Below are 71438 nucleotides of genomic sequence, written 5' to 3'. Positions count from 1 at the left end.
ACGGCCTGTTTTTACACACGGTGTGTCTACCTCATGGAAGAGCATTCATAACATTCCATTGTGGGCCGACACAGTAGACTACACCCCAGTAAGCACGGACTGGCGCTGATGTCTCTTGGACGTCTTTTTTTGGTGTTTTACAAATGGTAGGCCGACCATATACTGAAGCTCACCACCTGCCTCAATCTGCATCATCCAGTCACAGCCAGCTCAGACTAACATCTTGGTTAATAACTGGGGAACATGGTCTTGTTCTGTCAAATGTGAGCAGAGAGCACCTTAATGTTACTGGTCTGTCAGGCTTCACTGGTGTTGAAGAGGAGACTGAAAAAGAGAAATATCTTAATGTACTGCTTATATTGCATACTACCGTAAAAACTATACTTTTGTGCAGTGAAATTTAAGCTCTGATTGATGACTTGTTCTTGGGTACTACTAGCTAGGTCAGCTGGTGTGTGAGTGTAATATGAATAAGCTAAGCGTCAGTACAGAGACAAAGTGGAATCTCAATTCAATGGCTCAGGCATAAGAGGCATGTGGCAGGGTCTACAGTCAATCACGGACTACAAGAAGAAACCCAGCCCAGTCACGGACCAGGATGTCTTGCTCCCAGGCAGACTAAATAACTTTTTTGCCCACTTTGAGGACAATCCAGTGCCACTGACACGGCCTGCAACGAAAACATGCGGTCTCTCCTTCACTGCAGCCGAGGTGAGTAAGACATTTAAACGTGTTAACCCTCGCAAGGCTGCAGGCCCAGACGGCATCCCCAGCCGCGCCCTCAGAGCATGCGCAGACCAGCTGGCTGGTGTGTTTACGGACATATTCAATCAATCCCTATACCAGTCTGCTGTTCCCACATGCTTCAAGAGGGCCACCATTGTTCCTGTTCCCAAGAAAGCTAAGGTAACTGAGCTAAACGACGACCGCCCCGTAGCACTCACTTCCGTCATCATGAAGTGCTTTGAGAGACTAGTCAAGGACCATATCACCTCCACCCTACCTGACACCCTAGACCCACTCAAATTTGCTTACCGCCCAAATAGGTCCACAGACGATGCAATCTCAACCACACTGCACACTGCCCTAACCCACCTGGACAAGAGGAATACCTATGTGAGAATGCTGTTCATCGACTACAGCTCTGCATTCAACACCATAGTACCCTCCAAGCTCGTCATCAAGCTCGAGACCCTGGGTCTCGACCCCGCCCTGTGCAACTGGGTACTGGACTTCCTGACGGGCCACCCCAGGTGGTGAGGGTAGGCAACAACATCTCCTCCCCGCTGATCCTCAACACGGGGGGCCCCACAAGGGTGCGTTCTGAGCCCTCTCCTGTACTCCCTGTTCACCCACGACTGCGTGGCCACGCACGCCTCCAACTCAATCATCAAGTTTGCGGACGACACAACAGTGGTAGGCTTGATTACCAACAACGACGAGACGGCCTACAGGAAGGAGGTGAGGGCCCTCGAAGTGTGGTGTCAGGAAAATAACCTCACACTCAACGTCAACAAAACTAAGGAGATGATTGTGGACTTCAGGAAACAGCAGAGGGAACACCCCCCTATCAACATCGATGGAACAGTAGTGGAGAGGGTAGCAAGTTTTAAGTTCCTCGGCATACACATCACAGACAAACTGAATTGGTCCACTCACACTGACAGCGTCGTGAAGAAGGCGCAGCAGCGCCTCTTCAACCTCAGGAGGCTGAAGAAATTTGGCTTGTCACCAAAAGCACTCACACACTTCTACAGATGCACAATCGAGAGCATCCTGGCGGGCTGTATCACCACCTGGTACGGCAACTGCTCCGCCCTCAACCGTAAGGCTCTCCAGAGGGTAGTGAGGACTGCACAACGCATCACCGGGGGCAAACTACCTGCCCTCCAGGACACCTACACCACCCGATGTTACAGGAAGGCCATAAAGATCATCAAGGACATCAACCACCCGAACCACTGCCTGTTCACCCCGCTATCATCCAGAAGGCGAGGTCAGTACAGGTGCATCAAAGCTGGGACTGAGAGACTGAAAAACAGCTTCTATCTCAAGGCCATCAGACTGTTAAACAGCCACCACTAACATTGAGTGGCTGCTGCCAACACACTGTCATTGACACTGACCCAACTCCAGCCACTTTAATAATGGGAATTGTTGGGAAATGATGTAAATATAACACTAGCCACTTTAAACAATGCTACCTTATATAATGTTACTTACCCTACATTATTCATCTCATATGCATATGTATATACTGTACTCTACATCATCGACTGCATCCTTATGTAATACATGTATCACTAGCCACTTTAACTATGCCACTTTGTTTACTTTGTCTACACACTCATCTCATATGTATATACTGTACTCGATACCATTTACTGTATGCTGCTCTGTACCTTCACTCATTCATATATCCTTATGTACATATTCCTTATCCCCTTACACTGTGTATAAGACAGTAGTTTTGGAATTGTTAGTTAGATTACTTGTTGGTTATCACTGCATTGTCGGAACTAGAAGCACAAGCATTTCGCTACACTCGCATTAACATCTGCTAACCATGTGTATGTGACAAATACAATTTGATTTGATTTGATTGGAATAATAATGGTATGAAAGTTAGTAATAAATGAGTAAATGACATGCTTGTTCTGTCCCTTTTAGAGAAAGATTGCAGACAAGAGTTGACATTGTCTCAGGGACAAGATTCAGAGAGAAAAGAGGGCAGAGAAGGACAAGAAGAGAAGTGGGGCAGCAGTCTCAAATAGTGTTTCATGGACATCTTAGGTTTTCAGGACCACTGGTCAGGCGCGTGACACCACTTTGAATGTCCCATTCACAGCTGAAAGAGAGAGCCAGGGAGCGTCAGAGAGACCAACAAGAGGTAGATGAGGAAATGGGAGAAGGAGCCAGATAGGAGGTAGAAGGACCAACTGATGAAGTAGAAGAAGAGTTAGGAGAGACAAGACAATGAAAATTATTATTGAGGAAACAGGAGGATGACATATATATGAAGAGAGGAATGGAGACAGGAAGGACCAGGCTCAAGATAACCAGGTTTCACACCTAGAGCTCCAAACGGAGCCTCACCTGTAGTCCCACCTGTAGTCCCACCCGTAGTCCCACCTGTAGTCCCACCTAGAGCTCCAAACGGAGCCTCACCTGTAGTCCCACCTGTAGTCCCACCTGTAGTCCCACCTGTAGTCCCACCTAGAGTCCCACCTGTAGTCCCACCCGTAGTCCCACCTGTAGTCCCACCTAGAGCTACAAATGGAGCCTCACCTGTAGTCCCACCTGTTGTCCAACCTGTAGTCCCACCTAGAGCTCCAAACGGAGCCTCACCTGTAGTCCCACCTGCAGTCCCACCTGTAGTCCCACCTGTAGTCCCACCTAGAGTCCCACCTGTAGTCCCACCTAGAGTCCCACCTACAGCTCCAAACGGAGCCTCACCTGTTGTCCCACCTGTAGTCCCACCTGTAGTCCCCCCTGTAGTCCCACCTAGAGTCCCACCTAGAGTCCCACCTAGAGTCCCACCTGTAGTCCCACCTAGAGTCCCACCTGTAGTCCCACCTAGAGTCCCACCTGTAGTCCAACCTGTAGTCCCACCTACAGCTCCAAACGGAGCCTCACCTGTTGTCCCACCTGTTGTCCCACCTGTAGTCCCACCTGTAGTCCCACCAGTAGTCCCACATGTAGTCCCACCTGTAGTTTCACCTGTAGTCCCACCTAGAGTCCCACCTGTAGTCCCACCTGTAGTCCCACCTAGAGCTCCAAACGGAGCCTCACCTGTAGTCCCACCTGTAGTCCCAACTGTAGTCCCACCTGTAGTCCCACCTGTAGTTTCACCTGTAGTCCCACCTAGAGTCCCACCTGTAGTCCCACATGTAGTCCCACCTAGAGCTCCAAACGGAGCCTCACCTGTAGTCCCACCTGTAGTCCCACCTATAGTCCCACCTGTAGTCCCACCTGTAGTCCCACCTGTTGTCCAACCTGTAGTCCCACCTACAGCTCCAAATGGAGCCTTCACCTGTAGTCCCACCTGTAGTCCCACCTGTAGTCCCACCTGTAGTCCCACCTAGAGTCCCACCTGTAGTCCCACCTCCCAGAGTCCCACCTGTAGTCCCACCTGTAGTCCCACCTACAGAGTCCCACCTGTAGTCCCACCTGTAGTCCCACCTGTAGTCCAACCTAGAGTCCCACCTGTAGTCCCACCTGTAGTCCCACCTGTAGTCCCACCTAGAGTCCCACCTGTAGTCCCACCTGTAATCCCACCTCCCAGAGCTCCAAACGGAGCCTCACCTGTAGTCCCACCTGTAGTCCCACCTGTAGTCCCACCTGTAGTCCCACCTGTAGTCCCACCTCCCAGAGCTCCAACGGAGCCTCACCTGTAGTCCCACCTGTAGTCCCACCTAGAGCTCCAAACGGAGCCTCACCTGTAGTCCCACCTGTAGTCCCACCTGTAGTCCCACCTGTAGTCCCACCTAGAGTCCCACCTGTAGTCCCACCTAGAGTCCCACCTGTAGTCCCACCTAGAGTCCCACCTGTAATCCCACCTGTATTCCCACCTGTAGTCCCACCTACAGCTCCAAACAGAGCCTCACCTGTAGTCCCACCTGTAGTCCCACCTGTAGTCCCACCTGTAGTCCCACCTAGAGTCCCACCTGTAGTCCCACCTGTAGTCCCACCTACAGCTCCAAACGGAGCCTCACCTGTGGTCCCACCTGTAGTCCTGCCTGTAGTCCTGCCTGTAGTCCCACCTGTAGTCCCACCTGTAGTCCCACCTGTAGTCCCACCTAGAGTCCCACCTGTTGTCCCACCTGTAGTCTTACCTGTAGTCCAACCTGTAGTCCCACCTGTAGTTTCACCTGTAGTCCCACCTAGAGTCCCACCTGTAGTCCCACTGTCACATTCTGACCTTAGTTCTGTTATTATATCTTTGTTTTAGTATGTTCAGGATGTGAGTTGGGTGGGTTGTCTATGTTCGATTTTCCATAATTTGGGATTTCTGTGTTCGGCCTAGTATAGTTCTCAATCGGAGGCATCATTGTCCCTGATTGAGAATCATGTAGGTAGCCTGGTTTCACTTTTGAGTTGTTGGTGTTTATTGTGTGTGTCGCCAGACAGGTCTGTTTCGGTTTTCGTTCATTTACTTTATTGTTTTGTATTTCAGTGTTCATTTTGATTTATTAAAGATTACATCATGAACACTTACCACACTGAATTGGTCCTCCGATTCTTCTCGCTGCTCCTCCTCAGAAGAGGAGGACGAGATCCGTTACACACACCTGTAGTCCCACCTGTAGTCCCACCTGTAGTCCCACCTGTAGTCCCACCTAGAGCTCCAAACGGAGCCTCACCTGTTGTCCCACCTGTTGTCCCACCTGTAGTCCCACCTGTAGTCCCACCTGTAGTCCCAGCTGTAGTTTCACCTGTAGTCCCACCTAGAGTCCCACCTGTAGTCCCACCTGTAGTCCCACCTAGAGCTCCAAACGGAGCCTCACCTGTAGTCCCACCTGTAGTCCCAACTGTAGTCCCACCTGTAGTCCCACCTGTAGTTTCACCTGTAGTCCCACCTAGAGTCCCACCTGTAGTCCCACATGTAGTCCCACCTAGAGCTCCAAACGGAGCCTCACCTGTAGTCCCACCTGTAGTCCCACCTATAGTCCCACCTGTAGTCCCACCTGTAGTCCCACCTGTTGTCCAACCTGTAGTCCCACCTAGAGCTCCAAACGGAGCCTTACCTGTAGTCCCACCTGTAGTCCCACCTGTAGTCCCACATGTAGTCCCACCTAGAGTCCCACCTGTAGTCCCACCTAGAGTCCCACCTGTACTCCCACCTGTAGTCCCACCTACAGTCGGAGCCTGACCCACCTGTAGTCCCACCTGTAGTCCCACCTGTAGTCCCACCTGTAGTCCAACCTAGAGTCCCACCTGTAGTCCCACCTGTAGTCCCACCTGTAGTCCCACCTAGAGTCCCACCTAGAGTCCCACCTGTAATCCCACCTAGAGCTCCAAACGGAGCCTCACCTCACCTGTAGTCCACCTGTAGTCCCACCTGTAGTCCCACCTGAGTCCCACCTAGAGTCCCACCTGTAGTCCCACCTAGAGTCCCACCTGTAGTCCCACCTAGAGTCCCACCTGTAATCCCACCTGTATTCCCACCTGTAGTCCCACCTACAGCTCCAAACGGAGCCTCACCTGTAGTCCCACCTGTAGTCCCACCTGTAGTCCCACCTGTAGTTTTAGTCCCACCTAGAGCTCCAAACGGAGCCTCACCTGTTGTCCCACCTGTTGTCCCACCTGTAGTCCCACCTGTAGTCCCACCTGTAGTCCCAGCTGTAGTTTCACCTGTAGTCCCACCTAGAGTCCCACCTGTGGTCCCACCTGTAGTCCAAGAGCTCCAAACGGAGCCTCACCTGTAGTCCCACCTGTAGTCCCACCTGTAGTCCCACCTGTAGTCCCACCTGTAGTCCCACCTAGAGCTCCAAACGGAGCCTCACCTGTTGTCCCACCTGTTGTCCCACCTGTAGTCCCACCTGTAGTCCCACCTGTAGTCCCAGCTGTAGTTTCACCTGTAGTCCCACCTAGATTCCCACCTGTAGTCCCACCTGTAGTCCCACCTAGAGCTCCAAACGGAGCCTAACCTGTAGTCCCACCTGTAGTCCCACCTGTAGTCCCACCTGTTGTCCACCTGTAGTCCCACCTAGAGCTCCAAACGGAGCCTCACCTGTAGTCCCACCTGTAGTCCCACCTGTAGTCCCACCTAGAGTCCCACCTGTAGTCCCACCTGTAGTCCCACCTACAGCTCCAAATGGAGCCTCACCTGTTGTCCCACCTGTAGTCCCACCTGTAGTCCCACCTGTAGTCCCACCTAGAGTCCCACCTAGAGTCCCACCTGTAGTCCCACCTAGAGTCCCACCTGTAATCCCACCTGTAGTCCCACCTAGAGTCCCAAGAGTCCCACCTGTAGTCCCACCTGTAGTCCCACCTGTAGTCCCACCTAGAGTCCCACCTGTAGTCCCACCTAGAGTCCCACCTGTAGTCCCACCTACAGCTCCAAATGGAGCCTCACCTGTTGTCCCACCTGTAGTCCCACCTGTAGTCCCGCCTGTAGTCCCACCTGTAGTCCCACCTGTAGTCCCACCTGTAGTCCCACCTGTTGTCCCACCTAGAGTACCACCTGTTGTCCCACCTGTAGTCTTACCTGTAGTCCAACCTGTAGTCCCACCTGTAGTCCCACCTGTAGTCCCACCTGTAGTCCAACCTAGAGTCCCACCTGTAGTCCCACCTGTAGTCCCACCTAGAGTCCCACCTGTAATCCCACCTAGAGCTCCAAACGGAGCCTCACCTGTAGTCCCACCTGTAGTCCCACCTGTAGTCCCACCTGTAGTCCCACCTAGAGTCCCACCTGTAGTCCCACCTAGAGTCCCACCTGTAGTCCCACCTAGAGTCCCACCTGTAATCCCACCTGTATTCCCACCTGTAGTCCCACCTACAGCTCCAAACGGAGCCTCACCTGTAGTCCCACCTGTAGTCCCACCTGTAGTCCCACCTGTAGTCCCACCTAGAGCTCCAAACGGAGCCTCACCTGTTGTCCCACCTGTTGTCCCACCTGTAGTCCCACCTGTAGTCCCACCTGTAGTCCCAGCTGTAGTTTCACCTGTAGTCCCACCTAGAGTCCCACCTGTGGTCCCACCTGTAGTCCCACCTAGAGCTCCAAACGGAGCCTCACCTGTAGTCCCACCTGTAGTCCCACCTGTAGTCCCACCTGTAGTCCCACCTGTAGTCCCACCTAGAGCTCCAAACGGAGCCTCACCTGTTGTCCCACCTGTTGTCCCACCTGTAGTCCCACCTGTAGTCCCACCTGTAGTCCCAGCTGTAGTTTCACCTGTAGTCCCACCTAGATTCCCACCTGTAGTCCCACCTGTAGTCCCACCTAGAGCTCCAAACGGAGCCTAACCTGTAGTCCCACCTGTAGTCCCACCTGTAGTCCCACCTGTTGTCCAACCTGTAGTCCCACCTAGAGCTCCAAACGGAGCCTCACCTGTAGTCCCACCTGTAGTCCCACCTGTAGTCCCACCTAGAGTCCCACCTGTAGTCCCACCTGTAGTCCCACCTACAGCTCCAAATGGAGCCTCACCTGTTGTCCCACCTGTAGTCCCACCTGTAGTCCCACCTGTAGTCCCACCTAGAGTCCCACCTAGAGTCCCACCTGTAGTCCCACCTAGAGTCCCACCTGTAATCCCACCTGTAGTCCCACCTAGAGTCCCACCTAGAGTCCCACCTGTAGTCCCACCTGTAGTCCCACCTGTAGTCCCACCTAGAGTCCCACCTGTAGTCCCACCTAGAGTCCCACCTGTAGTCCCACCTACAGCTCCAAATGGAGCCTCACCTGTTGTCCCACCTGTAGTCCCACCTGTAGTCCCGCCTGTAGTCCCACCTGTAGTCCCACCTGTTGTCCCACCTGTAGTCCCACCTGTTGTCCCACCTAGAGTACCACCTGTTGTCCCACCTGTAGTCTTACCTGTAGTCCAACCTGTAGTCCCACCTGTAGTTTCACCTGTAGTCCCACCTAGAGTCCCACCTGTAGTCCCACTGTCACGTTCTGACCTTAGTTCTGTTATTGAATCTTTGTTTTAGTATGTTCAGGATGTGAGTTGGGTGGGTTGTCTATGTTCGATTTTCCATAATTTGGGATTTCTGTGTTCGGCCTAGTATAGTTCTCAATCAGAGGCATCGTTGTCCCTGATTGAGAATCATACTTAGGTAGCCTGGTTTCACTTTTGAGTTGTTGGTGTTTATTGTGTGTGTCGCCAGACAGGACTGTTTCGGTTTTCGTTCATTCACTTTATTGTTTTGTATTTCAGTGTTCATTTTGATTTATTAAAGATTACATCATGAACACTTACGACACTGCGCATTGGTCCTCCGATTCTTCTCGCTACTCCTCCTCAGAAGAGGAGGACGAGATCCGTTACACACACCTGTAGTCCCACCTGTAGTCCCACCTGTAGTCCCACCTGTAGTCTAACCAGTAGTCCCACCTGTAGTCTAACCAGTAGTCCCACCTGTAGTCTAACCAGTAGACCCACCTGTAGTCCCACATGTAGTCCCACCTGTAGTCCCACCTGTAGTCCCACCTGTAGTCCCACCTGTAGTCCCACCTGTAATCCCTCCTGTAGTCTCACCTGTAGTCCCACCTGTAGTCCACCTGTAATCCCACCTGTAATCTCACCTGTAGTTTCACCTGTAGTCCCACCTGTAGTCCCAGCTGTAGTTTCACCTGTAGTCCCACCTAGAGTCCCACCTGTAGTCCCACCTGTAGTCCCACCTAGAGCTCCAAACGGAGCCTCACCTGTAGTCCCACCTGTAGTCCCACCTGTAGTCCCACCTGTAGTCCCACCTGTAGTCCCACCTAGAGCTCCAAACGGAGCCTCACCTGTTGTCCCACCTGTTGTCCCACCTGTAGTCCCACCTGTAGTCCCACCTGTAGTCCCAGCTGTAGTTTCACCTGTAGTCCCACCTAGATTCCCACCTGTAGTCCCACCTGTAGTCCCACCTAGAGCTCCAAACGGAGCCTAACCTGTAGTCCCACCTGTAGTCCCACCTGTAGTCCCACCTGTTGTCCAACCTGTAGTCCCACCTAGAGATCCAAACGGAGCCTCACCTGTAGTCCCACCTGTAGTCCCACCTAGAGTCCCACCTGTAGTCCCACCTAGAGTCCCACCTGTAGTCCCACCTGTAGTCCCACCTACAGCTCCAAATGGAGCCTCACCTGTTGTCCCACCTGTAGTCCCACCTGTAGTCCCACCTGTAGTCCCACCTAGAGTCCCACCTAGAGTCCCACCTGTAGTCCCACCTGTAGTCCCACCTAGATTCCCACCTGTAGTCCCACCTAGATTCCCACCTGTAGTCCCACCTGTAGTCCCACCTGTAGTCCCACCTAGAGTCCCACCTAGAGTCCCACCTGTAGTCCCACCTAGAGTCCCACCTGTAGTCCCACCTAGAGTCCCACCTGTAGTCCCACCTGTAGTCCCACCTGCAGCTCCAAACGGAGCCTCACCTGTTGTCCCACCTGTTGTCCCACCTGTAGTTTCACCTGTAGTCCCACCTAGAGTCCCACCTGTAGTCCCACCTGTAGTCCCACCTAGAGCTCCAAACAGAGCCTCACCTGTAGTCCCACCTGTAGTCCCACCTGTAGTCCCACCTAGAGCTCCAAACGGAGCCTCACCTGTACTCCCACCTGTAGTCCCACCTGTAGTCCCACATGTAGTCCCACCTAGAGCTCCAAACGGAGCCTCACCTGTAGTCCCACCTGTAGTCCCACCTGTAGTCCCACCTAGAGTCCCACCTGTAGTCCCACCTAGAGTCCCACCTGTAGTCCCACCTACAGCTCCAAACGGAGCCTCACCTGCTGTCCCACCTGTAGTCCCACCTGTAGTCCCGCCTGTAGTCCCACCTGTAGTCCCACCTGTTGTCCCACCTGTAGTCCCACCTGTTGTCCCACCTAGAGTACCACCTGTTGTCCCACCTGTAGTCTTACCTGTAGTCCAACCTGTAGTCCCACCTGTAGTTTCACCTGTAGTCCCACCTAGAGTCCCACCTGTAGTCCCACTGTCACATTCTGACCTTAGTTCTGTTATTATATCTTTGTTTTATTATGTTCAGGATGTGAGTTGGGTGGGTTGTCTATGTTCGATTTTCCATAATTTGGGATTTCTGTGTTCGGCCTAGTATAGTTCTCAATCAGAGGCATCGTTGTCCCTGATTGAGAATCATACTTAGGTAGCCTGGTTTCACTTTTGAGTTGTTGGTGTTTATTGTGTGTGTCGCCAGACAGGACTGTTTCGGTTTTCGTTCATTCACTTTATTGTTTTGTATTTCAGTGTTCATTTTGATTTATTAAAGATTACATCATGAACACTTACGACACTGCGCATTGGTCCTCCGATTCTTCTCGCTACTCCTCCTCAGAAGAGGAGGACGAGATCCGTTACACACACCTGTAGTCCCACCTGTAGTCCCACCTGTAGTCCCACCTGTAGTCCCACCTGTAGTCCCACCTGTAGTCTAACCAGTAGTCCCACCTGTAGTCTAACCAGTAGTCCCACCTGTAGTCTAACCAGTAGACCCACCTGTAGTCCCACATGTAGTCCCACATGTAGTCCCACCCGTAGTCCCACCTGTAGTCCCACCTGTAGTCCCACCTGTAGTCCCACCTGTAATCCCTCCTGTAGTCTCACCTGTAGTCCCACCTGTAGTCCCACCTGTAATCCCACCTGTAATCCCACCTGTAGTTTCACCTGTAGTCCCACCTGTAGTCCCACCAGTAATTTGACCTGTAGTCCCACCTGTAGTCCCACCTGGAGTTTTACCTGTAGTCTACCTGTCCTCTCTACTCTACTCTACTCTACTCTACTCTACTCTACTCTACTCTACTCTACTCTACTCTACTCTACTCTACTCTACTCTCTCCTCTGCTCTACTCTGCTCTGCTGTCCTTTCTACTCTACTCTGTTCTACTCTCATCTCCTCTCTCCTCTTCCCTCTCCTCTAAAAAACTCTCCCTTCCTCCGCTCTCCTCTTCTCTCTTCTATGCTGCTCTACTCTCCTCTCTCCACTACTCTCCTCTCTACTCTACTCTGCTCTACTCTCATCTCCTCTCTCCTCTTCCCTCTCCTCTAAAAAACTCTCCCTTCCTCCGCTCTCCTCTTCCCTCTCCTCTAAAAAACTCTCCCTTCCTCCGCTCTCCTCTTCTCTCTTCTATGCTGCTCTACTCTCCTCTCTCCACTACTCTCCTCTCCACTACTCTCCTCTCTCCACTACTCTCTTCTCCTCTCTCCACTGTTCTCCTCTACCTGTAGTCTACCTGTCCTCTCTACTCTACTCTACTCTACTCTACTCTACTCTCTACTCTACTCTACTCTACTCTACTCTACTCTACTCTCTCTAATCTCCTCTACTCTCCTCTACACTCATCTACTCTCCTCTGCTCTAATCTAATCTATCCCCTCCTCTTCCCTCTACTCTACTCTGCTGTTCACTGCCGTCTCCTCTCTCTTTTACTCTGCTCTCCTTCTCTACGCAACTCTCATCTCCTCTCTGCTCTCCTCTCCTCTATTGTCATCTCCTCTCTCCTCTACTCTCCTCTCTCCTCTACTCTCCTCTACTCCGCTCTAATCTCCTCTCTCCTCTGCCCTCTCCTCTCCTCCTCTCTCCCTTCCTCTCCACTCTCCTCTACTCTCCTCTCCTCTTCGCTCCTGTCCTATCCTCTACTGTCCTCTCCTCTCCTCCTCTACTCTCCTCTACTCTCCTCTACTCTCCTCTACTCTCCTCTCCTCTACTCTCCTCTACTTTGCTCTAATCTCCTCTATCCTCTTGTGTCCTCTCCTCTCTCCTCTCCTCTCATTATCTAATCTCCTCTCCACTCCTCTCCTCTTCTCTGCCCTCTGTCCTCTCCTCTCCTCCTCTCTCCCTTCCTCTCCGCTCTCCTCTACTCTCCTCTCCTCTTCGCTCCTGTCCTATCATCTGCTGTCCTCTCTACCGTCCTCTCCTCTCCTCTGCTGTATTCTCTACTCTCCTCTACTTTGCTCTAATCTCCTCTCTCCTCTCGTGTCCTCTCCTCTCTCCTCTCCTCTCATTATCTAATCTCCTCTACTCTCCTCTCCTCTACTCTGCCCTCTGTCCTCTCCTCTCCACCCCTCTCCCTTCCTCTCTGCTCTCCTCCTCTACTCTCCTCTACTCTCCTCTGCTGTCCTCTCTACTCTCCTCTACTTTGCTCTAATCTCCACCCCTCTCCTCTCTGTGTCCTCTCTACTCTCTCTGCCTCTCCTCTCATTATCTAATCTCCCTCTCTCGTGTCCTCTCCTCTCCCTCTCTCTCTGCTCCACTCCCTCTGTCCTCTCCTCTCCACCCCTCTCCCTTCCTCTCCGCTCTCCTCCTCTACTCTCCTCTGCTGTCCTCTCTACTCTCCTCTACATTGCTCTCCTCTCCTTTACTCAACTCTCATCTGTCTGCTCTCCTCTCTCTTCTACACTTCTCTCTCCACCACTCTACTCTACTCTACTCTACTCTACTCTACTCTACTCTACTCTACTCTACTCTACTCTACTCTACTCTACTCTACTCTACTCTCTCTTCTACTCTACTCTCCTCCTCTCTCCCCTCCTTTCATCTCCTCCCCTCTCTTCTCTCTTCTCCTCCTCTCTCCTCATCTCCTCTGCTCTCTTCTCTCTACTCTCCTCTCTTATCCTCTCCTCTCCTCTCATTATCAATTTCTCTCTCTGCTCAGCAACAGAAAAACAGAAGTGGTCTGAAATAACCACTGAAAGAAGGACCAGTTGCAGACATAGACATACTTATTATTCTGTTTATGTACATAATTTACTGCAGTTACATTCGTGTTTATTACAAATGTAATATTTACATACACATCAAACCCAACAGCCAAAAACAGGTTGTAACTAGAAGGAGGACAGCAATTGACGGAAGTGACTTTTCTTAGCAGGTTAGGAGATCATTTAAGATAAACCTAACCCCTTTCCCAAACGTATCCTAATTCTCCTAACCTGCTATTTACGTTCTCCTAACCTGCTATGAGAAATGTTTTTCCATCCATAGCTGTATACCGTCTAGTAATATCATCTAGTAAAACCCCCAAAACAGTGTCTCTATGTCAACTCCCATACAAACAGTACAGTCCACTGTTCCCACGGTATCTTTGTGTTGTTTTCTACTTCTTTTGAAGGTGTGAAATGACCAGCTGTGTTATTTTTAGGGTGAAGTAATATTCTGTGGTAAAATGAAAAGACTTCTCATCACTATGACTTATTTCTCTCTCTCTCTGCTCAGCCTCAGAAAAACAGAAGTGGTTTGAGCTGAAATAACCACTGAAAGAAGGACCAGTTGCAGATATAGACATTAATATTCATTCTCCTGTGTACATCTACATCATTGGTTGCAGTTACATTCACCTCTCTAACATTTGAAATTCACTCATCTGTCCTTTTTTATACTGATTCTTTACAAACACAGTTATGTGCTGCTTCAATAAGCTGGTCAGAGGAATATACCCTGGTATTACAGGAGCGTGATTGGATGTCCACTTCAGTCCTTGACAGGTTTAGAACATATTGGTACATATGCAGAAACATAACATGTGATGTCATACACAAACAGGTAGAATCTTCCTTAATATACGGACAATGGGTCATCAAAAGTCACGCAACAAATAGACACACCACCAAATCAATAAATAGTCATATTAAATGTCTTTAGTGATGGAGAAAACCATTTGCATAGTTTGAGAGCTCTTGTCAAGAATGATCTGTGGTGTCTGGTAGTACAGCTTGTTACATTGAACTCCTCAGATCATACTGTTTCTGTGTAAGGGTTAGAAACTGTTAATGTAATTTAAATATACCAATGTGTTTTCATTAATTGAATTCCATTAATCTATTTTATGAGAATTTGTAAGATTCTTGTTTGCATAAAATAGATGGAGACCAGTCTTATCAATAATAGGTAACAGAATTAATTCTCGGAGCGCGCTGCCTAGTTACCACGAGCAACAGATTAAATACAATAACCTGAAGTCATTTCATTGCTCCTAAAATGAATCCCTTCCTCCCGACCTAGCATCAAGTGAGGTTAAAAGTTCATTCTAACTCACTAACACACTCACAGGTCACACAACATAACTGAATTAACTTTTGACCCCTCAACATTATCAATCACCACTTAGCTGACAGGTCCAATTAACAGAAGACCTAGGAATGCACTCACAGCCTTATCTAAAACATCCCAGAGCTCAGTTTCGTTGATTCAACTATAGGTCAACTACCTTATCTGCTTACTTAATCCACAACCCAATCCACAACCCATTAGTTTCTGCCTAGTTGGAATGGTGTTCATTAACTTTAATTACTCCTTGTCCGTGTCACACAACCCCTTCTTATGAACTCATATTGTTAATCAGATATAATAAAACAGAGTATAAGTTTACTTAGTTAAAGTTCCATTTAAAATTATTTGTTCAGTCATTTAATCATAATTTTCCTAAAAGAAACTTGTTGTTGGTTGTGCAGGAGCACTTTGAAGGCCTTGGGAGGGAGTTGTAGGAAGTGCCAATGATGAGGCAGCAGCATTTCTGAATGACTTCCAATCCTGGAGAGACAAGATACTTGATTACACTGATATGTCATGTTGACATGTTTACTATGTCACTTGACTATGTCATTTGATTTATTTGGGTTAGGTTTGCCTGGTTGTCCTCGTCTCATCGTACTCTAGTGACTCCTGTGGCGAGCCGGGAGCAATGCAGGCTGCCACGGTCACCATGTGTACAGTGTTTCCTCCGACACATTGGTGAACATTGTGTCAAGAAGAAGTGTGGCTTGGCAGGGTTGTGTTTCGTAGGATGCATATAAAGAAGGAAAGAAAGCATCAGAGAATGAATCTACTACTGAAAGCATAAGTTATAGCTACAGTAGCTCGCACTGCAGTGTATAAAATGTGATGAGTAGGGGACTCAAAGAGAGAGAAGAACAATAGTTGAACAGTTTAGAAAAAATGTATTTCTTTAAAATGAAGGAGAAGCAAGAGAGAGAGAGCTTTATGTAGTTAATGTTTGAGTAGGCTAGTTTAGCACTTCTTAAACACCTGTCTCAAACAGAGAGGGATGCTATGTTAGCTAGCTGGCTATGGCTGTACAACACTGGAACTCTTCCAAGGCAAGGTAAGCTTTTGATTTTATTAACTTATTGCCACCGGGGTCCAGCTTGCTAACTGTACACTCTACTGCATTATTGTAAAGGGTTTATTAACTTATTGCCACCGGGTCCAGCTTGCTAACTGTACACTCTACTGCATTATTGTAGAGGGTTTATTAACTTATTGCCACCGGGTCCAGCTTGCTAACTGTACACTCTACTGCATTATTGTAGAGGGTTTATTAACTTATTGCCACCGGGGCCAGCTTGCTAACTGTACACTCTACTGCATTATTGTAGAGGGTGTCACGCCTTGGTCTTAGTATTTTGTGTTTTCTTTAATTATTTGTTCAGGCCAGGGTGTGACATGGGTTTATTGTATTGTCGTATTGGGGTTTTTGTAGGCATTGGGATTGTGGTTGATTAGGGGTGTGTCTAGTATAGGCTTGGCTGCCTGAGGCGGTTCTCAATCAGAGTCAGGTGATTCTTGTTGTCTCTGATGGGGAACCGTATTTAGGTAGCCGGGGTTTCACTTTGTATTTCGTGGGTGATTGTTCCTGTCTCTGTGTAGTTTCACCAGATAGGCTGTAATTAGGTTTCACGTTTTGTTGTTTTGTATTTTGTATCAGTTATTTCATGTACCGCGATTCATTCATTAAAGACATGAGAAACCACCACGCTGCATTTCGGTCCGTCTCTCTTTCAACAAACGAAGAACGCCGTTACAGAGGGTTTATTAACTTATTGCCACCGGGGCCAGCTTGCTAACTGTACACTCTACTGCATTATTGTAGAGGGTTTATTACCACGTTATTTCTAGTAGCTATGTTGGCTGATCTTAGCTAATATGGTGACAATGATGTAGGTTGTGTGTAGCGGTTAGCGGTTATGATATGAAGGTTTGGCATGGAAAGGTTTAGTCACCTAGACACAGACACACAGTGTTTTGCACTGGATCCCACAAGCAAAGGGAAAATGTGAGAGGAGGAGAGTGTAGATGCGTGAAGGAATTAACAATATTTATTTTGTTAATTTGCATGTGATCAGGGGTTTATTCATTCTAGTACCATGTAGTAGCCTAAACTTATCAATGTTACACTGAGCTGGGTGACTGGAATATGAATGAATCATCCAATTAAACTTCACCGACTGCCGCTTCAATATGCCCACATTAATGCCAAATCCCTGCATCACTAATACAGACTCTCATACATGTGAAGAAGGCCTTCAACTGCTGGTGAGCTGGAGGATTCTCACCAAGGTGTCAGAAACTAGATTTAAACAGTGACCACTTTGAGGAAGTGATGCAAAAGTGGTGAATAGAGATGCTGCTGTATGGTGAGAAACTCATAGTGCTGAGACACTCTGAAAGAGGAAAGAGACAGAGAAACATACACACACAGACAGAGGAGAGAGACAGACAGAGAGACAGAGAGACAGAGAGACAGAGAGACAGAGAGACAGAGAGACAGAAAGACAGAGAGAGAGACAGAGAGGATCATGGCTGACATCCATCATTCATTTTTTGGATTGCTTGTGACCGTTTTGTACCTACTAACAGGTAAGACATTGGAGAGAGAGTAAGAATATGTCATTAGAGATCATAAAACACATTCATTTCACACGGCCAAACTAGTTCAGTTTACATTTGACTAATATTATGATGACATTTCTGTTGTGTATCTGTTTACTCTTATCTTCACTATTATATAATAGACAGTATATTACACTATTATTCACACTGAAGAATATCAATAAGAAAACCTATGAAATATAATGTCATCTGTATTACCAGTTAATAATTATCTGATGTCATACTCCTTCCAGGTGTCAGTGGAGAAACTCTCTCTATGTTCTCCAGAATGGGAGATGATGTCAGTCTGCCGTGTAACAATGTGGTTCATCCAGACTGCTCCTCTACTACATGGATCTATAACAGAGCTGGATCTACTGGTACTATTCAAGAGGTCACATCGGGGAAGATCAAAGTTGACGAGACAGAGAGAGCAGACAGACTGAGTTTAGGGTCTGACTGTTACCTAAATGTTAGTGATGTCAGAGCTGAAGATGCTGGACTCTACACCTGTCGACAATACCTTACAGAGAATGGACCACAACATGAAGGTGAAGCTAAAGTTGATCTGTCTGTTCTAACTAGTGAGTATTACTGTTTAAATCAGAGTGTAAATGTCACTGTGTATAAGTGTGGTGTTAATAATCATATGTAATGTGAAAACAACCAACAAATACTGTATACCTTTTTCTCTTTCTCAGTCTCCTCTACCACAGCAGTGACAGATCTGAAGCCTAATGTTAAAATAACATTACGGTGTTCTCTGCTCACCGATACGCAACATGGAACGTGCTGGTCAGGATTTAGTCTCAGCTGGGGCCCTAAAACAGGTACTAAAGCCCAGGTCACACAGAATTCTTCCTGTGACATCACTCTGACTGTGACACTCCAGAAGGAGGACAACAACAGGAAGTGGACGTGCACACTGACTGAAAAGGGAAACATGAAGATCTCCATTGACTTCACCTCCACATTCTCAGGTATGTGTTCTTGTTATGTTCCTATAATCTGAATAAGTTCACAAGATCTGTGATGATATTAAAGTTAATATCAAACCTGATTCATTCTCCTGGTATTTGTGATATTAGTGATTGATGATTAATTTGATTTGAATCCTACTGCTGTCTGATGATGGTGATGGGTTATTTAATAATTTAATAAACTAAAAGAGGATGTTCATCTCCTACTGAAAAAGATATAGAAGAAAAGACCACTGATAGTGATGATGTCATCTCTACTGTCCCAGGTAAAATACTCCCATCTCTATGATGTGTGCAGATATAGTAAATGTTTTATCTGTCCTCTGGATATATAGAACTGGGTAGTGTGTTTTCCTTGCTGTGTCAGGGTTTGAGACTGGGTCCAGAAAGATTATATGTTTTTCAGACAGTTCTGGTTTAACTTCTCTAATTCCCATCAAGACAACTAGCAGTACTCCACAACAGTATAAGACTGGTCATGTAAAAACAGCCCCAAACATATTTATAGGAAGTACTGCTTGTGCTCTAGAGATTGGAGAATGATTTAACAGATTGAGTAGAGAGAACTCTACAGGCAACAGAGTGAGTCACTGGATGTGGAACCATTCTGTACTGTGATGTCACCATTATTCACCAACGAAAAGTGGTCACTCTGTTTTCAACTACTATCCAGGAAGTACAGCCTCTACTACCAGCCTTGTCAACCACCTCCCCATCTTCTGCTGGTATTGTATTTAATACTATTTCCCTTCTCGGTTGTATTGTAGATTGTATGAGTGGTACAGCATGGGGTCAAAGTCAGATGTATGACCTTGGTCAACACAAAGCATATACATTATGTGTACACGCAGTCTAACTTATGTTTTGATCTTCACATTTGCTGTGGTGCATTTCACACTTCTCTGTTCCCATATGAATCCCTGCTTGTCTATGTAACTCTGACATCCCACGCCAGTGCTAAACTTTAATGACATTAAAGTAAACTCCTGATATCAGTGATGAATGAACAAGCACCCTGCTCTCTACTGTATGTGTCTGATGATGAAGATTTATTTAAAAGAGGATGTTTTTCTCCTCCTGAACTAGATATTGAAGACAAGGGCACTGAAGATGGTGGTGACGTCACCTTCAACACCTCAGGAATAATTTAATCAGAAATAGTAAATCTTCCATGTGCCATCTAGATACATAAATGAGTACTGTTCCAGTTTTTTATGTATTATTTTGACCTTTAGTTAACCAGGTAAGCCAGTTGAGAACAAGTTCTCATTTACAACTGCTACCTGGCCAAGATAAAGCAAAGCAGTGTGACACAAACAACACAGAGTTACACAAGGAATAAACAAACACAGGCAATAACACAATAGAAACATCTATATACAGTGTGTGCAAATGTAGTAAGATTAGGGAGGTAAGGCAATAAATAGGCCAGAGTGGCGAAATAATTACAATTTAGCAATTAAACACTGGAGTGATAGATGTGCAGAAGATGAATGTGCAAGTAGAGATACTGGTGCAAACAAGCAACAACAAAAAATATAACAATATGAGGATGAGGTAGTTGAATGGCCTATTTACAGATGGGCTGTGTACAGGTGCAATGATCTGTGAGTTGCTCTAACAACTGGTGCTTAAAGTTAGTGAGGGAGATATGAGTCTCCAGCTTCAGTGATTTTTGCAATTCGTTCCAGTCATTGGCAGCAGAGAACTGGAAGGAAAGGCAACCAAAGGAATTGGAATTGGGTGTGACCAGTGAAATATACCTGCTGGAGCGCATGCTACGGGTGGGTGCTCCTATGGTGACCAGTGAGCTGAGATAAGGCGGGGCTTTACCAAGCAAAGCCTTATAAATGACCTGGAGCCAGTGGGTTTGGCAATGAATATAAAGCGAGGGCCAGCCAATGAGAGCATACAGGTCGCAGTGGTGGGTAGTATATGGGGCTTTGGTGAGAAAAAATATGGCACTGTGATAGATTGCGTCCAATTTGCTGAGGAGAGTGTCTGAGGCTATTTTGTAAATGACATCACCGAAGTCAAGGATCAGTAAGATAGTCAGTTTTACGAGGATATGTTTGGCAGCATGAGTGAAGGTTGCTTTGTTGCGAAGTAAGAAGCCGATTCTAGATGTAATTTTGGATTGGAGTCTGGAAGGATAGTTTACAGTCTAACCAGACACCGAGGTATTTGTAGTTGTCCACATATTCTAAGTCAGAACCGTCCAGAGCAGTGATGCTGGACGGGTGGGCAGGTGTGGGCAGCGATTGGTTGAAGAGCATGCATTTAGTTTTACTTGCATTTAAGAGCAGTTGGAGGCCATGGAAGGAGAGTTGTATGGCATTGAAGCTTGTCTGGAGGTTAGTTAGCACAGTGTCCAAAGAAGGGCCTGAAGTATAGAGAATGGTGTCATCTGCGTAGAGGTGGATCAGAGAATCCCCAGCATCAAGAGCGACATCATTGATGTATACATAGAAAAGAGTCGGCCTGAGAATTGAACTGCCAGAGACTGCCAGAGGTCCGGACAACAGGCCCTCCGTTTTGACACACTGAATTCTGTCTGAGAAGTAGTTGGTAAACCAGGTGTGGCAGTCATTTGAGAAACCAAGGCTGCTGACTCTGCCGATAAGAATGTGGCGAATAACAGAGTCGAAATCCTTGGCCAGGTTGATGAATACGTTTGCACAGTATTGTCTTTTATCGATGGTGATTATTATATCGTTTAGGACCCTGAGCGTGGCTGAGGTGCACCAATGACCTGCTCGGAAACCAGATTGCATAGCGGAGAAGCTACGGTGGGGTTCGAAATGGTCGGTGATCTGTTTGTTAACTTGGCTTTCAAAGACCTTAGAAAGGCAGGGTGGGATAGATATAGGTCTGTAACAGTTTGGGTCTAGAATGTCTCCCCCCCTTTGAAGAGGGGGATGACCGCGGCAGCTTTCCAATCTTTAGGGATTTCAGATGATACGAAAGAGAGGTTGAACAGGCTGTTAATAGGGGTTGCAACAATTACGGTGGTTAACTTTAGAAAGAGAGGGTCCTGATTGTCTAGCCCAGCTGATTTGAAGGGGTCCAGATTTTGCAGCTCTTTCAGAACATCAGCTATCTGGAAATGGGTGAATGAGAAGCAGGGGGGGGCTTGGGCAAGTTTCTACGGGGGGTGCAGAATTGTTGGCCGGGGTAGGGGTAGCCAGGTGGAAAGCATGGCCAGCCGGGGGAAAAATGTTTCTAGATATTCTCGATTATCGTGGATTTATCAGTGGTGACAGTGTTATCAGTGTTTCCTAGCCTCAGTGCAGTGGGCAGCTGGGAGGAGGTGCTCTTATTCTCCATGGACTTTACTTTGTCCCAAAACTTTTTGGAATTTGTGCTACAGGATGCAAATGTCTGTTTGAAAAAGCTAGCCTTTGCTTTCATAACTGCCTGTGTATATTGGATCCCAACTTCCCTGAAAAGCTGCATTTCACAGGGACTATTCGATGCTAATGCAGTACGCCACAATATGTTTTTGTGCTGGTCAAGGGCAGTCAAGTCTGGAGTGAACCAAGGGCAATATCTGTTCTTAATTTGAGCTTTTTAGAATAGGGCATGCTTATTTAAGATGGTGAGGAAAGCACTTTTAAAGAACAACCAGGAATCCTCTACTGATGAGAGGAGGTCAATATTCTTCCAGGATACCCGGGCCAGGTCGATTAGGAAGACCTGCTCGCTGTAGTGTTTTAGGGAGCGTTTGACAGTGATGAGTCGTGGTCGTTTGACTACGGACCCATTACGGACGCAGGCAATGAGGAAGTGATCGCTGAGATCCTGGTTGAAGACAGACGAGGTGTATTGGAAGGGCAGGTTGGTCAGGATGATATCTATGAGGGTGCCCGTGTTTACGGATTTAGGGTTGTACCTGGTAGGTTCCTTGATAATTTGTGTGAGATTGAGTGCATCTACCTTAGATTGTAGGACGGCGCGAAAGTGAAAGACCTGTTTCTGGAATCCCCTATGGGAAAAAATGAATGGTGAATAAACGATTTGAACAATTTCCATGTTTGACTGCTATGTTGTATGAGTCTTATTATGTTCCTCTGTGGGCCCAAAGATTATTTTAGTGGTGGGGCTTTATCCACTATGGACACAACTCCTCTGCGCTTGCGCATAATCATAATTCATATGCATGCCACTAGAATATACCATATTACTAAATATGTGTGTATCAGTGATATTACTGTTCTGCAAATGTGCATGGACCTTGTAGAGAAAAAAAAACTGATCCAAATGGTTGTCCAGTCAGCCAGGCTCGATGCAGTTATTTCAAAATGAACATGCATTGAAAATGCCATGCTATTGAGCGGTTAGCCAAACATCGGCTATTCACTGCAGTTTACAGATTAGTTTTGTACTCACTTGAAAACAATAACATTGTCCGTTACATTGTGTTGTTGTATGACACCTTTATTTTCCCTAAAAAACTGAAATAATAAGGTATCTTTTTTAACGGCATACCCAGGGATTGTGAGGGAGCTCACTCAGCGCAGCTCCAGTAGTGCACATAGTGTAAGTGTTACACTTTCTTTTCTTTCACTCTGTAAATTGACTGGATAAATTCACTGCAGTATGAAGCCTAACATTGAGTTAAAAACTTCATAGGGATAGCCCCCTTTTTTAAATTTTCACCTAAATGACATATCCAAATTTAACTGACTGTAGCTCAGGCACTAAAGCAAAGATATGCATATTCTTGGTACCATTTGAAAGGTAACTGTCACGACTTCCGCCGAAGTTGGCTCCCCTGCCTGTTCGGGCGGTGCTCGGCGGTCGTCGTCACCGTCCTACTAGCCGCTACCGATTCCTTTTTCGTTTGTCTGTTGGTTTGGTCTTATTAGTTTCACCTGTGTGTATTTTGGTTTAATTAGCTTCCCTATATTTAGTAGTTTGACCCACCCTTGTTTTGTGCGGGTTTGTCTTTTGTTACGTGTGTATATATTAGGTCGTAGTGTGTTTTATTTTCTATACTGGACACCCTGTGGTTTTGGGCTGTCTGGTATAGTGTCCTGCACCCTGTATTGTATTGGGCTTATCAGTTTGGTGTGCAATAGTAAAGCACTTTTTTTACTCTCTCTCTGCATCTGATTTCTGCACACACACCTAGTCCCGCGCAACACTTTGAAGTTTGTGGAAACGTGAATTGAATGTAGTAGAATATAACACAATGGATCTGGTAAACCGTTTGTTTTCTACCACCATCTTTGAAATGCAACAGAAAGGTTCCAAATCTAGCCATCACTCTGGTTGTAATTCCGATGGCAGCAGTGTATGTGCAAAGTTTCAGATTTAAAACCTCTCTCGGATATTTGGGACGCTAGCGTCCCACCTGGCCAAAAGCCAGAGAAAATGCAGAGCACCAAATTCAAATAAATTACTATAAAAATCAAACTTTCATGAAATCACACATGCAAGATAACAAATTAAAGCTACACCTGTTGTGAATCCAGCCAACTTGTCAGATTTCAAAAAGGCTTTTCGGCGAAAGCAAATGATGCTATTATCTGAGGATAACACCTCCGTAAACAAAAAGAGAAACCATATTTCAACCCTGCAGGCGTGACACAAAACGCAGAAATAAAAATATAATTCATGCCTTACCTTTGACGAGCTTCTTTTGTTGGCACTCCAATATGTCCCATAAACATAACAAATGGTCCTTTTGTTTGATTAATTCCGTCGATATATATCCAAAATGTCCATTTATTTGGCGCGTTTGATCCAGAAAAACACCGGTTCCAACTTGCGCAACGTGACTACAAAATATCTCAAGTTACCTGTAAACTTTGCCAAAACATTTAAAACTACTTTTGTAATAAAACTGTAGGTATTTTTTCACGTAAATTATCGATAAAATTGAAGACGGGATGATCTGTGTTCAATACAGGAGAAAAACAAACTGGAGGTAGCTTTCTGGTCATGTGACTCTATCTAACAGTACACTTCAAGTGACCCTCGTTCAATATGGCCGTACCTCTTCATTACAAGAAGGAAAAACCTCAACCAATTTCTAAAGACTGTTGACATCCATGGAAGCGATAGGAACTGCAAGAATGTCCCTTGAATCTGGATTCCCAATGAAAACCCATTGAAAAGAGTGACCTCAAAAAAAGATCTGAATGGTTTGTTCTCGGGGTTTCGCCTGCTAAGTAAGTTATGTTATACTCATAGACATGATTCAAACATGGATGTGGAAATCAAGGCCGGTCCAACAGTTTAAATGTTCAAAAGGCCCTCGGTGTCACTTCGTGCTTACTGATGTGTAGCCTACAGTGTTGCCTGAAATTGAATTTTATGAATGCCCATCTATGAGGTAAGCCTACTGTATGTAAAACACCCCAAAAAGATGTCCGGTCTAGAAAGGACCAGAAAACGATATTGGCTCGTGCTTACTGGGGTGCAGTCTACCATGTTGGCCCTAAATGGAATTGTAAGCATGCCCATCCATGCATGTGGGAGGCCCACCATTTGTAAAACAGGCTGTTGCATTGGTATTATTAGTCCTGAATCCTGTGACTAATCAGTTTCGCTATTTAAGCCCTGAATATCAGCTACCCAACTTTATCAAGTTATCATGATCCTATTTATAATAATAATATATATGCCATTTAGCAGACGCTTTTATCCAAAGCGACTTACAGTCATGTGTGCATACATTCTATGTATGGGTGGTCCCGGGAATCGAACCCACTACCCTGGCGTTACAAGCGCCATGCTCTACCAACTGAGCTACAAACCTGCATGACGTAAAAAGTGTCTTCGGGTAGACTATTTGATCAAAGAAACCTGCATGACGTAAAAAGCGTCCATCTCATTATATTGTCATACATTTCATCTCCAGCCTGTAGGTTACAGAAAAGGCCACACTCTTTCTACCATGTCCTATACTTGCTACATGAGATGCGTGTCTCCAACAGCACCCTGGAGAGGCACACTGGGAATAGACAAGCAAAATATTTTGCATCCCTGCTTTTGACAAAGTGGCCACTGCTGCTCACAGAGCGGCATCAACGCCCACCTAAAAAGCGCTTATGCCTCTGTTTGAGAGAAATTGTCATTGTTTTGGGGTCGAATTATGTGAGGTTTTATGTGTTGTTGTTGGAGGTGCATCTTGGTCAGTTTATCTCAGAAAATGCTGCCCTCGTCCATCTGCTACCATAGGCGGCCGCGTAGGTTTTCCACCACTCCCGAATTCATCAGAGAAAAGTTCTGCCCCCATTAAAGTTCAACGGGAGCACACGGAGCAATGTGCAAGGGATTGTGGGAAGGTGAGTGGTGGGAACCTTACTAGCCCAGTGATAGAAGAAGACAGCTCTGCTCTACTTTATGCAAATTGAACCCGGCCACCACTGCCGTTAACCAATCAGGTGAGGAGCAGATGTTTGCTTGAAAATCTTCCGTTCAGGAAACATAGTTATGCCTGTCATTACAGCCAAAAGAGATGGAGGAAAGCCAATTATCGCTGTGTCTGGTTTTCCAATTCTATATGATTTTGCTTTGCTAGAATACAGATACAAAATCATAGTCAATGGCATGGAGGAGGAGTGCAGAGATTGTTGGTGTTGATGATGGGTGAAGAGAGATTTGCACAACAATGTTTGGTTGTGCTGCTAGCTAGTTATCAACATCAAGCAACCTAAACCTCATAACTGTGATCATACTGTAGCCACCTTTTGTGAATGTGTTGAGCAAATTGAATTGTGAAATTTGCCCACCAAAAACCAATGTACATGTGTGCACGGGGGCTTTGTCATGCTGAAACAGGAAAGGACCTTCCCCAAACTGTTGCCACAAAGTTGGAAGCACAGAATAATCTAGAATGTCATTGTATGCTGTAGCATTTACATTTCCCTAAACTGGAACTAAGGGGCCTAGACCAAACCATGAAAAACAGCCCCAGACCATTATTCCTCCTCCACCAAATTTTACAGTTGGCATTATGCATTGGGGCAGGTAGGGTTCTCCTGGCATCCACCAAACCCAGATTTGTCTGTTGGACTGCCAGATGGTGAAGCATGATTCATCACTCCAGAGAACGCATTTCCACTGCTCCAGAGTCCAATTGTAGCAAGCTTTACACCATTCCAATCGAAGCTTGGCAATGTAAATTGTGATGTTAGGCTTGTGTGCGGCTGCTCGGTCATGGAAACCCATTTCATGAAACTCCCGATGAATAGTTATTGTACTGATGTTTCTTCCAGAGGCAGTATGGAACTCGGTAGCGAGTGTTCGATTTTTACCCACTGCGCACTTCAACACTCGGCGGTCCCGTTCTATGAGCTTGTGTGACCTACCACTTCATGCTGAGCCGTTGTTGCTCCTAGAGGTTTCCACTTCACTATAACAGCACAGTTGACCAGGGCAGCTCTAGCAGGGCATAAATTTGACCAACTGACTTGTTGGAAAAGTGGCATCCTATGACGATGCCACGTTGAAAGTCCCTGAGCTCTTCAGTAAAGCCATTCTACTGCCAATGTTTTACTTTGGAGATTGCATGGCTGTGTGCTCGATTTTATACACCTGTCAGCAACGGGTCTGTCTGAAGTAGCCGAATCCACTTATTTGAATGGGTGTCCACATACTTTTGTATATATAGTGTAGCTTACCTCTTGTAAAATACATAAATGGGTACTTTGGGTAAAGGAAATGGTGGCTTTGACTTGCAAACATTGTCATGCAAATCTTTACCCACCACCAACAGCAACATCTCTGCAATCCTCCTCCATGCCACTGACCATTTGATTTAGTCTTTGTGTCCTAAAATCATCCTCAGCAAATGAACAAGGTAGAATACCCACACTCCCCAAGCCATATTATTTTCCTTTGACATTTTTAATTAGCCTACAAATTGCCTGCTCCTTATTTTCATGTACAGTACAGTACCTAGAATACAAGGGTTGCATTTGCACTAAATAATTTAATGTCTGAAAAATAGTGTCTAAAATCGGGCTTATGGTTAATCTCATATACATCATCTACTAGTATCATTTTTAATAGAGATCATACAGCTAGATCATCAGTATGCAAATGATGTGTGAGTTTAGCTATTTGCTGATTCAGATGTACAATGACAAGGTACACATGCCCATTAGGCCAGTTATCATACTGTAGGTCTGTGGCTGCATTGGTGATGCATAACATTGTGAGAAGCTGCAAAATGGGTTCACATGGCTGATATCCTGAGACAGTGACAGTCAACTGACTGGTGACCTCACAACTGGACAAAAGGTCATGTCATTTGAGAAAGCCACAAACACAGACAAGCTTTAGAGACTGAATTATGAGAAAGCTACAAACACAGACAAGCTTTAGAGACTGAATTATGAGACTGAATTATGATCTCTGATGAATGAACATTGACACTACTTCATCTTGAATATTTTTTTTAAAATTAACAATTAAAACACATTTAAACTCTTCAATGAATCAACATTGAATTAATCATAATATAATTAAACAATGTACAAATAATCTAACTTGTTTGCAAAAGCCTGATGGACTTGAAGAGCTCATCTCTCTCGCCATCTCCTTCCACAACCATCTCCTTGAGCGTCGGAGAGAAGGCAGAACCTAAACCCACACGGCTCGACCGGGCACGTTGGTCACTTCGTCTCCACTTGTTCGCTGCGGCCAGCTAAAGGGAGTGGCTTGGAAGTTGCAGGGGATATACTGCTGAGTCAAAGCGCCGGTCCATCATTCCCCAGACCCTTGCTAGACAGAACTCTTGTATGGCAAAGCCAGGCCTTTTCTCTTCCTGCCCTCATTGACTCGGGTGCTGATGAGAGTTTCCTGGCCCGAGGTGTTGCCCAGTTGGTTCTGGACACTGTTCCACTCGATTCACCCCTCGATGCCAACGCTTTCAATGGACAGCTCCTCGTCCGTGTCCGTGAGAGGACCATGCCAGTCATCCTGCTTCTCTCTGGGAATCACCAGGAAAGGATTAGTCTCCACATAATCGACTGCACTCACACTCTGCTGGTTCTTGGCCATCCTTGGTTAAAGCTGCACATCCCAGAGATCGACTGGACCGCTGGAAGGGTAACCACTAGGCGTACATTTTGTCACTCTAAGTGTCTCAAACGCTCCCTAAAACACTTCTGTGAGCAGGCCTTTCTAATCGACCTGGCCCGGGTATCCTGGAAGGACATTGACATCATCCCGTCAGTTGAGGGTGCCTGGTCATTCTTTAAAAGTAACTTCCTCACCATTTTAGATAAGCATGCTCCGTTCAAAAAATGCAGAACCAAGAACAGATACAGCCCTTGGTTCACTCCAGACCTGACTGCCCTCGACCAGCACAAAAACATCCTGTGGCGGACTGCAATAGCATCGAATAGTCCCCGCGATATGCAACTGTTCAGGGAAGTCAGGAACCAATACACGCAGTCAGTCAGGAAAGCTAAGGCCAGCTACTTCAGGCAGAAGTTTGCATCCTGTAGCTCCAACTCCAAAAAGTTCTGGGACACTGTGAAGTCCATGGAGAACAAGAGCACCTCCTCCCAGCTGCCCACTGCACTGAGGCTAGGTAACACGGTCACCACCGATAAATCCATGATTATCGAAAACTTCAATAAGCATTTCTCAACGGCTGGCCATGCCTTCCACCTGGCTACTCCAACCTCGGCCAACAGCTCCGCCCCCCCCCCCCGCAGCTCCTCGCCCAAGCCTCTCCAGGTTCTCCTTTACCCAAATCCAGATAGCAGATGTTCTGAAAGAGCTGCAAAACCTGGACCTGTACAAATCAGCTGGGCTTGACAATCTGGACCCTCTATTTCTGAAACTATCCGCCGCCATTGTCGCAACCCCTATTACCAGCCTGTTCAACCTCTCTTTCATATCGTCTGAGATCCCCAAGGATTGGAAAGCTGCCGCAGTCATCCCCCTCTTCAAAGGGGGAGACACCCTGGACCCAAACTGTTACAGACCTATATCCATCCTGCCCTGCCTATCTAAGGTCTTCGAAAGCCAAGTCAACAAACAGGTCACTGACCATCTCGAATCCCACCGTACCTTCTCCGCTGTGCAATCTGGTTTCCGAGCCGGTCACGGGTGCACCTCAGCCACACTTAAGGTACTAAACGATATCATAACCGCCATCAATAAAAGACAGTACTGTGCAGCCGTCTTCATCGACCTTGCCAAGGCCTTCGACTCTGTCAATCACCATATTCTTATCGGCAGACTCAGTAGCCTCGGTTTTTCGGATGACTGCCTTGCCTGGTTCACCAATTACTTTGCAGACAGAGTTCAGTGTGTCAAATCGGAGGGCATGCTGTCCGGTCCTCTGGTAGTCTCTATGGGGGTGCCACAGGGTTCAATTCTCGGGCTGACTCTTTTCTCTGTATATATCAATGATGTTGCTCTTGCTGCGGGCGATTCCCTGATCCACCTCTACGCAGACGACACCATTCTATATACTTTCGGCCCGTCATTGGACACTGTGCTATCTAACCTCCAAATGAGCTTCAATGCCATACAACACTACTTCCGTGGCCTCCAACTGCTCTTAAACGCTAGTAAAACCAAATGCATGCTTTTCAACCGATCGCTGCCTGCACCCGCATGCCCGACTAGCATCACCACCCTGGATGGTTCCGACCTTGAATATGTGGACATCTATAAGTACCTAGGTGTCTGGCTCGACTGCAAACTCTCCTTCCAGACTCATATCAAACATCTCCAATCGAAAATCAAATTAAGAGTCGGCTTTCTATTCCGCAACAAAGCCTCCTTCACTCACGCCGCCAAGCTTACCCTAGTAAAACTGACTATCCTACCGATCCTCGACTTCGGCGATGTTATCTACAAAATGGCTTCCAACACTCTACTCAGCAAACTGGATGCAGTCTATCATAGTGCCATCCATTTTGTCACTAAAGCACCTTATACCACCCACCACTGCGACTTGTATGCTCTAGTCGGCTGGCCCTCGCTACATATGCGTCGCCAGACCCACTGGCTCCAGGTCATCTACAAGTCCATGCTAGGTAAAGCTCCGCCTTATCTCAGTTCACTGGTCACGATGGCAACACCCAACTGTAGCACGCGCTCCAGCAGGTGTATCTCACTGATCATCCCTAAAGCCAACACCTCATTTGGCCGCCTTTCGTTCCAGTACTCTGCTGCCTGTGACTGGAAAGAATTGCAAAAATCGCTGAAGTTGGAGACTTTTATCTCCCTCACCAACTTCAAACATCAGCTATCTGAGCAGCTAACCGATCGCTGCTGCTGTACATAGTCTATTGGTAAATAGCCCACCCATTTTCACCTACCTCATTCCCATACTGTTTTTATACTGTTTTTATTTATTTACTTTTCTGCTCTTTTGCACACCAATATCTCTACCTGTACATGACCATCTGATCATTTATCACTCCAGTGCTAATTTGCAAAATTGTAATTATTTGCCTACCTCATGCCTTTTGCACACATTGTATATAGACTCCCCCTTTTTTCTACTGTGTTATTGACTTGTTAATTGTTTACTCCATGTGTAACTCTGTGTTGTCTGTTCACACTGCTATGCTTTATCTTGGCCAGGTCGCAGTTGCAAATGAGAACTTGTTCTCAACTAGCCTACCTGGTTAAATAAAGGTGAAATAAAAAATATAAAAAATAAATGCTGGGTCTTGAGGACTGGCGTCACTAGTCGGAGGGCTCAGGTTCTCCCCTTTATTGGGTAGACGGACCACAAAAACCTGTCCTAGACTGCCAAACGTTTGAGCTCCCGGCAGGCCAGGTGGGCATTGTTCTTTGGAAGATTCAACTGTATACTCACTTATTGCCCCGGATCTAAGAATACCAAGCCTGACGCCCTCTCCCGTCAGTTCAACGCCGACAACACAGGTTCCGAGCCAGAGAACATTATGCCATCCACCTGCATCATTGCCGCTGTCTCCTGGGAGATCGAGTCCCATATTCGCCAGGCTCAGCATAACTCAGTCATCCTCACCATCATCAACAGATTTTCCAAACAGCTCACTTCATTCCCCTCTCCAAGCTTCCATCTTGCAGGGAGACTGCAGACCTGCTGGTATCCCATTAACCTACACACAGTGGCCTGCTAGCTAATAATAGATAGTTTAACATTTCAAAATGTATTTACTTACTTGAATTGGTTCACGCCTACGCCCACGAAGCGGACAACTGAGCGAAGAGCTGCCATTTCATAATCTGTTAACTTCTTGCGGCGAGCCATCCCGGATCCGGGATCGTGAATACAGCCTCAAGCTCATTATCATAACGCAACGTTAACTATTCAAGAAAATCGCAAATGAAATTAAATCAATATGCCAGCTCTCAAGCTTAGCCTTTTGTTAACAACGCTGTCATCTCAGATTTTCAAAAATATGCTTCTCAACCATAGCAAAACTAGCATTTAGCGTTAGCATTTAGCATTAGCATTTAGCATTAGCATCAGCAGGCAACATTTTCACAAAAACCAGAAAAACATCCAAAAAATCATTTACCTTTGAAGAACTTCGGATGTTTTCAATGAGGAGACTCTCAGTTAGATAGTAAATGTTCAGTTTTTCCTGAAAGATTATTTGTGCAGGAGAAATCGGTCCGTTTTCTGCGTCATGCTTGGTTACCAAAAAAATAAAAAATTCAGTTATAAAAACGCCGAACTTTTTCCAAAATAACTCCATAATATCGACTGAAACATGGCAAACGTTGTTTAGAATCAATCCTCAAGGTGTTTTTCTACATATCTCTTCAAAGATATATCGTTCGTGGAAGTGTGCTTTCCCCTCTGTATCCCATGGGAAAATGCTTGCAGCTGAAAATTACGCACCAATTTAGACAAAGGACACCGGGCGGACACCTGGTAAATGTAGTCTCTTATGGCCAATCTTCCAATGATATGCCTACAAATACATCAAACAATGCTGCAGACACTTTTGACGAACGGCAGAGAGCATAGGCTCCTTCATGGCACATTCACAGCCATATAGGGAGACGATGGAAAAAGAGAGCCTCAAAAATTCTGCTCATTTCCTGTTTGAGGTTTCATCTTGGTTTCGCCTGTAGCATGAGTTCTGTGGCACTCACAGATAATATCTTTGCAGTTTTGAAAAAGTCAGAGTGTTTTCTTTCCAAAGCTGCCAATTATATGCATAGTCGAGCATCTTTTCGTGACAAAATATTGCGCTTAAAACGGGAAAGTTTTTTTTATCCAATAATGAAATTAGCGCCCCCATAGCTTCAACTGGTTAACTTATTTTTCTTGCACTCTGACAGGTAAATATTTAGCCTGTAGTCCTAATATTTAGCTAGTGAATGGCCTAATATTTAGCTAATATTCAGCTTTTTACTTCAGCTACACATCACTTGCCTCTCTCTTCCAGCTGTTTCGATGCACAACAGGCAACAGGCTACTCAAGCCTCTCCAGAATAGGCCATTCCTCTTCTCGTGAAATCCCAGGAAAAGCTATAGGCTACAAAAGCTATATGATATTTATTTGTATCATTGTTTATACTATAAAGCAGGCTTGCTCTTGCTAATTACTGAATGTAAAACACGCCAGTCATGATAACATTGTTGCACTGATGAATTGCAAATAGTTTCACAGGACATGCAGAAATGTTCACAGTGAAAAAGAAGAACCAAAGGAATTGACAACCACTAGAAAAATGGAAATCACTTGCAAACCACTTGAACAACGATACAACGACATGCTGTAAAAGATGATTTTAATTGCTACATTTAAATACAAGTTACTATATTATTTTTCATTAGTCCTACATGTACATTGAAGTATTATTTGCAGTTGTCACTATGACAATGAACACACCATGAAAGCACTGAATGGTCTGAACCAGTATATGTGTGTTAAGAGACCTTGTGAAAGGTCCTGTTTATATAGGCAGCTCTGCAGTAGGATGCGTTGATCAGTTGACTGACAGGAGTAGGACTGTAGAACGATACATGATCAACTTTCATCTAGTGTGGATGCTCACCAACGTTTTATAGTTATGTAGTCTATATTTGATCATAATCGTTACAGGTATTGACTTGGTGGACGGTCCAGGCTTTAACTCTGACACAACACAACTAACGTCATTATCACAACAGAACTACATTATCGATACTTCAATGAAATAAATATAAAATTACACACACACACTTGTTCACTTGACTTTTATGCACTATAAATTTGAAAATGTCTACTATTAGCAGAAAAGTTTGGAACTCTGTCTATGAACTATTTTACAGCATGGTGATGTCACTATGGAAGGATAAAACTATCCCACCAAACACAGGCAGAAATTTCAGGCTGTCTTTCATTTTTATTTTAACAATAATAACAAATATATGTATATATATATATATTCCACACCAGATACAAACATACACATACAAACAACAACTTACAGACACACACAAACAACTACTACATCTCATCTGCCCAGACCCACATGCTCACACCCCCATCTCTAGTGCATGCATTATTGTTTGCTGTCTATCATCAGGCGGTCTATTCAAATAGCTCGTACATTAAAAGGACATTATCATGATCAAGTTCACAATCTCACAGTATTTTTCCAATGTCATAGTGTGGAAATAATTTTTCAGGACTCTGCCTTGAAAGATAATTTGTAAAAATCCAAATAACTTCACAGATCTTCACTGTAAAGGGTTTAAACACTGTTTCCCATGCTTGTTCAATGAACCATAAACCATTAATGAACATGCACCTGTGGAACATCGTTAAGACACTAACAGCTTACAGACGGTAGGCAATTAAGGTCACAGTTATGAAAATTTAGGACACTAAAGAGGCCTTTCTACTGACTCTGAAAAACACCCAAAAGAAAGATGCCCAGGCTCCCTGCTCATCTGCATGAACGTGCAACAACAACTGCCGAGATACACCAGGAATGCACAATCCCTCCATCACTGCTCAGACTGTCCACAATAGGCTGACAGAGGCTGGACTGAGGGCTTGTAGGCCTGTTGTAAGGCAGGTCCTCACCAGAAATCACCGGCAACAACATCGCCTATGGGCACAAACCCACAGTTGCTGGACAAGACAGGACTGGCAAAAAGTGCTCTTCTCTGACAAGTTGCCTTTTTGTCTCACCAGGTGTGATGGTCGGATTCGTGTTTATTGTCGAAGGAATGAGCGTTACACCGAGGCCTGTACTCTGGAGCGGGATCCATTTGGAGGTGAAGGGTCCATCATGGTCTGTGGAGGTGTGTCACAGCATCATGGGACTGAGCTTGTTGTCATTGCAGGCAATTTCAGCGCTGTGCGTTACAGGGAAGACATCCTCCTCCCTCATGTAGTACCCTTCCTGCAGGCTCATCCTGACATTTCCCTCCAGCATGACAATGCCACCAGCCATACTGCTCGTTCTGTGTGTGATTTCCTGTAAGACAGGAATGTCAGTGTTCTGCCATGGCCAGCGAAGAGACCGCATCTCAATCCCATTGAGCACGTCTGGGACCTGTTGGATCAGAGTGTGAGGGCTAGGGCATTTCCCCATAGAAATGTCCGGGAACTTGCAGGTGCCTTGCAGGTGCCTTGGTGGAAGAGTGGGGTAACATCTTACAGCAAGAACTGGCAAATCTGGTGCAGTCCATGAAGAGGAGATGCACTGCAGTACTTAATGCAGCTGGTGACCACACCAGATACTGACTTACTTTTGATTTTGATCCCCCATTTGTTCAAGGACACATTGTTCAATTTCTGTTAGTCACATGTCTGTGGAACGGATTTAGTTTATGCCTCAGTTGCTGAGTCTTGTTATGTTCATACAAATATTTACAAATGTTAAGTTTGCTGAAGATCAGTGCAGTTGACAGTGAGAGGATGTTTCTTTTTTTGCTGAGTTTATATAAAACACAGGAAATCATGTTTTTGACTGCACTGGGCCTTTAAAACTGCAAAATGTTCTATTCACCACACAGCAGGAAATTGACTTTAAAACGTAAATGTTTCTCTCCACCATCAGGATGGGGGCCACTTAAGTGTTTTCCTGTGAGAGAAATACCCTCTCTAGCCTTTTAGGGGCTTTAGCATTTTTGGTTGGGGGGGACCCCAAAAGGGGAGAGCTGGCATTGCTGTAAGGTCCCCCACTAACCAGACCCTTCTCCCCTCTGGTCGTCTCAGGCTCTCAGGACCTCTTCCTTACGGTGACTGTAGGAGTGGCTTTGGCAGCAGCGGTGTGTGTCACTGCTGTTGTCATCATAGTACGCAGGAGGAGAGACAGTAAGGACTTACATTTGTCTCTGAGTTTAATGGAGTGCATTAATTACACAGTAATACACGGAGACAGACAGTTGTTTCATTGAAATTCTTCTGATTTCTTGTATTTGTTCTTGTCAGAGAATCAAGTGCCAACTGATAACAGCATTGTGAGTGAACTGTGACTTAATTAACACAGTTAGTTATTTTACTTTAATAATAGTATAATACACCAAGAGTTTGCACTATAATTCTATTGTTTTTAACCTATTACATTTGTTATTAATTGATAAAGGGTCTGAATGCAGTAAACCACTCCACCCCACCAACCAATGAGGACAAGGTTAGTGCATCAACATTCTAATGGGGTTTGAAACATGATTAATATGAAACATAATTTGACCCCGTTGTTATCATGCAATCAGACTAATGTCCAGTTTAAATGATTCACGTTTCAATAACAATTTTGACCCTTGTAGAGTCAACCTGCTGACAGAATCACCTATGCCTCCATTGACCACTTCAATCAAAATCCCCCTCATAGAGTTAACGTAAGTGAAGCAAAACTGAACATATCGTAATGGTATCACTCTCCCTCCTATACACTGTTTAAAGCCTACACTTTGTTGTGTGTGTGTGTGTGTGTGTGTGTGTGTGTGTGTGTGTGTGTGTGTGTGTGTGTGTGTGTGTGTGTGTGTGTGTGTGTGTGTGTGTGTGTGTGTGTGTGTGTGTGTGTGTGTGTGTGTGTGTGTGTGTGTGTGTGTGTAGGCCAACAGTAAAGATGCAGTGATGTATGCCTCAGTTATGCCCTCTTCTGGCAGAGGGAGAGAGACAGAGAACCCTGCTGACCCCAGCTCCCTCTACTCCACTGTCAAATAACCTCAGGGAGACAAGTCATCAATATATATATATCAATATATATATATATATATATATATATATATATAAAGACATCAACATGAAGACTACACTCTCTCATTCACACCCTGATTCACACCCTGATTCCAGACCTGATTTGGTTCTAGGAACAGAGATTTTGGTGCTATTAAAAGGGACAATCTGCACTAGTTACATCAATTTATGAACGTATTAATTAATGATATGCACCCATTGACTCTAGAAAAATAAAACGTAAAAATGCCTCATGAGTTTAGTTAAACTGTCATAACCCATCAGAACCCCAAATATATGCTTGTTTTACTCCAATGTTTGTAAACAAATGAAATGTAAACAAACACAATGTATAGCCTCAAAACATGGTTTAAACTATAATGTTGATATCATGGATGGCCAGTCCTTGCATCCATAGCTGTCTATGAATTTAAGAGTGGTTACATTTCTCCTACCCCATCCCTCAGATTTTTAGCAAAACAGTGGAGGGGAGTGTGCTTTGTTACTGTTTCAACTGCTGATTGCCGCTTTAAGATGTGTATATTTTATTTATATAGACCAGTGAGATAAGAGACTGGAAAAGTGGAAGAGTTTGAGAATCAAAAGGGCATGATTCAGATTCACTCATGATGACTCTGGTAGCCCAGGCTGGAAAGTGCATTCTGGGAAGTATTCAGACTTGTTCCGCATTTTGATAAGTTACAGCCTTATTCTAAAATTTATTAAATCATTTTTTCCCTCATAAATCTACACACAAAACCCCATAATGACAAAGAAGAAACTGTTTTTTAGACATTTTTGCAAAGTTATATAAACTCGGCAAAAAGAAAAAAAGCCCTCTCACTGTCAACTGCGTTTATTTTCAGAAAACTTAACATGTGTAAATATTTGTATGAACATAACAAGATTCAACAACTGAGACATAAACTGAACAAGTTCCACAGACATGTGACTAACAGAAATTGAATCATCTGTCCCTGATCAAAGTGGGGGGTCAAAATCAAAGGTAACAGTCAGTATCTGGTGTGGCCACCAGCTGCATTAAGTACTGCAGCAGTGCATCCCCTCCTCATGGACTGCACCAGATTTACCAGTTATTGCTGTGAGATGTTACCCCAATCTTCCAGCAAGGCACTTGCAAGTTCCTGGACATATCTGGGGGGAATGGCCATAGCCCTCAACCTCCGATCCAACAGGTCCCAGACGTGCACAATGGAATTGAGATCCAAGCTCTTCACTGGCCATGGCAGATTACTGACATTCCTGTCTTTCAGGAAATCACACACAGAACAAGCAGTATGGCTGGTGGCATTGTCATGTTGGAGGGTCATGTTAGGATGAGCCTGCAGGAAGGGTACCACATGAGGGAGGATGTCTTCCCTGTAACACACAGCGCTGAGATTGCCTGCAATGACAACAAGCTCAGTCCAATGATGCTGTGACACACCGCCCCATACCATGACGGACCCTCCATCTCAAAATCGATCCCGCTCCAGAGTACAGGCCTTGGTGTAACGCTCATTCCTTTGACGATAAACACGAATCCGACCATCACACCTGGTGAGACAAAACGGCAACTCGTCAGAGAAGAGCACTTTTTGCCAGTCCTGTCTTGTCCAGCAACGGTGGGTTTGTGCCCATAGGCGACGTTGTTGCCGGTGATTTCTGGTGAGGACCTGCCTTACAACAGGCCTACAAGCCCTCAGTCCAGCCTCTGTCAGCCTATTGTGGAAAGTCTGAGCAGTGATGGAGGGATTGTGCATTCCTGGTGTATCTCGGCAGTTGATGTTGCAAACCTGTACCTGTCCCGCAGTTGTGATGTTCGGATGTACCGATCCTGTGCAGGTGTTGTTACACGTGGTCTGCCACTGCGAGAAGCTGTCCGTTCTGTCTACCTGTAGCGCTGTCTTAGGCGTCTCATAGTACGTAATATTGCAAATTATTGCCCTGGCCACATCTGCAGTCATTATTCCTCCTTGCAGCTTGCCTAATGCATGTTCATGCATATGAGCAGGGAGCCTGGGCATCTTTCTTTTGGGTATTTTTCAGAGTCAGTAGAAAGTTCTCTTTAGTGTCCTACATTTTCATAACTGTGACCTTAATCGCCTACCATCTGTAAGCTGTTAGTGTCGACCATTCCACAGGTGCATGTTCATTAATTGTTTATGTTTCATTGAAAAAGCATGGGAAACAGTGTTTAATCCCTTTACAATGATCTGTGAAGTTATTTGGATTTTTACAAATTATCTTTGAAAGACAGGTTCCTGATAAAAGGGACATTTAATTTTTTTGCTTAGTTCCTAAAAAAAGTATGGAAATATCACAATATCACACTGCTAAATTTCGAGTCTCATAGCAAAGGGTCTGAATATTTACGTGAATAAGGTATTTGTTACATTTTTTAAATAAATGTGCAACACAATCTAAATACCTGTTTTTACTTTGTCATTGTGGGGTATTGTCTGTAGATTGATGAGGAAAATGTTTTATTGAATCCATTTTAGAATAAGCCTGTAAAGTCACAAAACAAGAAAATTGAACGGGTCTGAATACTTTCACTGTATACAAGTGAACCACTGGATCACACAGGCCACTAAAATATGTTTTTAAATACTAGATGGAAGAGGTAGAACACTAGTGTTAAGTTCTCTTTTAGGATGATAGTAGCATCTTTGCCAAACATTTAGCTTTGCAGATAAACTCATGGCAATTTTTTTCCTGCATTTCTCTTGTTTCAAATTATATTGACTAAAGTGATATACTTAATAAAATGGAAATCAATCTTTACTGGATGTTTCATTTTGATTCTCTCCAGAATTTCACAGAGTTCAAAAACATTGTATTGCCTATTGGGGTTTTATTCAGTAATTTACTCCATTCTTCAGTAGGAGGCAGTATAATTCTCAAATGTTATATAGGCCCAAATTGATTCTTTACTTTTTGTTCTACTAAGAAAACATCTGCCATAATGAAGCAGAATATTTATTCTGAAAATAAGTGTTAGTAAAGGGTCCTGAGGACTTTGGGAAACCTTGTAGTATTACAAGAAGCAGAGCCCTGCCTAACCTTAGTACAGGGGTACCTAATGTAAAAAAAAGGTAGGGGCATGGATCAGAAAACCAGTCAGTATCTGGTGTGAACACCAGTTGCCTCATGCACATCTGCTTCTCATAGAGTTGATCAGGCTGTTGTGATTGTGGCCTGTGGAATGTTGTCCCACTACTTTTCAATTACTGTGAGAAGTTGCTGGATATTGGCGGGAACTGGAATACGTTGTCGAACATGTCGATCCAGAGCATCCCAAACATGCTCAATGGGTTACATGTCTGGTGAATATGCAGGCCACAGAAGAACTGGGACATTATCAGCTTCCAGGAATTGTTTACAGAGCCTTGCACCATGGGGCCATGCATTATCATGCTGAAACATGAGGTGATGGCAGCGGATGAATGGCGGCGGATAAATGGCACGACTGTGGGCCTCAGGATCTCGTCACGGTGTCTCTGTGCATTCAAATTGCCATCGATAAAATGAAATTGTGTTCATTGTCCATACCTTATGCTTTCCCATAACATCACCCCACCTCCACCATGGGGCACTCACAACATCGATATCAGCAAACCATCCGCCCACCCACACAACGCCACACGCACTGTCTGCCATCTGCCCAGTACAGTTGAAACCGGGATTAATCCGTGAAGAGCACACTTCTCGAGTGTGCCAGTGGCCATCGAAGGGGAGCATTTGCTGGTGAGGACAACGAGCACGCAGATGAGCTTCTCTAAACAAAGTTGGAGGCAGTTTATGGTAGAAAAATTAACATTCAATTATCAGGCAACAGCTCTGGTGGACATTCCTGCAGTCAGATTGACAACTGCACACTCCCTCAAAAATTCAGTCATCTGTGGCATTGTGTTGTGTCACAAAACTGCACATTTTAGAGTGGCCTTTTATTGTCCCCAGCATAAGGTGCACCTGAGCAATGATCATGCAGTTTGATCAGCTTCTTTATATTCCACACCTGTCAGGTGGATGGATTATCTTGGCAAATGAGAGATGCTCACTAACAGGAATGTCAACAAATTTATGCACAACATTTGAGAGAAATAAGCTTTTTGTGCATATGGAACATTTCTGGGATATTTTTGGGAACAACACTTTACATTTTCCATTTATATTTTTGTTCAGTGTACATCACAATTTGGCACAGTGCATTATTTATGACAATTTTATAACTTTAACATCAAACCTTGTGCTTCGAGGGGTGAGCTTCATGTTTAAAGCTTGCTCTGCCACCCTCTATGATTGTCACACCAATGAAGTGATGTAATTTTTATCATGTGGTTTCTCTGCAAGGGTTTAGTAACAACAGTTTTCTCTTGTCAGACCAAATATAAATGCATCAGGATTAAGCTGTCCTAGTTTATATGGTGTTGCACTCTTTCCAAATTCACCCAATAGATCCTTTTTCACTTTCACTTGGACAGCAGATGAAGTTACTGCACATATTTCGAAATGTGAAATAAATAAACAAACATCTATACAATTTTATATAGCTTATGGGCTACTGAATTATAAACATTTATAAACATTTGTCTTGACTTAATTGTGAACATTCTGAATACAAATACCCATACAGTATATTCCAGTCAAAACAAGACTTCTCAAAAAACCCTAATAAGGATAGGCGCTAAAGACAGTTGCATGATTTATCAAATAAAAGTTATTTTATTATGCATACGTCAACAATTTCATGTCCACAGAATAAACTTTTGGTCTTCAGTTGCGAAAAGGAGAGAGAGAGAGAGTGAAAGAGAGACAGAGAGAGAGGGAGAGAGCAAAAAAGAGAGAGAGAGCAAAAAAAGAGAGTGAAAGAGAGAGTGAAAAAAAGAGCGAGAGAGCAAAAAAAGAGCGAGAGAGCAAAAAAGAGAGAGCCAAAGAGAGAGAGAGCGAAAGAGAGAGAGCGAAAGAGCGAGAGCCAAAGAGCGAGAGCCAAAGAGCGAGAGAGCGAAAGAGAGGGAGAGCCGAAGAGAGAGAGAGAGCAAAAAATGGAGCGAAAAATAGAGAGCGAAAGAGAAGAGAGAGAGAGCGAAAAAGAGAGAACGAAAGAGAAGAGAGAGAGAGCGAAAAAGAGAGAGCAAAAGAGCGAAAGAGAAGAGGGAGCGAAAAAGCGAGAGAGAAGAGAGCAAAAAAGAGAGAGCGAAAAAGACTGAGCGAAAGAGAGAGAGAGCAAAAAAGAGAGAGAAGAGAGCGAAAGAGAAGAGAGAGTGAAAAAGAGAGAGCAAAAGAGCGAAAGAGAAGAGAGAGAGCGAAAAAGAGAGAGAAGACAGCAAAAAAGAGAGAGAAGAGAGCGAAAAAGAGAGAGAAGAATAATATAATAATAATAATATATGCCATTTAGCAGACGCTTTTATCCAAAGCGACTTACAGTCATGTGTGCATACATTCTACGTATGGGTGGTCCCGGGGATCGAACCCACTACCCTGGCGTTACAAGCGCCATGCTCTACCAACTGAGCTACACAGGACCACCAGAGAGAGAGCGAAAGACAAGAGAGAGCAAAAAAGAGAGAGAGAAGAGAGCAAAAAAGAGAGAGCGAAAGAGAGAGAGCGACAGAGAGAGAGAGCGAAAGAGAGAGCGCAAAAAAGAGAGTGAAAAAGAGAGAGAGCAAAAGAGCGAAAGAGAAGAGAGTGAAAAAGAGAGAGAAGAGAGAGCGAAAGAGAGAAGAGAGAGCGAAAGATAGAGAGAAGAGAGAGCGAAAGAGAGAGCGAAAGAGAGAGCGAAGAGAGAGCGAAAGAGAGAGAGAGCGAAAGAGAGAGAGAGCGAAAGAGAGAGAGAGCGAAAGAGAGAGAGAGCGAAAGAGAGAGAGCGAAAGAGAGGGAGAGCGAAAGAGAGGGAGAGCCGAAGAGAGAGAGAGAGAGCAAGTGAGAGCAAGTAGAGTGAAAAAAAGAGCGAGAGAGAGCAAAAAAAGAGAGAGAGCAAAAAAGAGAGCGAAAGAGAGAGAGAGCGAAAGAGAGAGCCAAAGAGAGAGAGCGAAAGAGAGAGAGCCAAAGAGAGCGAGCGAAAGAGAAGAGAGGGAGAGAGCGAAAAAGAGAGAGCGAAAGAGCGAAAGAGAAGAGAGAGCGAAAAAGCGAGAGAGAAGAGAGCAAAAAAGCGAATAGAGAGCGAAAAAGAGAGAGCGAATAGAGAGCGAAAAAGAGAGAGCGAAAAAGAGTGAGCGAAAGAGAGAGAGAGCAAAAAAGAGAGAGAAGAGAGAGCGAAAGAGGAGAGCGAAAAAGAGAGAGCAAAAGAGCGAAAGAGAAGAGAGAGAAAAAGAGAGAGAAGAGAGCGAAAAAGAGAGAGACGAGAGCGCGAAAGAGAGAGAGAAGAGAGCGAAAGAGCGAAAGACAAGAGAGAGCAAAAAAGAGAGAGCGAAAGAGAGAGAGCGACAGAGAGAGAGAGCGAAAGAGAGAGCGCAAAAAAGAGAGCGAAAAAGAGCGAAAGAGAAGAGAGCGAAAAAGAGAGAGAAGAGAGAGCGAAAAAGAGAGAGAAGAGAGAGCGAAAAAGAGAGAGAAGAGAGCGAAAAATAGAGAGCGAAAAAGAGAGCGAAAGAGAGAGAGCGAAAGAGAGAGAGCGAAAGAGAGAGAGAGAGAGAGCGAAAGAGAGAGAGAGAGAAAGAGAGAGAGAGCGAAAGAGAGAGAGAGCGAAAGAGAGAGCGAAAGAGCGAGAGCCAAAGAGAGAGAGAGCGAAAGAGAGGTAGAGCCGAAGAGAGAGAGAGCAAGTAGAGTGAAAAAAAGAGCGAGAGAGAGCAAAAAAAGAGAGAGAGAGCAAAAAAGAGAGCGAAAGAGAGAGAGAGCGAAAGAGAGAGAGCCAAAGAGAGAGAGAGCGAAAGAGAGAGAGCCAAAGAGAGTGAGAGCGAAAGAGAGGGAGAGCTGAAGAGAGAGAGAGAGCAAAAAATAGAGCGAAAAATAGAGAGCGAAAGAGAAGAGAGAGAGAGCGAAAAAGAGAGAGCGAAAGAGAAGAGAGAGAGAGCGAAAAAGAGAGTGAAAAATAGAAAGCGAAAGAGAAGAGAGAGAGCGAAAAAGCGAGAGAGAAGAGAGCAAAAAAGAGAGAGAAGAGAGAGCGAAAAAGAGAGAGTGAAAAAGAGAGAGTGAAAAAGAGAGAGAGGAGAGAGCGAAAAAGAGAGAGAAGACAGCAAAAAAGAGAGAGAAGAGAGCGAAAAAGAGAGAGAGCAAAAGTGTGAAAGACAAGAGAGAGCGAAAAAGAGAGAGAAGAGAGAGCAAAAAAAGAGAGAGAAGAGAGAGCAAAAGAGTGAAAGAGAAGAGAGAGGTGACACGTCCCTAGGAGGGGTGCGTCACTTGAGTGGGTTGAGTCACTGATGTGATCTTCCTGTCTGGGTTGGCACCCCCCCTTGGGTTGTGCCGTGGTGGAGATCTTTGTGGGCTATACTTGTTTCAGGATGGTAAGTTGGTGGTTGAAGATATCCCTCTAGTGGTGTGGGGGCTGTGCTTTGGCAAAGTGGGTGGGGTTATATCCTTCCTGTTTGGCCCTGTCCGGGGTTGTCCTCGGATGGGGCCAAGGTGTCTCCTGACCCCTCCTGTCTCAGCCTCCAGTATTTATGCTGCAGTAGTTTATGTGTCGGGGGGCTAGGGTCAGTTTGTTATATCTGGAGTACTTCTCCTGTCCTATCCGGTGTCCTGTGTGAATTTAAGTATGCTCTCTCTTATTCTCTCTTTCTTTCTCTCTCTCGGAGGACCAGTTTCAACTGCTCCAGTTTCAACTGTTCTGCCTGTGATTATTATTATTTGACCATGCTGGTCATTTATGAACATTTGAACATCTTGGCCATGTTCTGTTATAATCTCTACCCGGCACAGCCAGAAGAGGACTGGCCACCCCACATAGCCTGGTTCCTCTAGGTTTCTTCCTAGGTTTTGGCCTTTCTAGGGAGTTTTTCCTAGCCACCGTGCTTCTACAGCTGCATTGCTTGCTGTTTGGGGTTTTAGGCTGGGTTTCTGTACAGCACTTTGAGATATCAGCTGATGTACGAAGGGCTATATAAATAAATTTGATTTGGATGAGATCCCACTGCATCCTCTCAAGCAAATCACTCATCACAGTGAAGTGTCTCTCTATGTACCACCTCTCCCTCCCTGAGATCCTGCTTTCCTCCTTGCCTCCCTCCTCAAGGCTCACAAATCAATGTTGCGTTGCGCTGAGCCAATGTAATTCCAGTCTCACATGAACCCAGTAAGATAGTTTACTATAAAGAGAACATCTAGAGCCAGTGTCTTCTAAGGAAGATTTGACACAATCAGGGAGAGAGGTCAATCCTCTTATCCAATAACTTTCTATTTCTAATTCATAGTGGATTTTCTGGTAATAGAGGATTCTGAATCAACTATTACTAATCAGGTTAAACAATCTGGGTAGAAAATTCATGAACAAAAATACTCCACATGAGCATTGCTCCACATTAGGCATAAATGATGTCACAGCGTTGAAAGCATAATAATGAAGCTAAATCTGTATTATGGATTAAGAAAGATATCCAGGTCTTGGGATCCAATTGATTGAAAGACTATGACAATTGATTGAAAGACTATGACAATTGATTGACTTGGCAACGTGCTTCAGCATTACTCACCCCTCTCGCTCTCTCTGAAAAGTTGCTCCCTTAGTGTGTAACTCTGAAATGACCTGGCGTTGTGTTGACCCTGCACTGTGTGCAGTAGCTATCAATCATTTAAAAGCATACACTCTCACCAGAGCCCTGATGGCTTGGACTGTTGGAAATATAAAACACAGGTCTACTCCTGCCTAAAATAGACTACACTAGACCAGGCCTGCACATTGGAGGATTTCGTCTACCTTCCCTGTGTGGTAGTGTGGTGCAGTGTCCCCAACCCTGCTCCTCCAGTACCCCCAACAGAACATATTCTTATTGTAACCCTGGACAAACACACCTGATTCAACTTGTCAACTAATCATCAAGACTTCAATGAGTTGAACGAGGCGCCTTTGTCAAGGGCTACAACAAAACAGTGTACTGTTGGGGGCACTGGAGGACCAGGGTTGGGAAACACTGCTGTGGTGTTTACCCAGTAATGATTTGACCTGCTATCGTCCTTATGTTAAGCAGACACACTTGCTTTGTGTTTGGGTGAGGAGATACGGTACTCCTTGTCGAGATCTCATATTCTGAGCAGGCTTCCCCAAAAGGTTTCCTTAGCCACAGATGTTGTATCATCTTAGTCTATGCACCATTCCTAGGTCACATGACCCCCCCAGCAGCACCGGGCACTGTCAAATGCTTTTACACAAGACCAGATTAGAAGTTAAATCAACCCTTTGTTTTGCACTTAACACAACACATTGAGTTCTAGTCTGTCCTCAAAGATTCCTTCTTTGAATGGTTCTTGCCAAAATCTTGTTGATGGGGTTGGTTGGGTTGTGAAAAAATATACAGTTTTTACAGACTCCTCAATACTGATATAACTTGTATCATACAAGAAGTGAGGGGTGCAGAGTAGACAATCAATAATTATTGGTAAATTGGTCAAATATGTAAACACTGAGTTTATTAGATACCAATCTTCTTGAAAAAAGTAAATAAACAACAGATTGAAAGTAAGTATTATGTGTCAGACTACAGTCGTGGCCAAAAGTTTTGAGAATGACACAAATATTAAATTCCACAAAGTTTGCTGCTTCAGTGTCTTTAGATATTTGTCAGATGTTACTATGGAATACTGAAGTATAATTACAATAATTTCATAAGTGTCAAAGGCTTTTATTGATAATTACATGAAGTTGATGCAAAGAGTCAATATTTGCATTGCTGACTCTTCTTTTTCAAGACCTCTGCAATCCACCCTGGCATGCTGTCAATGAACTTCTGGGCCACATCCTGACTGATGGCAGCCCATTCTTGCATAATCAATGCTTGGAGTTTGTCAGAATTTGTGGGGTTTTGTTTGTCCACCCGCCTCTTGAGGATTGACCACAAGTTGTCAATGGGATTAAGGTCTGGGGAGTTTCCTGGCCATGGACCCAAAATATTGATGTTTTGTTCCCCGAGCCACTTAGTTATCACTTTTGCCTTATAGCAATGTGCTCCATCATGCTGGAAAAGGCATTGTTCGTCACCAAACTGTTCCTGGATGGTTGGGAGAAGTTGCTCTCAGAGGATGTGTTGGTACCATTCTTTTTTCATGGCTGTGTTCTTAGGCAAAATTGTGAGTGAGCCCACTCCCTTGGCTGAGAAGCAACCCCACACATGAATGGTCTCAGGATGCTTTACTGTTGGCATGACACAGGACTGATGGTAGCGCTCACCTTGTCTTCTTCAGATAAGCTTTTTTTCAGGATGTCCCAAACAATCTGAAAGGGGATTCACCCGAGAAAAATACTTTACCCCAGTCCTCAGCAGTCCAATCCCTGTACCTTTTGCAGAATATCAGTCTGTCCCTGACGTTTTTCCTGGAGAGAAGTGCTTCTTTGCTGCCCTTCTTGACACCAAGCCATCCTCCAAAAGTCTTCGCCTCACTGTGCGTGCAGATGCACTCACACCTGCCTGCTGCCATTCCTGAGCAAGCTCTGTACTGCTGGTGCCCCGATCACCAGCTGAATCAACTTTAGGAGACGGTCCTGGTGCTTGCTGGACTTTCTTGTGTACCCTGAAGCCTTCTTCACAACAATTGAACCGCTCTCCTTGAAGTTCTTGATGATCCGATAAATGGTTGATTTAGGTGCAATTTTACTGGCAGCAATATCCTTGCATGTGAAGCCCTTTTTGCGTGAAGCAATGATGACTGCACGTGTTTCCATGCAGGTAAACAGAATTGAACGAGGAAGAACAATGTTTCCAAGCACCACCCTCCATTTGAAGCTTCCAGTCTGTTATTCGAACTCAATCAGCATGACAGAGTGATCTCCAGCCTTGTCCTCGTCAACACTCACACCTGTGTTAACGAGAGAATCACTGACATGATGTCAGCTGGTCCTTTTGTGGCAGGGTTGAAACGCAGTGAAAATGTTTTTGGGGGGATTCAGTTCATTTGCATGGCAAAGAGGGACTTTGCAATTAATTGCAATTCATCTGATCACTCTTCATAACATTCTGGAGTATATGCAAATGGCCATCATACAAACTGAGGCAGGAGACTTTGTGAAAATTTATATTTGTGTCATTCTCAAAACTTTTCACCACAACTGTGGTGGATTTACACTTATGGAGATGAGAAACGGAGTCGGCCTTCACTCTGCAGTCATCCCAGATAGATATTATATACAGTGATCAGGCAAGCTTTAAACCATTGCTTTAGGCGGGGGTAAGGGAATGGAAATCAATGCCGCCTCAGAGAAGCCACCAAGCTAGCTAGAGGAACCTGTCAATAGAGAGCTGCATCCTAAGCACTTCAAATGTAAATGTTTCTGCTACAGCACCAACACCAGGAATTTATAATTAATCTCAATGCGGTGAATGTTGTCTGGGATTCCTCCACATATTAAACCATGAATTTAAATAATTACTTTAATAATATGTATAGTACCAGTCAAAAGATTGGACACATCTAATCATTCAAGGAATGTCTTTATTTTTAAAAATATTTTCTACACTGCATATAGAATAATAGTGAAGACATCAAAACTATGAAATAACCCATATGGAATCATGTAGTAACCAGAAACCTGTAAAACAAATCAAAACATATTTTCAATTTGTGATTCTTCCAAGTAGCCACCCTTGATGACAGCTTGGCACACTCTTGGCATTCTCTCAACCGGGTTCATGAGATAGTCACCTGGAATGCATTTCAATTAACAGGTGTGCCTTGTTAAAAGTTCATTTGTGGAATTTCTTTCCTTTTTAATGTGTTTGAGCCAATCAGTTGTGTTGTGACATTTTAGGGGGGTATACAGAAGACAGCCCTATTTGGTAAAAGAACATGTTCATATTATGGCAAGAACAGATCAAATAAGCAACAGTGATACGACAGTCCATCCTTACTTTAAGACATGAAGGTCAGTCAATACGGAAAATATCAAGAACTTTGAAAGTTTCCTCAAGTGCAGTCGCAAAAACCATCAAGCGCTATGATGAAATTGGCTCTCATGAGGACAACCACAGGAAAGGAAGACCCAGAGTTACCTATGCTGCAGAGAATGAGTTCATTAGTTACCAACTTCAGAAATTGCCGTCCAAATAAATGCTTCACAGAGTTCAAGTAACAGACACATCTCAACATCAACTGTTCAGAGGAGACTGCGTGCATCAGGCCTTCATGGTCAAATTGCTGCAAGGAAACCACTACTAAAGGACACCAACAAGAAGAAGAGACTTGCTTGGGCCAAGAAACAAGAGCAATGGACATTAGACCGGTGGAAATCTGTCCTTTGGTCTGATGGATTTTAAGATTTCGGGTTTAAACCGCCGTGTCTTAGTGAGACGCAGAGCAGGTGAACGGATGATCTCCGCATGTGTGGTTCTATGCAGGAGGCGGTATGATGGTGCTGTGATTAAAAAAAAAAATCAATGCACACTTAACCAGCATGGCTACCACATCATTCTGCAGCGATACACCATCCCATCTGGTTTACACTATCATTTGTTTTTCAACAGGACAATGACCCAACACACCTCCAGGCTGTGTAAGGGCTATTTGACCAAGATGAAGAGTGATGTAGAACTGCATCAGATGACCTGGCCTCCACAATCACTCGACCTCAACCCAATTGAGATGGTTTGGGATGAGCTGGACCGCAGAGTGAAGGAAAAGCAGCCAACAAGGGCTCAGCATATGTGGGAACTCCTTCAAGACTGTTGGAAAATCATTCCAGGTGAAGCTGGTTGAGAGAATGCCAAGATTGTGCAAAGCTGTCATCAAGGTAAAGGGCGGCTACTTTGAAGGATATAAAATAAATATTGATTTGTTTAACACTTTTTTGGTTACTGCATGATTCCATATGTGTTATTTCATAGTTTTGATGTTTTCACCACCATTCCACAATGTAGAAAATAGTAAAATAAAGACTTTTGACTGCTACTGTATATATATATATATATGATTCTTTACAAACACTGAGTGTACAAAACATTAAGAACACCTTCTTAATATTGAGTTGTAATTCCTGACATTTAATCCAAGTAAACATTCCCTGTCTTAGGTCAGTTAGGATCACCACTTTATTTTAAGAATGTGAAATGTCAGAAAAATAGTAGAGAATTATTTATTTCAGCTTTTATTTCTTTCATCACATTCCCAGTGGGTCTGAAGTTTACATACAGTCAATTAATATTTGGTAGCAGTGCCTTTAAATTGTTTAACTTGGGTCAAACATTTTGGGTTGCTTTCCACAAACTTCCCACAATAAGTTGGGTTAATTTTGTCCCCTTCCTCCTGACAGAGCTGGTGTAACGGAGTCAGGTTTGTAGGCCTCCTTGCTTGCACATGCTTTTTCAGTTCTGCCCACAAATTTTCTATGGGATTGAGGTCAGGGCTTTGTGATGGCCACTCCAATTCCTTGACTTTGTTGTCCTTAAGCCATTTTGCCACAACTTTGGAAGTATGCTTGGGGTCATTGTCCATTTGGAAGACCCATTGTTTCAATGTCTGTATCCACATAATTTTCCTATCTCATGATGCCATCTATTTTGTGAAGTGCACCAGTCCCTCCAGCAGCAAAGCACCCCCAGAACATGATGCTGCCACTCCCATACTTCACAGTTGGGGTATTGTTCTTCAGCTTGCAAGCCTCCCCCTTTTCCTCCAAACATAACGATGGTCATTATGGCCAAACAGTTCTATTTTTGTTTCATCAGACAAGAGGACATTTCTCCCAAAAGTACGATCTTTGTCCCAAAGTGCAGTTGCAAATCGTAGTCTGGCTTTTTATGGCGGTTTTGGAGCAGTGGCTTCTTCCGGCCTTTCAGGTTATGTAGATATAGGACTCGTTTAACTGTGGATATAAATACTTTTGTACCTATTTCCTACAGCATCTTCACAAAGTCCTTTGCTGTTGTTCTGGGATTGATTTGCACTTTTCACATCAAAGTATGTTCATCTCTGGGAGAAAGAACGCGTCGCTTCCTGAGCGGTATGAGGGCTGCGTGGTCCCATGGTGTTTATACTTGCGTACTATTGTTTGTACAGATGAACGTGGTAGCTTAAGACATTTGGATATTGCTCCCAAGGATGAACCAGACTTGTGGAGGTCTCCAATTTTTTTTCTGAGGTCTTGGCTGATTTTATTTTATTTTCCCATGTCAAGCAAAGAAGCACTAAGTTTGAAGGTAAGGCCTTGAAATACATCTACAGGTACACCTACAGTTGACTCAAATGATGTCAATTAGCCTATCAGAAGGTTCTAAAGCCATGATATCATTTTCTGGAATTTTCCAAGCTGTTCAAAGGCACTGTCAATTTAGTGCATGTATACTTCTGACCCACTGGAATTATGATACAGTGAATTAAGTGAAATAATCTGTCTGTAAACAATTGTTGGAAAAATTACTTGTGTCATGCACAAAGTAGATGTCCTAACCGACTTGCCAAAACTATAGTTTGTTAACAAGACATTTGTGGAGTAGTTGAAAAACAAGTTTTAATGACTTCAACCTAAAAGTACTTCCGACTTCAACTATCTATTTATATATAAATAAAAATCAATGTCTTGGATATATAAAGAGACATGTGACAAAGAAGCCCAAACCCAACAAACCGTTTATATGGAAGAGTCAGATAAAACAGGCAATATGAAGAAATATTCCATGAAGATTATTTTCAAAAGGCTTTCTTTTTCTTAAATTCAGAGGATGCAAAAAAGAGAATAGTAACGATATAGGCCTAACAATTATAATAAGGTCACTGTAATCGAGGGTAGCTCTTGCAGAGTTCATGGTCCCTAATGTCCCCCCAACCGCCGTTCTTCACGTGGGGCGCCACCCCCCCTGCCCCGTTAGCCGGAAGTCTCTTAGTAATCAGCAGGTTCTTGGGGAACAGCTGATTGCTGCTGCTCTGTAGAATGGTATCTATCTTGGTCTTTTGGCTGGAAGGCATGCACACAGACTTCTTGTGGTGCATCCCGCAGTCCCCGGCATGGAAGACGCGGGGTGCCTCGCTCACCATGACCTTCCAGTAGGAGGGCAGGCAGGTTACGGTCAGGTGCTGCAGGGACCAGTCCCAGTTGTAGTCGTCATAGGTGCAGAAGGCGTCGGTGCATTGAATGAGTTTCTGGTAGGTCTCCCTGCTCAGAGCCATGCCCATGTTGTGCTCGGTGGACTTCCAGGCTTTCACCTCCACCTTGTTGGCTTTACTGGGGTAGCTGATGTGGCCGTAGCTCCCCAGAGATAGGATGTCACAGTCAGGGCAATTCTCCCTCTTCAGGATCGACATCAGCTTGAGGAAGTGGAGGAAGTCAGGGGAGAGGAAGTGGTCCTCCTCGATGAGAAGCACCAGACCCCGGTGGTCCTTCAGGGCCCGGACCCTGTCCCACACAAAATGCAGCTTCCACCACCAGTGGTGCTTGGTCTGGGAGAACTTGGCCTCGCGGTAGTGGCCAAACGAGTCGGGGTACTCTGCGTTGATGCAGCCCAGCTTTAAGGCGTCTATCTTGGAAATGTCTCTGGGGCAGTCCCTGGGGTCGTGGCCCGGGAACTCCTGGGGGTACAGTTGGATGCTGAAGGGAAAGAAGATCTGGAGAACCTGGCAGAAGTCCACTGAGGCCACCACCTGGTTGATCTCGGGGGACCAGAAGTCGTGGCTGAAGATGAGCAGGATGCTCTCCACGCCCCTCGCCTTTCTCAGACTCTCCACCAGCAGCCTCAGGTAGTCAGGTCTGTTGTGCACCTGGACCACCACCACCAGATCGTCCTTCTTCCTCGCTGCCCTGAACTGCTCCTCATGTCTCACTGTCTGGTCAAAATTGAGCTGGAACACAATGCCACGGTAGACCTGGGTGGTGTTGTCCACCTCTGGTTTTACCACCTCCTCTTCCTCCAGGTGCTTTTCAGGCTGGTTCTTCGGGTGTGTCTCGTTGACAGGTGTGATGGGTGGTAGGTTAGGTATCCGGCTGACTGCAGGTGTGGCCTGCGGCTGTGGCTGCACCTGGCTACTGCTGCTTCTCCTCGCCCCATCAGCCTCTTTCAGGACCACCACCCCACTGCTCTTCTTCTGCTTCCCACTGGTCCAGAAGGCTAGGCCACACACCACCACCACCAGCGTCAGTATCACCACCTGGAGATAAAATACAAATCATATCATGTGCCCAGTTTTGGACTCAATCCTGCCTGCTATTGCAGTAATTTTACTAATGTTGTCATTGGCATTGTAATTTATATGATCTTTTTTGAAATACAGATACGATACAGTAAGATTATGTAACAGAGTTCATATGAGTTTACAGGAGTTAATAGGTTATTCAATCATTCAATTGATCCAGTGGGTCCGGCTTCTTCAACTGAACTAAATATGTCACAATATATGACATTTTATTGTATATGACTGTTCTCAAATACATTTGATTTGTTTGTGCCATTTAAAACATGCCCAGTACAGAAACATGCAGCACATACACATGACTTGGGACTCGTCGTGTATTGTACCTTCCTCTTGTAGACTCGGAATCTCATGACAGGCAGTCACCCCCCTTGGGAAGGGAGAGGAGTTGATTGTAGAGAAACTGAAAAAAGGCAGGTTTGCAATTTCTAATGGCACTGCTGTGCTTGGGGGAGGCAGGCAGGGAGGGAGGCAGGCAGGGAGTCTTGATAGAAAACAGTTTAAAATTCTGTTGGTTGCTAACACTTGTTGCTAGCACACATTTTTAGAATGTAGACATGTGTCTTTGTGGAATATAAGTGATGCCATGTGAGATTCCCATAAGGCATGTTGGTTTCAGAGGCTGCAGTGTAGAGTTGTGCATGGAACCCACTGGAAAACAAAATAAGAGAAATAAGAGACATTTTTACCATTTCTTAATGTCTTTACTAAACATAGCTACTTTATTAAATGCAACCCACCTACATACCATAAATAAAACAATGGCTGATATCGGGGTCTATATACAATTTTCCAGTAAAATAAAACATAACTTATTTTTTTAATAAGAGCGGATACGGTGCACTCGGAAAGTATTCAGACCCCTTGAATTTTTCCACATTTTATTACGTTACAGCCTTATTCTAAAATGAATTAAATAGTTTTTTCCTCCCTCAATCTGTAAACACCCCATAATGACAAAGCAAAAACAGGTTAGACATTTTTGCAAATGTATTAAAAAAAAAGTAAAAATGGAATTATCACATTTACAGTATTCAGACCCTTTACTCAGTACTTTGTTGAAGCACCATAGGCAGAAATTACACCCTCGAGTCTTCTTGGGTATGACGCTGCATGCTTGGCACACCTGTATTTGGGGAGTTTCTCCTATTCTTCTCTGCAGATCCTCTCAAGCTATGTCAGGTTGGATGGGGAGCGTCACCACACCACTATTTTCAGGTCTCTCCAGAGATGTTCGATTGGGTTCAAGTCCAGGCTCTGGCTGGGCCACTCAAGGACATTCAGAGACTTGTCCCGAAGCCACTACTGCGTTGTCTAGGCTGTGTGCTTAGGGTCAATGTCCTGTTGGAAGGTGAACCTTCACCACAGTCAGAGCGCTCTGGAGCACGTTTTCATCAAGGATCTTTCTGTACATTGCTGTGTTCCATTTTTACATCGATCCTGACTAGCGTCAAAAAACATCCTCACAGCATGACGCTGCCACCACGTTTCACCATAGGGATGGTGCCAGGTTTCCTCCAGACGTGACATTTGGAATTCTGGCCAAAGAGTTAAATCTTGGTTTAATCAGACAAGAGAATCTTGTTTCTCATGGTCTGAGAGTCTTTAGGTGCCTTTTGGCAAACTCCAAGCAGGGTGTCATGTGCCTTTTACTGAGAAGTGGTTTCCGTCTGGCCAGTACCACAAAGGTCTGATTGGTGGAGTGCTGCAGAGATTGTTGTCCTTCTGGAAGGCTCTCCCATCTCCACAGAGGAACTCCGCAGCCCTTTCAAAGTGACCAGCGCGTTCTTGGTCACCTCCCTGACCAAGGCCCTTCTCCCCCGATTGTTGAGTTTGGCCGGGCTGCCAGCTCTAGGAAGAGTCTTGATTGTTCCAAACTTCCATTTAAGAATGATGGAGGCAACGGTGTTCTTTGGGACCTTCAATCCTGCAGGAATGTTTTGGTACCCTTCCCCAGATCTGTGCCTCGACACAATCCTGTCTCTGCGCTCTACGGACAATTAATTTGACCCCATGGCTTGGTTTTTGTTCTGACATGAACTGTCAACTGTGGGACTTTATATAGACAGGATTGTGCCTTTCCAAATCATGTCCAATCTATTGAATTTACCACAGGTGGACTCCAATCAAGTTGGAGAAACATCTCAAGATTGATCAATGGAAACCGGATGCACCTGAGCTCAATTTCGAGTATCATAGCAAAGGGTCTAAATAAATATGTAAATAAGGTAATTATGTTTTTGTTTTTTTCATATATATATTTTTTTTCTAAAAACCTGTTTTTGCTTTGACATTATAGGGTATTGTGTGTAGATTGATGAGGAAAATGTTTTATTTAATTTATTGTAAAATAAGGCTGTAACGTAACAAAATGTGGAAAAGGGGAAGGGGTCTGAATACTTTCCGAATGCACTGTAAGTGACAACCCATGTAACAAATGCACCACTGCCAATGCCCCATACATTGACAATAACGTTCCCGATAACCAGTAGACTAAATGTCAAACTGTAAGACACATGATCATCATGTAGGCCTAATACTTTGTGAAGATAAAGTATCTGCAGCCAGTCATCACGATTTAGATTCTTCATTTAGACACACCAGCCCTCCCATACCAGCCTGTGCTCCACTTTAACAGTCTATGATTAGTTCCCTGTTCTCTTCTGTCTTTGCAGCGTTTCTTGGTTGAACTAGCTCATCTGTGTCTACTGCCCAGAGGCACTATCACAATCAATACCACATATCAAGACATCCACAAAATGGAAAGCTAAATAACCTTTGCACTGGATCAGACTCCCTTGCCTAAAACACAACAATGATGTTCAAATAGATTGTAGACATCAGCCTACGGTGTCCTTATGTCCTTAACAGTGTACATTATACGCCTGTGCTAACTTTCACTACATGACACGATACACGCACAGCTAACAAGATGTAGAGCTAAGCTAGCCACCGCCTATCATTTCAATCTAGACCGTTTTCTATGTTTCTGAACAGTAATGTAATAAACATTTCGGTATAACATGTACTCCTTCCCATGGTACATGTTGGTCAAGAAGGAAATGGGGGTTCTCTAGCCAAATCTAGTTCAGGTAGCTTCCTCCTCCCTACACCATCAATCGTCTTGTTAGCGCCCGAGATTCGTGCCGTGTAGGTGTAACGTTACATCATTCACAACTAGTTAGCTAGCTATATTTAGACGCTTAAACGTTGTTTACCGGGTGATGTTATGGTAGCTAATAGCTAGCTAGCAAGCTACATTTGTCTCGTAGAAGTTAACTGGAGCGAGCGTATTATATTTAAAAGCAAGCACTCCGTAGTCGCGCCTTCAGTCATTGGCCAAAACAGACTGTCGCAACCACTCTCACAGTGCGAAGAAAATGCGTTTGTATAGTTACCTAAAATATTAGTCGTGCTGTGCAGCTTTCTCTGCCGAAATTAACAGTGCGATGAATCGAGGTATTCATTCTCCTCCATTCCTTCTCTCCTGCTCCCAATTTCGGGGCAAAATAACACATTAGCCAGCCAGCTAGCTAGCTAGCTTACGTTGGCAAGAAGTACCAAATACGGAACCACTGCCTAGCTTTGACTCCCACAATGCATTACTCCATAGGGTCTCTCAAGACATAAAACATGAATTGATATATTAGGCTAGTGTGCTACAATGTTGCATTCAACTGAACTATTGAATTGTAGCTTATAACAATGTAACAATATGGAGATTTTACATGTAGTCGGTATACTATTTATTTAGAATTAGTCATTTGTTTGTAGATAAACAAAGGCTTCTTCTGATCTGTTTTCTTACAAAAAAATGATATAGGCCACTATGATAATAATCTAAACCAGTTCGATATTATTGTCAGTATATTACATTATTCTTGATTATATTCTATACAAAAGAGAGGCAAAACGAGTATCACTACTAGCCTAACTTCACGCCATTATTGTTAAATATTCAAGAAATCATGAAAAATAAATGATGGTCCAATTGGCATTACTTTACATTTCAAAGTTGGAAAGTATCCAAATAATTTTTACTGGAACACTTCTGTGTTGGTAGTTGTTGTACACCGTACATTCTGTTGTATGAAACAAATTGAATCTTGTTGATTTTATTATGTACTTTTCTATTGATTCACATACTATTGGTATAATTACCTTTTTTTCAATCACTTTGGTGCAATTTTCACAAGTAAGTTGTACATTTTCACAACTCTAAGCACAAAAATCTATACAGATCATCAAAATGGCTCATGTTTAAAACTCTAAGCACATTTTCAATTTTCAACACACAATTCAATTGTTGATAACACCAAATCACTCAATTTGGATACATATTCAATCTAATTATCTGCTTTCAAATGCAATATTCACTTTACTTTGGATATGATTTTCTTGTCATTTGTAAACAATACAATTAACTATATCACTTAATCAAATTGCTCAAACCGGATAACTAACTATGAACCAGGAAGTTTGGGGTGGGGCAGGTTGGGGACAGGGGGAGCAGGTACCTGACTATTGGTGGCTATTCAGCAAGTTGATGGTCTTGGGGTAGAAGCTATAGGCCAGTGTTACAGTTGAGCATACCACCCTCTGTAGTGCATTACGGTCTGCGGTGGTGGAGTACCAGGCTGTGATGTAGCTCGGCAGAATGCTCTCGATGGTGCTCCTGTAGAATACTGCGAGGGCCCTCGGGGGCAAGCTGAATTTCTTCAGCATCCTGAGGTTGAAGAGTCGCTGTCATTACTTATTCACCACGGTGTCCATGTGGTTTGACCATTTTATCTCCTTGGAGATGTGTACTCCGAGGAACTTGAAAAGAATGGGGTCGTGCCCAGCCTGGTTCCTCCGGAAGTCCACAATCAGCTCCTTTCTTTTTCTGATGTTGAGGGTGAGGTTGTTTACCTGGCACCCCACCGTCAGAGTTCCTACCTCCTCCTCGTTGTTGATAATCAGGCCTGTTACTGTCGTGTCCTCAGCAAACTTGACGATGAAGTTGGGACTGTGTGAGGCCACGTAGTCATGGGGGTGGCCCGTCAGCAAGTCCAGGACCCAGTTGCATAGGGAGGAGTTCACTCCCAGGGTCGTGAGCTTAGAGTGCAGTGTGGAATTCAATGGTGATTGTGTCGTCCGTGGATTTGTCTGGCTGGGAAGCGAAATTAAGAGGATTAAGTGTGTCAGGGACAGAGGAAGTGAGTGGTCTTTGACTAGCCTCTAAACCCACTGAATTGTGTAGTGTACAATACACTGCTGAAATGACTAGGTTATACACTCCCCAATCAGTTTATAAGGTACACCACCCCGTTCACAAAAAATAGATCGCTTTTACAGACAGTGAGCCACGTGGCCGTGGCTTGCTATATAAAGCAGGCAGGCAGGCAGGCATCGAGGCTTTCAGTACTGTTCGTTTGAACAGTACTGAAAGAACTCAGTACCATCATTGAAATTGTTGCATGTTGCGTTTATATTTTTGTTCAGTATACATCGGAAAAATGTGCCAAAGCGATTAATTTTTTTTAAAATTAAGAATGTTAATATTGTTCATATCACATTTAAGGCATTTTTTTTCATGCATGTTATTTAATGTATGATTGCACCAGGACCCTGCATCAAAACCAGATCATTGGGGCCACTTGGGTATAAGGTCCATTTGAGAGCATTTCGCTACACTGGCATTAACATCTGCTAACCATGTGTATGTGACAAATACATTTGATTTGATATGAAGAAAGATGGGCAGACTAGTTATGGGTATCTAATATTGCATACATTGCATGTCTCGTTTTGAATGAATGATTTCTGCTTGTGCAAATGCTTTGTTGAGGTCTTCAACCAAATAACTATCCTGATATGGGGGGGTGGAACTGAAAACCTGTACCTTCAGAATCTATGTAAGTCCGCAGCCGCACAATGGTCCAGATGAAGCGATTGATGTGTTGCTACTGCATGTTGTTGGCGTCTTCTAGTGGTGTACTACAAGAATGCACGCAACGCGATGTTTCCCACTATGCTTTGCGGGCGGAAGAAGCCCAGAAGAATAGTTTTATTTACGCATGCGCATCCGTCTTCCTTCCTTTTCGACATTCTACTCGAACGAGACAAGATGGGACATCAGAGCCTCTACTGGAGTCACCCAAGAAAATTCGGTCAGGGATCCCGATCCTGGTCAGTCTTGTTTAATATTTTGTTTAGTATTTGTTATTATTCAGTTTCGAGTACATTTCAGAGTTCGGAAGTTTTTCACGGACCCAAATTTTGAGTGTACATTTCGAACCACATGGAGTCTTCGCTCGACCTAATATGGCGGCTGATGTAGATTAACCCCCGACCCTCACATTGTTCTCGCATGTTAAACTCAGCAGTTAGCATTTTCTAGTAATATGTGTCGAATAAACATGTATTTCCAGCCATCAATATACCACTCAATGAATGTTGCCGGTTTATCCATTGCTACAACTTCGCGGCCTAAATAATTAGCTACTACCTAGTAGCTACAGTACAGGAGCTCGTTAAATTGGCTTGAAGCTAACAGTGGCTATGTGGAAAATTGATGTCGGCTAACCAGCTATCTGGGTAAATTTGAATGCGCTTGAACTTGCTAGACATGTTTTATTAAATCTTCGCCGTGTTTCTCTAATACGTGCATTTGTTTTTCAGCCGGGTATGCTCGAACAGACACGGTCTGATCCGTAAATACGGGCTCAACATGTGCCGCCAGTGCTTCAGGCAGTACGCGAATGACATCGGCTTTGTCAAGGCAAGTATTTGTTTGCGCTGTACTCTTGTAAATTTAACTTAGTCACCGTTGGCTATTAGTTGACATTACCGATGGTATAAGCTAATATAAGGGGTGAAAATAATATAACGCATTCTTCCTCTGGACGATGTACTATACATGTTTTAGGCTACAATTCTTGACAAATTGATTCCTTCTTATTCTGTAATATATTATATTAACCCTGATGCTTTATGTACACAGCTGGACTAACTGCATTGGATGCTGAAGGTTCCCCACTGGATGCGAAACCAACATGGGATGTTGCATTATTCCAAATAAATGTTTTAGTCCAACATAGTTGTCCTGTTTTTTTTGTTGGTCTACATTGTCTAACTCGTTCCACTGAGTTGTCTGCAGGTTTTCACTCCACCCTTGTATTTGATTGAATTACGGTCACTGATTAGTAAGGACCTCACCTGGTTGTCTAGGTCTTTCTTATTGGAAAGGGAAAAACTAAACCTGCCGACACTCAGCCCTCTAGTGAGTTAGCTGGTGACTCAGGATAAACTGGTTGCATTACAATGTCACATGGGTTTACTTATAAAAGTGTGACCTATGTACATGACAAGAGTGAAATCTAGTGTAATTTTTTTGATATGGCCACCTGTGTTAAGTTTATTCCAAGGTTGAAACTAATTCAAACAATGTTTTGTTGGAAATTTTAGTAATTCCTTGTTGGTATTGTGGTAGAGCTTTGAACCTCTTTCTAGATGACATTGAGGGATGCTGCAAGTAATCACTGTACCATTACTTGAGGTATAACTGATTTGATTTCTTATGTAAATGTACATGGCTGTTAACACAGGCAGCCCAATTCTGACCCCACCCCAACTAATTGGTATTCAGCAATTGCATATCTTTTTTCTGATCTCATCAAAATGTAAGGGAGAATTTGTCTTCCTGTGTAAACGAGGCATACTTTACAAATGTTTTACATGCTTCGGCCAATCATGGTTTAGGAAGAGCACCGTTAGTGCAGACAATCCTTTCAACGTGCAATTGATCCAGATCAGTAGCAAATTACATGCATGATGCTCACTCACACTGAAGTTTACTATGAAAGGGAATGAGCAAGTGCACACTGAGGAAAGAATTGGGACGTGGGAAGGTTATTTCCAACCAGGTGGGCACAGATGTGTAGTTTATGATAAACAATGATTCAAAGTAACTAAGTTTTTTGAAGAATAGGTGTAACAAATGTGAAATTAACTAATCTGATTACCTTTGCATTTGACATGTTTATAATACTGCCTCTTAATGTACAGTCACTTCTAAAGTAATTATATTTGAGGTGTCTGAGACAAGAATGAACAAGAATATGAATGCTACAATTTCTAACATTTCACTGAGTTCATATAAGGAAATCAGTCCATTGAAATAAATTAACCCTGAATCTATGAATCTCACACGACTAGGCTATAGACCCACCCAATCAGACTTGAGTTTTCCCTGACAATAGTGTTATTATAAATATAAGTACTCATTGGAGGCAGTTTGTTAGAGGCAGGAACATTAAATTCTCTGGCAACCGCTTTGGTGAACATTCCTGCAGTCAGCACGTCCATTGCACGCTTCCTCAAAACTTGTGGCATTGTTGTGACTGCACATTTTACGTGGCCTTTTATTATCCCCAGTGCAAGGTGCACCTGTGTAATGATCATGCTGTTTAATCAGCTTTGTGATATGCAAGATGTTTCAGGTGGATGGATTATCTTGCCAAAGGAGGAATTCTCATTAACGGATGTAATCAAATTTGTGCATTTCAATAGAAATAAGCTTTTTTTGCCAATGGAAAATGTGTTTCGCCTCATGAAACATGGGACCAACACTTTACATAATGTGTTTATAGTTTTGTTCAGCGTACTAGTCGATGTCTACAAATCAGTCTTTGTGTTGATGATTTTTCTTTTGCCACTAGATGGCACAGACACTGTTTTTAAATGTATCCTAACAATGTTTTGTTGTGGAGGTGCTCAGGGGCCCCCTCTCAGTTCAAAGGACCTTATTGGCATAGGAAACATGATTGCATTTCCAAAGCAAGGGAAATAGATTATTAACAAGAGTGAAATAAACATAAAATGAACAGTAAACATAACACTCAAAAGTTTCAAAGTAATAGTGATAATATTTCAAATGACATTATGGCTATGTACAGTGTTGTAGTTGTGCAAATAGTTTAAGTACAAAAGGGAAAATAAAGATCAATATGCAACCTGGTCTCAGAGCATTTCTTATTATTTTGTATGTAAATCTGAGGAACTCCATTTAGTATGATATGTTACCTTGCATATGGTATGTATTAAATTGTGGATGTCTGTCACCCATTTATTATGATCTGTTCCAAATTACAATTCATACTATGTTATGAATTTGCAAAACATACAATTTGGAATATGATATTTTACTAATTCTAGCTAGGTTTCTAAAGTTAGCTAGCTGGCTAACCTTAGTTAGGCTAGTGGTTAAGTTTAGGAGATGGGTTAGCTAAAAGAGTTAGGGTTAGCTAATATGGTAAGTAGTTGAAAAGTTGTCCTTAATGAGATTTGAACTCTCAACCTTTGGGTTGCTAGATGTTTGTGTTATACATCCACCCCTACCAACAACCCTACTTTAGTTTTTGCCTGAAGTAACCATCTGTTTAATGTAACCATCTGTTTAATGTAACCATACCAAACATAACATATACTCATTTGATTATTTTGGTTTACATTTGCTACCTTATGTCTAGTATGAGACCAGGCTGAAATATGGGTTGTATTTACAATGGTGTTTGTTCTTCACTGGTTGCTCTTTCTTGTGGCAACAGGTCACAACTCTTGCTGCTGTTATGGCACACTGGTATTTCACCTAATATATTTGGGAGTTTATCAAAATTCGATTTGTTTTCAAATTAGTTTGGGGTCTTTGTAATCTGAGGGAAATATGTCTAATATGGTCATAAATTTGCCTTAAGGTTAAGAAGTACAGCTGTTTCTACCTCATTTTGTGGGCAGTGTGTGCACATAGCCTGTCTTCTCTTGAGAGCCAGGTCTGCCTATGGCATCTCTATAGTCAAAAGTTTCCTTAATTTTTGGGTCAGTCGCAGTGGTCAGGTATTCCGCTACCATGTACTCTCTGTTAGAGTACACGGTACTCTCTGTTTTTGGTTAGTTCTTTCCACTGTTTCAAGTAATTATATTTTTGTTTTGTCATAATTTGGTTGCCGTCCTAGGGCTCTGTTGGGTTGTTTGTGTTTCTGAACAGAGCGCCAGGACCAGCTTACTCTTCTCTAGGTTAAGCTCTGTAGGTGATGGAATGTTATGGAAGGTTTGGGAATCGCCTCCTTTTAGGTGGTTGTGAAATTTAACGTCTCCTTTTTGGATTTTGATAATTAGCGGGTATTGTCCTAGCTACATGCATTATTTGGTGTTTTCGTTGTATGCGGAGGATATTTTTTTGCAGAATTATGCATGCTAATTGATGTATTGAAGCCATTGCGATGCAATTTTTGTACTCTATTTTGGAAGCTTAAAAACAGATTTATTTAATGTGTACATACGTTTTTTGACAAGTATTCTACTCCAGACACCTTAATACATACTTTTCAATTATGTTATGTGAACGGAACACACATATATATCTGCAGTACAAGTCAAAGGTTTGGACACAGCTACTCATTACAGAGTTTTTCTTTATTTTTAAACTATTTTCTACATTGTAGAATAATAGTGATGGCATCAAAACTATTAAATAGCACATATGGAATCATGTAGTAACCAAAAAAGTGTTAAACAAATCAAAATATATTTTATATTTGAGATTCTTTGTAAAAAATAAAGAAAAACCCTTGTATGAGTAGGTGTGTCCAAACTTTTGACAGGTACTGTATATATATGTACACACACATAATAAACCTATTCCGTAATTATTATTATTTTTTGTACTAAAGGTCTGTGAGAACTAATCACTGATCGCAGTTCTTATTTATGCTTTTCCTTAGCTCCCTGACTGTCAGTCTGTCACAGTCTCCCCAATATTAGGTTTCCATCTGAATAAATGCCAGGGCTAATAGAAAAAGAGTACAAATGAAAAACCATCAACTAGTCAAAAGACTGATTATTTCATGTTGGTAAAAAGTGCAGATCTACAGGTTAAAAAAATCAGAATAGAGTCAATACTCAAGTTACATTACATTAGTAGTAGGCACTTCACTTGCGTATGATATTTCTTATTACATATTAATCTGTGCTTTAACGTGTCTGCCTGTCGAATGAAGTCTTCCATTTAGTTCTATTTGGAGTGCCGCTAGTCTAGACTCGAGAGGACAGTATTCCAGTTGCTCGAGGGGCTCCGTCAAGCCATTTTATTCCCCAATGAGAGATCCCAAGGGAAATGTCTCACACTAAGGCTAATTTCTCATTCCACCACAGACTCAATCAACGGGCAATGCAGCGTGTTTACTGTGTGTAGACATATTCCATCTCAAGATACCTCTCACTGGCACAGTCTGTCTATTCAGTGAATCTATTGCTGTTCTTGTTGATCATCCCAATTTATGATCTAACTCAGTAAATAATCCATAGTGTTACTCTACCACTGTGACTCTATCCTTCTTGAAATATGCTAATTTCAGGACAGAGTGTGCTACTCCCTCCGTCTCAGGGGAGAACGACTGCCCTTCTCATTGAAGCCACAGGACTTCAAGGCCGACCACGATATTGCAGGTATTGTTAACAGAAAATAGGATCCTCCATTATAATTAATGGCAAAATGGCAATCTTTGTGATTAATCTCTGGGTAAAAAATTGGAATAAATGGTACCAATAATTGCTTCTAATTCAAAAAATTGAGTAACTCAAGCACTTGCAATGCTGAGTTACTCAATGCGAAGGGGCAAAACTGTCACTTCCTGGAGTAGCTTAAACTGTGCATGTTATGTCTCCATGAGACGCCATCTTAACCGACTTCGTTTGGCTTCAATGCGATAGTGACTCTTCACATAGGAATGAATGGTGGCATGTGCTCGATGGCTTTGTCCGTTCATATATATAGTCTGTTTTCCCTTTCCTGCTGCAACCATGATTATTTTCAGCCTGGTCTCATAGACTAGACGTAACATAGTTAATGTACATTGCACTTGGAAAGTATTCAGACCCCTCACCAATCTACACACAATGCCCCATAATGATAAAGCAAAAATAGTTTTTTAAATATTTTGTCAAATGTATATATATATTTATATATATAAATAAAAGGGAAATATCACATTTCATTACGTATTCAGCCCCTTTACTCAGTACTTTGTTGAAGCACAGTTGGCAGATTGCAGCCTCGAGTCTTCTTGAGTATGACACTACAAGCTTGCCACAGCGCTATTTTGGGAGTTTCTCCCATTCTTCTCTGCAGATCGTCTCAATCTCTGTCCAGTTGGTTGGGGAGCGTCGCTGCACAGCTATTTTCAGGTCTCTCCAGAGATGTTCGGTCAAGTCCGGGCTCTGGCTGGGCCACACAAGGACATTCAGAGACTTGTCCTGAAGCCACTCCTGCTTTGTCTTGGCTGTGTGCTTGGGGTCATTGTCCTGTTGGAAGGTGAACCTTTGCCCCCAGTCGGAGGTTATGAGTGCTCTAGAGCAGGTTACTCTGTACTTTGCTCTGTTCATCTTTCCCTCAATTCTCCCAGTCCCTGCCTCTGAAAAACTTCCCCACAGCATGATGCTGCCACCACCGTGCTTCACTGTAGGGATGGTGCCAGGTTTCCTCCAGACATGACACTTATCATTCAGGCCAAAGAGTTCAACCTGGTTTCATCAGACCAGAGAAACTTGTTTATCATGGTCTGAGAGTCCTTTAGGTGTCTTTTGGCAAACTCCAAGCAGGCTGTCATGTGCCTTTTACTGAGAAGTGGCTTCCACCTGGCCATTCTACCATAAAGGCCTGATTGGTGGAGTTCTGCAGAGATGGTTGTCCTTCTGGAAGGTTATTCCATCTCCACAGAGGAATTCTGGAGCTCTGTCAGAGTGACCATCAGGTACTTGGTCACCTCCCTGACCAAGGACCTTCTCCTCTGATTGGTGAGTTTGGCTGGGTGGCCCGCTCTAGGAAGAGTCTTGGTGGTTCCAAACTTCTTCCATTTAAGAATGATGGAGGCCACTGTGTTCTTGGGGACCTTCAATGCTGCAGAAATGTTTTATACCCTTCCCCAGATCTGTGCCTTGACATAATCCTGTCTCAAAGCTCTATGGACAATTCCTTTGACCGCATGGCTTCATTTTTGCTCGGACATGCACTGTCAACTGTGGGACCTTATATAGACAGGTATGTGCCTTTCCAAATCATTTCCAGTCAATTGAATTTACCACAGGTGGACTCCAATCAAGTTGTTAAAACATCTCAAGGATGATCAATATAAACCAGATGCACTTGAGTGCAATTAAGAGTCTCATAGCAAAAGTTCTGAATACGTATATAATAAGGTATTTGTCACGTTCTGACCTTTATTTCCTTTGTTTTGTCATTATTTAGTATGGTCAGGGCGTGTATTGGGTGGGCAGTCTATGTTTGTTTTTCTATGTTTTGGGGTATTTCTATGTTTCGGCCTAGTATGGTTCTCAATCAGAGGCAGGTGTCATTAGTTGTCTCTGATTGATAATCATACTTAGGTAGCCTGGGTTTCACTGTGTGTTACTTTGCACCAGTATTAGGCTGTTTCGGTTTTCGTGTTACATTTATTGTATTTGATTCGTGTTTACTTTGTTTCATTAAACATGAATCTCAATAGCCACGCCACATTTTGGTCTGACTCTCCTTCAAGCCAAGAGAACCGTGACAGAATCACCCACCAACCAAGGACCAAGTGGCGTGGTAAAAGGAAGCAGCAGCAACAACAGCGGCCAGCATCACAGGACTCCTGGACATTGGAGGAGATACTGAACGGAGAGGGACCCTGGGCACAGGCTGGGGAATATCGCCGCCCCAAAGCAGAGCTGGAGGCAGCGAAAGCTGAGCGGCGGCTATATGAGGAGGCAGCACGGCAGTGCTACAGGTACGAGAGGCAGCCCCCAAAAAATTTTGGGTGGGGGGCAGACGAGGTGTGGTACTAAGCCAAGTAGCAGACCTGAGTTCACTCCTCGTGCTTATTATAAGCAGCGCATTACTGGTCAGGCACCGTGTTATGTGGTTAAGCGCACGGTGTCGCCAGTATGTGCCCATAGTCCGGTGTGCTATAGGGCAGCCCCCCGAAAGTGCCATGCGAGTGTGGGTATCGAGCCAGGGCGTATGGTGCCTGCTCAGCGTGTCTGGTCGCCAGTACGCAGTTTTGGTCCAGGGTATCCTGCGCCGGCTCTGTGTGCTGTGTCTCCGGGGGCGCTGGAAGGGTGCAGTGCGTCCTCTGCCTGCGCTCCGCTCGTGCCGGGCAAATGTGGGAGTGGAGCCTAAGGGAGAGGTGCGTGTAGTAAGCACTAGATCTCCCGTGCTTACCCACAGCCCGGTTCAACCTGTGCCTGCACTCTGGAGGGTCCGGGCTAGAGTAGTTGTACAGCCTGGGGAAGTGGTGCCAAGGTTGCGCACCAGAGCTCCAGTGCTCCCCCACAGCCAGGTCCTTCAGGTGCCTCCTCCTAACACCAAGCCTCCTGAAGGTCTCCCCATCCTGGTGGTTCCTGTGGCAGCTCCACGCACCAGGCTGTCTCTCTGTCTCCTCCCTGCAGGTGGTCCTGTCTGTCTGGCGCTGCTGCCGGAGTCTCCTGCCTGTCCGGCGCTGCTGCCGGAGTCTCCCGCCTGTCCGGCGCTGCTGCCGGAGTCTCCCGCCTGTCCGGCGCTGCTGCCGGAGTTTGAGGCGCCAGAGCCCCTGCCCCTCTGTCCCGAGCTGCCCCTCTGTCCCGAGCTTCTGCCCCTCTGTGCCAAGCTTCTGCCCCTCTGTCCAGAGCTTCTGCCCCTCTGTCCCGAGCTGCCCCTCTGTCCAGTGGGGTCATTGAGAAGGGTGGCCATGGTTAGTAAGCCACGGAGGCGGACAATAAAGCGGACTAAGACAATGGTGAAGTGGGGTCCGCGTCCCGCGCCAGAGCCGCCACCGCGGACAGACGCCCATCCAGACCCTCCCCTATAGGTTAAGGTTTTGCTGCCGGAGTCCGCACCTTTGGGGGGGGGGGGGGTACTGTCACGTTCTGACCTTTATTTCCTTTGTTTTGTCATTATTTAGTATGGTCAGGGCGTGAATTGGGTGGGCAGTCTATGTTTGTTTTTCTATATTTTGGGGTATTTCTATGTTTCGGCCTAGTATGGTTCTCAATCAGAGGCAGGTGTCATTAGTTGTCTCTGATTGAGAATCATACTTAGGTAGCCTGGGTTTCACTGTGTGTTTGTGGGTGATTGTTCCTGTCTGTGTTACTTTGCACCAGTATTAGGCTGTTTCGGTTTTCGTGTTACATTTATTGTATTTGATTCGTGTTTACTTTGTTTCATTAAACATGAATCTCAATAGCCACGCCACATTTTGGTCTGACTCTCCTTCAAGCCAAGAGAACCGTGACAGTATTTGTGTTTTCATTATTTTTAATACATTTACAAAAACATCAAAAAAACCTGTTTCGCGTTATCATTGTGGGGTATTGTGTGTAGATTCATGAGGAAAAAATTGTAACTTAATCCATTTTAGAATTAGGCTGTAAGGTAACAAAATGTGGAAAATGGGAAGGGGTCTGAATACTTTCCGAATGCACTGTAAATCCAGAACACTCAAATTAGCATGAGATGTTACGTTTGGTATGGGCACATAGGATAGAAGGTTACCTAAGGCAACAACAAAAAGGAGGGTGGTTGGTTGGGCATATAACATCATGTACAATTTTAACTTTTTAGCAACTTTGCTTCTACTTACTACTTTTTAGCTACTTTGCAACGACATGGCATGTTAGCTAACCCTTCCCCTAACCATAATCTTAATATTTTTTGATAACCCTTCCCCTAACACTAACCTTAACCCTTTAACCCAACTCCTTACCTTAACCCTAACCTTAATCTTTAACCCCTAGAGCAAGCTAATCTTAGCCACTTAGCCACCTAGCTAACATCAGCCACAACAAATTGGAATTTGTAACATATTGTACGAATTGTAATTCGTAACATATTGTATGAATTGCAATTTGTAACATATCAATCTAAATGGATGTCGGATATCCACAAATTACTACATACTGTTATAAAATTTGTTGTTTTTTTTGCGTTGTTTTTAAAACTTATTTTGTGCATAATGTTGCTGCTACCTTCTCTTATGACCGAAAATAACTTCTGGACATCAGAACAACGATTACTCACCACGAACTGGTAGAAGCTTTTTCCTTTAACAAGTCTGACGAGTCTGACATGAAGGTTATACTGCTTTCCCGGGAACAGGCCCGTCATTTGCGTGAAGAGAAGACAGAGAAAAAGGGGGCGGAGGTCGGGCTGCCTTCTGTGAATTGGTAGACGAGTGAGTAAATCCCCACTGCCATCCGTTATATTGGCTATTGTGCAATAATTGGAAAATACAATTGATGACTTAAACAACATACAGCAGGCGGGTTTTTACACTATATCGGCAGGTTAGAACAGCAGCCTCTGGTATGACTAGGGGTGGCTGTCTATGTATATATGTAAACAACAGCTCCTAGTGGCCGGAACATTAATGCAGGGAAACTTAAATCCGTTTTTCTTCATTTCCACCAGCATGTTAAATGTGCAACCAGGGGGGAAAAAACTAGACCACCTTCACTCCACACACAGAGACCCGTACATAGCTCTCACTTGCCCTCCATTTGGCAAATCTGACAATAATTCTATCCTCCTGATTCCTGCATACAAGCAAAAATAAAAGCAGGAAGCACCAGTGACTCGGTCTATGAGAAAGTGGTCAGATGAAGCAGATGCTAAGCTACAGGACTGTTTTGCTAGCACAGACTGTCATTGAGGAGTACACCACATCAGTCAGTGGCATCATCAATAAGTGCATCGACGAAGTTGTCCCCAAAGTTACTGTACGTACATACCCCAACCAGATGCCATGGATTACAGGCAACATCCACACTGAGCTAAAGGGTAGAGGTGCCGCTTTCAAGGAGCAGGACTCTAACCTGGATGCTTATATGAAATCCCGCTATGCCCTCCGACGAACCATCAAAAAGGCAAAGTGTCAATACAGGACACTGCCCTTTCCCACCTGGACAAAAGGAACAACTATGTGAGAATATTCATTACATTTACATTTACATTACATTTAAGTCATTTAGCAGACGCTCTTATCCAGAGCGACTTACAAATTGATGCATTCACCTTATGACATCCAGTGGAACAGTCACTTTACAATAGTGCATCTAAATCTTAAAGGGGGGGTGAGAGGGATTACTTATCCTATCCTAGGTATTCCTTAAAGAGGTGGGGTTACAGGTGTTTCCGGAAGGTGGTGATTGACTCCGCTGTCCTGGCGTCGTGAGGGAGTTTGTTCCACCATTGGGGGGCCAGAGCAGCGAACAGTTTTGACTGGGCTGAGCGGGAGCTGTACTTCCTCAGTGGTAGGGAGGCGAGCAGGCCAGAGGTGGATGAACGCAGTGCCCTTGTTTGGTTGTAGGGCCTGATCAGAGCCTGGAGGTACTGAGGTGCCGTTCCCCTCACAGCTCCGTAGGCAAGCACCATGGTCTTGTAGCGGATGCGAGCTTCAACTGGAAGCCAGTGGAGAGAACGGAGGAGCGGGGTGACGTGAGAGAACTTGGGAAGGTTGAACACCAGACGGGCTGCGGCGTTCTGGATGAGTTGAAGGGGTTTAATGGCACAGGCAGGGAGCCCTCTGGAGAGAGAGGGGAGAAAGAGGTCAGAGCACAGGGTAGGGCAGTGTGAGCAGAACTAGCGGTGTCGTTTGACTTAGCAAACGAGGATCGGATGTCGTCGACCTTCTTTTCAAAATGGTTGACGAAGTCATCTGCAGAGAGGGAGGAGGGGGGGGGGCGGGGGGGGGGGAGGATTCAGGAGGGAGGAGAAGGTGGCAAAGAGCTTCCTAGGGTTAGAGGCAGATGCTTGGAATTTAGAGTGGTAGAAAGTGGCTTTAGCAGCAGAGACAGAGGAGGAAAATGTAGAGAGGAGGGAGTGAAAGGATGCCAGGTCCGCAGGGAGGCGAGTTTTCCTCCATTTCCGCTCGGCTGCCCGGAGCCCTGTTCAGTGAGCTCGCAATGAGTCATCGAGCCACGGAGCGGGAGGGGGAGGACCGAGCCGGCCTGGAGGATAGGGGACATAGAGAGTCAAAGGATGCAGAGAGGGAGGAGAGGAGGGTTGAGGAGGCAGAATCAGGAGATAGGTTGGAGAAGGTTTGAGCAGAGGGAAGAGATGATAGGATGGAAAAGGAGAGAGTAGCGGGGGAGAGAGAGCGAAGGTTGGGATGGCGCGATACCATCCGAGTAGGGGCAGTGTGGGAGGTGTTGGATGAGAGCGAGAGGGAAAAGGATACAAGGTAGTGGTCGGAGACTTGGAGGGGAGTTGCAATGAGGTTAGTGGAAGAACAGCATCTAGTAAAGATGAGGTCGAGCGTATTGCCTGCCTTGTGAGTAGGGGGAGGTGAGAGGGTGAGGTCAAAAGAGGAGAGGAGTGGAAAGAAGGAGGCAGAGAGGAATGAGTCAAAGGTAGACGTGGGGAGGTTAAAGTCGCCCAGAACTGTGAGAGGTGAGCCGTCCTCAGGAAAGGAGCTTATCAAGGCATCAAGCTCATTGATGAACTCTCCGAGGGAACCTGGAGGGCGATAAATGATAAGGATGTTAAGCTTGAAAGGGCTGGTAACTGTGACAGCATGGAATTCAAAGGAGGCGATAGACAGATGGGTAAGGGGAGAAAGAGAGAATGACCACTTGGGAGAGATGAGGATCCCGGTGCCACCACCCCGCTGACCAGAAGCTCTCGGGGTGTGCGAGAACACGTGGGCGGACGAAGAGAGAGCAGTAGGAGTAGCAGTGTTGTCTGTGGTGATCCATGTTTCCGTCAGTGCCAAGAAGTCGAGGGACTGGAGGGAGGCATAGGCTGAGA

The 71438-nt window shown here is 44.5% G+C and overlaps 3 protein-coding genes across 6 annotated transcripts; 2 read left to right on the top strand and 1 right to left on the bottom strand.

The window, feature by feature from the left end:
- Positions 1-17096: 17096 nt before the first annotated feature.
- LOC123995707 lies at positions 17097-37491 on the top strand. 3 transcript variants are annotated; one of them, XM_046299379.1, is made up of 8 exons: positions 17097-17277; positions 17544-17840; positions 17991-18269; positions 35405-35512; positions 35630-35658; positions 35784-35831; positions 35968-36039; positions 36257-37491. In XM_046299379.1, exons 1-8 carry the CDS (start codon positions 17217-17219, stop codon positions 36365-36367), a joined length of 1005 nt encoding a protein of 334 aa, XP_046155335.1. In that variant the 5' UTR covers positions 17097-17216; the 3' UTR covers positions 36368-37491. The 3 variants fall into 3 exon arrangements, with proteins under 3 accessions (XP_046155335.1, XP_046155334.1, XP_046155333.1); XM_046299378.1 differs by having other exon boundaries at positions 17544-17873; positions 35414-35512; XM_046299377.1 differs by having other exon boundaries at positions 17544-17873.
- Positions 37492-51067: 13576 nt separating this feature from the next.
- LOC123995706 (alpha-1,6-mannosyl-glycoprotein 2-beta-N-acetylglucosaminyltransferase-like) lies at positions 51068-56235 on the bottom strand. Of its 2 annotated transcripts, none has more exons than XM_046299374.1 (3): positions 56038-56235; positions 52936-53290; positions 51068-52597 (listed from the first exon to the last, which is right to left on the bottom strand). In XM_046299374.1, exons 2-3 carry the CDS (start codon positions 52990-52992, stop codon positions 51227-51229), a joined length of 1428 nt encoding a protein of 475 aa, XP_046155330.1. In that variant the 5' UTR covers positions 52993-53290; positions 56038-56235; the 3' UTR covers positions 51068-51226. The 2 variants fall into 2 exon arrangements, with proteins under 2 accessions (XP_046155330.1, XP_046155332.1); XM_046299376.1 differs by having other exon boundaries at positions 52966-53290.
- A 2422-nt stretch (positions 56236-58657) lies between these two features.
- Positions 58658-59716, top strand: LOC123995705 (40S ribosomal protein S29-like). Its single transcript, XM_046299373.1, has 3 exons — positions 58658-58810; positions 59303-59402; positions 59625-59716. Exons 1-3 carry the CDS (start codon positions 58749-58751, stop codon positions 59631-59633), a joined length of 171 nt encoding a protein of 56 aa, XP_046155329.1. The 5' UTR covers positions 58658-58748; the 3' UTR covers positions 59634-59716.
- The last annotated feature ends 11722 nt before the right edge of the window (positions 59717-71438 follow it).

Source organism: Oncorhynchus gorbuscha, linkage group LG14 (genome assembly GCF_021184085.1).
Source record: "Oncorhynchus gorbuscha isolate QuinsamMale2020 ecotype Even-year linkage group LG14, OgorEven_v1.0, whole genome shotgun sequence".
Classification (NCBI taxonomy): Eukaryota; Metazoa; Chordata; class Actinopteri; order Salmoniformes; family Salmonidae; genus Oncorhynchus; species Oncorhynchus gorbuscha.
Note: the sequence above shows the minus strand (reverse complement) of the source record. Positions and strands in the feature narration are given on the sequence as shown.

Bases quoted from the DNA above. Each gene is read 5' to 3' on its own strand.
- LOC123995707 (XM_046299377.1), top strand. From the start codon at position 17,217: ATGGCTGACATCCATCATTCATTTTTTGGATTGCTTGTGACCGTTTTG. The intron at 17,874-17,990 runs GTGAGTATTACT...TCTCTTTCTCAG, and splicing joins TGATCTGTCTGTTCTAACTA to TCTCCTCTACCACAGCAGTG. The intron at 36,040-36,256 runs GTAAGTGAAGCA...GTGTGTGTGTAG, and splicing joins ATCCCCCTCATAGAGTTAAC to GCCAACAGTAAAGATGCAGT.
- LOC123995705 (XM_046299373.1), top strand. From the start codon at position 58,749: ATGGGACATCAGAGCCTCTACTGGAGTCACCCAAGAAAATTCGGTCAG. The intron at 58,811-59,302 runs GTCAGTCTTGTT...TTTGTTTTTCAG, and splicing joins GGTCAGGGATCCCGATCCTG to CCGGGTATGCTCGAACAGAC.
- LOC123995706 (XM_046299374.1), bottom strand. From the start codon at position 52,992: ATGAGATTCCGAGTCTACAAGAGGAAGGTACAATACACGACGAGTCCC. The intron at 52,598-52,935 runs GTATGTGCTGCA...TTTTATCTCCAG, and splicing joins CGACGAGTCCCAAGTCATGT to GTGGTGATACTGACGCTGGT.